Source organism: Lycium barbarum, chromosome 3, assembly GCF_019175385.1.
Source record: "Lycium barbarum isolate Lr01 chromosome 3, ASM1917538v2, whole genome shotgun sequence".
NCBI classification, from domain to species: domain Eukaryota; kingdom Viridiplantae; phylum Streptophyta; class Magnoliopsida; order Solanales; family Solanaceae; genus Lycium; species Lycium barbarum.
Window position 1 is genome coordinate 2,820,667 of NC_083339.1, and position 72,089 is coordinate 2,892,755.

Below are 72,089 nucleotides of genomic sequence, written 5' to 3' on the forward strand. Positions count from 1 at the left end.
TTTCCCATTTTTAGGCCCAATTTTCAAAATTTGTAAATATTAATTTGGTCATAAGTATTTATGTTGAAATATTAAAATATGAATTCTGGATAGTATTCACTTATTAAGACAAACAACTGAGAAAGAAAGAAATCACATTTGAACATTGGTTGGTCTTAAGTCTTAACTTAGCATATTAATCGTTTTATTATTTTGGTATAGTAATAACGCTTCTCTTTCTTACCATTTTGCCCCTTTGTACAGTAAGCCCCGATTGACATGATTTGCAATTAGGTTGATTTAAGTTAAAGTTTTGTTTGGACATAATTGTATTTTTTCTCGTAAACCTGAAAATCCCACAAGTTGTGAAAACTATCAAAACATCCCAACTCTTATATAATCTTACCAAATGAGCAAACCATTGTTCATAACAAAGTTAATACGCTATCAAAAGATCTTTCTAAAAAATACAACATCTATTGATCGAATGTTAGTTCAATAATGAAAATTGAACACGAGTTGTAGTGTAACTACTCCTCAAAATAATCCTTTCACATGGTACGGATAATCTCGTCACGTTGAGCGTGCATTTCCGATCAGATGACCCAGAAGACTAACCAACATTGTTACTTTGAGTCAAGTTTTACATTTTAAAAATATATCTACCAACTTATAGATCTTTTTCTACAAAATATAAACTTATGAGCCAAATTTTACATTCAAAAATTTGAACTCATGATTTGGAATCCCAAATTATAATTTTTGAAGAATTTGAGATTTGAAATCATGATATAAAGTTGAAGTTGAAGTTTTGTGCAAATTACATAAACAAGCGCCGATTTAAAATCAAAAATATGAAATTATGATTTCATATTGCATGGCCAAACGCCTACTAAGATCGATAATTTTGCTTGCACGGCTTTCTTTTATATAGGCCTTTATCCCGAAGAATTTTATTATGTTTATATAACCAATACGATATTGGACAAGACTTTCATTACGTTTTACCTTACTCACATGCATATATATGAATGCAAGAAGATTGTATCGTTAAGTTATAACTATATTCTCGCATTACTTACACGAAATATCAATTTTCACTAAAAATAACGATATCTTTTTCTCTTTTTTCCTTACCTATTAACCGTATTAAATAATTAGTAGGTTCTAGGTTGGAAAGAAGAATGAGATTGCATGTGCAATACAATAAAGAGAGTTTCATAAATAAATTCCCAAAAAATGGTCCCAAATAAATACAACGGTTCCTTGGTAGGTTTAATTTTGCAAATGGTGCTATTTCTATGGTATTTTTTTCACATTGTTTTCATGTGAAACTTGATTAAAACAATTGAGAATATTCTCGTGATTTCTATTTGTGACAAGCACTTATAATGTGGATGAATGTAAAGCCTGCTTAATGAAAATTAGCAAAACCAATTTAATGATTCAACTACCATTTTAAAACAATAGCTGTAAAATCATCAATTTAAGAAACTTTAAATTATTAGCACTACTTATTTTAGTCTTTAAATTAAAGAGTCTGTGCTTTTTAAGGATGTTGTCATTTAACCTATGATTATTATTTTTTTTCGAATATTTAATTAATCACAGGTGTATGCAGTTCCTTGTCTCATAAATCATATGAGAATCGATTCTTTCATTTAGAACCAACGTCTTTATAAATCAACTCTACTTGAATTTTTATAGTTAGAAACCATGTACAATTTCATTTTTTCTTTTCATATATAAATCTAGGTATCATGTCCATTTGAAGTCTACTTGAAGGCTATAAAAATCATAAAAGAAATAAATTCAACAATTCCTATGTACAAGATTTTATGGAGTTATAAACTGAAATATCCTTTAAAAATCACCAATGTTGTAAGTTTGAAGAAGTGGGTCTTGAAATTTGAATATGAAAAGTGAATTTAAATCAAATGTGTTATTGACAACGTTTGAAACAATTAGTAAGGATCAAGATTGATAGCTCAAACTTTAGAAAACGACTCTCAGTTTTGAATACATTTGTAGCGTTCAAACGTGTATGTCTAAAGTTTGAGCTTCCAAGCTTAATGTAATTTCATATGCGTATGTCGGAAGTTTGAGCCTTGACAAACTAAATTTCGGAGGCGTATGTTGGATGTTTGGCCATTTTTATAAAAATAAAAGTATTTTAAACTATTTCTCTATTTAAATAATACTAATTGTAAAATGAACCATATTACTAGCTTTAATTTGACACTCAAAATACTTCTGCGAAAAACTATTATGATAAAAAGTTTCTCAAAATAAGCAATTTCTAAATGCTTGGACAAACATACATATGGCGTACTTAAAATTTCTTTAAATTTTCCCCCTTTTTAAAATACTATCATTTATTTGAGCTGATTTAAAAAATTATTTGAATATAATTTCTATATATTGATAACGTAAAAAAAAAATCACTATTAAGTCGTTTAAAACATAACTAGATATGATCATTCACAAAAATAAGATTAATAACTTATAAAATAAGATGAATCACCCGTTAAAATCTACTAAAAGTATATGATCGGTTCATACTTCATACAAGTTAAATTCTAGTATCTATTTTAGTTTAGTTCAAATCTAAACATGTTAAAAAGTAAATGGATTTCATCAAAGTTTGAATGTAGTAATCTCAAATACTTCTTCATACAGGTTGCTTTAAGATGATGAACAATATTTAATTTTATCTAGACATCCCTTTATGTAAATCTTTACTTTCACTTTTTTCTTAAGCCAGAAAAAAAGAAAAACTCTATTTCTGCACATTTACTGGAAAAAAGAAGAAGGAAAGGGATGATTATTCTTTTAGTCCTCGATTAGGTGAATTATGATTTTGAACCTTATAAAATTTAGTTATGCACATATAACACCTTCAATTAACTAAAATGTAGTTTTGGTCCTTTTATATCAAAAATATGTTTGTTTATGCTATTTTTAAAAATATAATAGAGTACCAGCACAAACTTAACATAACACATTGATGATCACATAAATTAACACTTAACAATTCGTTAAATTTATGAAGATTCATAGTCGAAGCCTCGAAGGGATCTAAAGTACATATATAAACGAATTAAAATTTAAAATATACTTAATTAGAAATTATAAGGACCAAAATTAAAATTTATTGACATTTGAGGGATTAAATGCTAATCTCCCAAAAGGAAAAGCCAAAATAAGGGGGAAGAGCGAAAATAGAAATTTTATAAAGAGGAAAGAGAAGTAATATGAAAAGAAGTAGATTCCCTAGTGATAAGCATGGTGGAAAATATCTAGATTACCAATTTAATTATTTTATTCTTATTTTATCAAGCCTTGATGTGACAGCTAAATATAGGTTTACTATTAAAACGACAAAAGAGAAATTAAATTGGAAAATTTAAGTTAGAGTTCCAACACGTCTTGGTTAAGCAGTAGGTCATCTACATGCATCAAAAAAAGAAAAGAAAAGCATTCAATAGTCCCAACAACAAATTAATTATTAATGCTAATAATTATTTTTCCTGAAAAAAACAACTTTATCTTTAAAAGGAAGGAAGTCCAAGTATTCTATAGACAAATAATTAAACTAATAATAAATTCATTTGACTTGTCAACCTTAGAGGGAGTAGGGGACCACTTGATCAGGGCGATAGTTTTATGGATTATTATCCAATTTCTAGTTTAATAGTACATCACAGTCATAAAATTAATTTTATTGTAAATAATAACCTATGCTTATATATCACAAAATTTAAAAATGCCAAAAAATTGCTAATCAATCATAGAAACATATATAAGCTGCCACATGAAAAAAAAATACACTACATAAGAATATCCATATTAATAACTCATATTACATAGTAATATTTATGTAACACCATTAAAAAAATATTTTTCAACCCAACCTAATACGTATGTCTTTTACTATAACACATTATGAGTCTTTTGTAAAATAGGTCAATTTTTTTTTTTTTGGTGCCGTGTGGATATAAGCTAGTTGTTGAAGTAGTAGTTTTCTAACTGAATTTAATATTTATTTTTTCTGTTTCAAATTTTATGTAATATATAGATATATTTGAGCTCATTTTTATTTTGAAATTAATTTTATGATCGATACAAAATAAACTGAAAGTTAAATAACTAAAAACAATTATATCCTTACAAAGGACCAACAATAATTGTGGTGTAGTGACTGGTACTACATTCTTAACCAAGGTTTCGAGTTCGAGCCCCCTTGGGTATGGAGTCACCATTGTTAGAGAGTGCTTTACTCTCAAAGTGGGACTACCCGACACGAATTCGGATTAGTCGGGCCTCAATGCAGGTATCAGATACCGGATGGGAAACTAAAAAAAAAAAATACCCTTACAAAGGGTTGGAAGATTTTCCAAGATCAAACAATATAAAACCTAATTATAGATAATATAAACTATAAATAAATTGATAAATAGACCGCTAGTTTGTAACTTTTTTGGTTCAATTTTCTTTTTGTTCTTTAGGGAAATAAAAATTGGATGAGCATGAAAATAAAAAGCTGCTATGTGATAATTAAAGGCTATAAATTCAGAATCTAAAACACTTTACGCCCCCCTCCCATGTGATTTGATTCTTTAATATTCACGCCCCAAGACCTTATTATTTGATTAATTAATTTACACAAATCGAAGAAAGCTTCAGATTTTATATTAGTAAAAAATATCATGAATATCTTGGACTCAAAGTTTGTGCTTTCTCACGTTAGTCAAATCTTACCCCCAACGAAAAGTGTGCACCTAATAATAATAAAATAAACTTTATTTAATATTTGCATATTTTGGCATTTAAGAGATTAGGCGTGAGAGAGATAAGATCAAGAGTTAATCATTTCTCGCAATTAATTAAAATAAATGGATTGTAAAAGATTACCTTATAACATAATCCTAATCATGATATTATAGGTAATTATCAATTTTAAAGATAAGGACAAGAGTGATTAATTTGTTAATCTTTATGGTCAAGCATTAAAAGTATAATAATAGTATATTTTGCCGCTGTTTCATTTCTTTTCTTACCATATATATATCTAGAAGAAAAAAAGGACTCATTTCAAGTAACTACATATGTTGTGATAATGTTTTTATATTCTTATGTTGACAGTTATTATTCATACGCCTCTTGAAAAGTCATTGTTGTAATCTAATCCTAAATGAAAATATCATGTCTTAAGTTCTGCAAATTAAGAAAACCTGCAGGGTCAAAAGCTAATTTTTGAGACTTTATTATTTATTACTATTAAAGTCAACAAAGTTCATTTTTCTAAAGAGGAGACTGAACTCAAGAAAAGAAAAGAGATGATTGGTGGTCGAAGTGTATAAATACCCAATTTGTTTATTTAAGTCATACTTTTAGTATAAAAATTTATAAATCTATTCATTTTAAAATAATTTCAGCCCTGTGGAGTCTAAAATTTCATATGGTTGAAGTTTAATCATCTTTGTCAGAATTTTAGACATATATGACTGAATTGCAACCATTTTTGCTTGAATTTTAGCCATACATTGCTTAAATTCAATTACTTTTGTATGAACTTTAAACGAGTCCAGAGCCTAAAGGGCATTAAAATGCTCAAAATAAACCAAATGGGGTGCTCCTTTCCACAATATACCAAAAGGAGTGTAACCTGGAGGGGCCAACGTTATACCCCCCAAAAAAAATTCACCCTGTCAGACTAAAATAAAAATAAAAATTACATTGAGCCAACGTTTTACAAAAATCAATTCTTATAAAACGTTGGCTGGTCAACGTCTTACAACAATCAATTTTTGTAAGCCAACGTCTTACAAGAATTGATTTTTGTTAGGACAGCCAACGTTGTACAAAAATAGTTTGTAAAACGTTGGCGAGTCCAGAACCAAAATACCTCTAAAAAGTGGGGTTGAACCAAAATACCCAAAAAAAAAACTGTGAGAAAAGTACCTTTAACGCAGTAAAATACTGTATTATAGGACCCAATAAAAAAATTGGTTTTTTTATAACGCAGCATTATAGAACCAGTAAAAAAAAAAAAATTGGTCAACTTTTTTTTTTTTTTGGCAACACTTAGTGTTTTTTTTCAATACTTTGACCAACGATTGGTTGTGTGTCAAGACTCCGAAACGTCAATATTTTATATAGAACCTGATATTTCTTTCTGCGTACAATAATGTAGGTTCAATACATCAACGATACGTAAATGTTCGGATCGTCATTTTAGGGATTGAAAAAGTGCCCGAAGTAAGTTTTGTTTGAAAACTTTAGGTTTAAGTGTTCTATTTTTATAAGATTATTTTAGTCAACTTTATATGTCGAGAAAATTAGTCAGCTTTATTTTGGAAAATTGAAACCACAAAAGTGAAATTGACATTCACAGCTACATTGCCCCGGGATTTTTACATTGAAATCTATTGCGTATCGTCATATTATAAGTAAAGAAAACTAAAAACTTCACCGCAATTTGGGGGAAAATTGAAATTAAATAGGATAACATGTGTTTTTAAAAAAATCGGCTCGGCCAAACCGCCGGCAGTTTGTCCGCATAGATCTCGAAAAAATATGCATAATAAAAAAAAAATCGCGTAAAACGGACATTCGAGCGCAAAGTTATGACCATCTAAAGTTTGACCACTTTACAACTAACTTTTCTTCCTGTATTTTTTAAATACGTTTTTATCTAATTGAATTAGATTTATATTCAAAATAAAGTTATGTCTTGATTAAAAAATAACACGCTTAAATCAAAACATTAAAAAATAAAACACTTAAACCTAAAGTTTCCAAACAAAACTTACTTCGGGTACCTTTTCAACCCCTAAAACGACGATCCAAACGTTTACGTATCTTTGATGTATTGATCGTACATTATAGTACACAGAAAAAAATATCAGGTTCTATATAAAATATCGATATTTCGGAGTCTTGACACACGACTAATCGTTGGTCAAAGTATGGAAAAAAAATCGTTGCAAAGAAAAGATTTATTAAAATAAGATGTTGCGATCTTTTTATGGGAAAAAACACTAAGTGTTCCTTAAGTGTGTTATTTTTTAATGCGTAACTTTATTTCGAATATGTTGCAAAAAAAAAATAATCGCGTAAATCGGACGTCCCAGCGCAAAAAATCGCGTATCTGTCTAATGTCGTGGACTGAGGAACGATTTGCATCCACGTTTTACTTATAAATTTTTTTTTTTGTCTGACAGTTTGAATTTTTTTTTGGGGTATAACGTTGGCCCCTCCACGTTATACCCCTTTTGGTATATTGTAGAAAGGAGCACCCCATTTGGTTTATTTTGAGCATTTTAGTACCATTTAGGCTCTGGACTAAACTTTAAACACATATGACTGAAGTGCTATCATTTTTGCTTGAACTTTAGTCACATGTGGTTGAATTTAGAGATTTCTTCCTGTGTTCAGGCATTTTTATATGAAATTCATGCACATATGGTTAATTCAGTCATTTTTGTCAGAACTTTAGGCAGAAGTGTCCCAATTTTAGCCATGAAATTTCAGACATTTTTTTGATGTTAGGCCTTGTCATAACAACACCATATGTCTAAAGTTGTTACGAAGTGAATAGAGGTGCATAAATTTTAAAAAACAAGGTACATATTAAAGAGGAAAAATTACTTGGCATAGCTACCTCTAAGAGGTAATTATTGATAATAACTACCTTTTTAATTTATTTGTATTAAGTAGCTACAGTGATTTTGTAAATTACCATTCATAGCTATACCAAATACATTAGGTTTATGGCTTGTATTTCTCCCTCACTCCTCTGTTCTCCCTCACCTCTCTCTCTTTAATCCTTTATTCGCCAAATAAACTCGTCGGAAAAACGAAATATGACCAGATCTAAAAAAAATCTAACCCTAAATCACAACCCCATACTTCCAATTCATCTCTAAAACCCTAAATCACGACCCGCGCTTCCAATTCACTATTTGTTGACGAGAAAAGCTTGCCCAGTTGATTGGATTCACAATTGAAAAGGAGATATGTATATTACAATAGCATGGACTCCATATTTCACTTGATGTAGACTTTTTCAGATCACTCATCTGTATTCTCTGTTTTTGTTTTGATGAGTTTGAACCAATTTGTAGCATCGGTTCCTCGCTGTTCCCTCCGGCGTTGATTCCTAACCGGAGACAGGATTCATCAAACTTGGATTCATCATTCGTAATCGCCTATTGCTTGCCCGATAGGCTGCTGAACAACATGAGATCTTTGAGTAACAACCATGAGATTTTCAGATCTGAGTGTATTTGTCAATTTTTTTTAGTGTATTTTTTGTATTTGACCGGAGATTGTACCGGAATCCATGACTTCTTCTCCTGCTTGTATATCAAATATGAGTGTATTCGTCATTTTTTGGGTGTATTTTTTTTGTATTTGACTGAAGATTTGACTAAAATTCATAGCTTCTTCCCCTTCTTGTATCTCAGATTTGAGTGTATTTCGTTATTTTTTTGGTATATATATAAGTTTAATATATTTGACTGATTATATTTTTGGGCAAGCTAGATGTATTTGACTGTACGTGTTGTTTGAATGATCTACATACAGCCAAAACAAAAGGATACATCAATATATAAATACAATAAAATACGCGGCTCCGTCGTGTATTTAAATGCATTGAAATACAATCATTTTGAAAACACATGTATTCAGAGAAATTAAGGTTGCATGTATTCAAATACACGTGACATCAAATAAGGTTGGATACAACTGAACAATGTATTCAAAATATACTCCAATACAGCGAATTTGCCATAAAATAGCTACAAATTGTAAATTGATAAAAAATAGCTACTAATTGTTAAAAATTAAGGTAGTTATTCCTGTAAGTTGCTCTATGAAAGAGCGTTACACAAATCGGGTACCTCATGATACTTTTACGATTAGAGGTTCTAACTTTTATATTCTCTGTATTTTCTCCATCTAGTTGTTTCTTATTCACGGCCCAAATTCAATTTGGGCTTAAAGGTTCTTTCCATGTTTCTGTTGGCTCTCTTAACAAATGGGCTCCCAAGTCTTAACAAAAATGATCCAGTGGACTAAGGTGTGTGGGCTAGGTTATTTCTCCAAGTTTAAGCAGTTGGTATTTGGTCATCGTCGTATAAGAAAATTGAGTTTTTAAAATATTATCCAAGTTTTCTCCAATTAATTTATAATGAATCAATCATTTTTTGGTCAAAGTCCATAAAGATAGTTTTTATGGATCACTTATTCAACAATACAAGTTGTTTCTAATACATAGTAACTAAAAAGCCCACCTTCTTACGATTACGAGGTTTATTCGAATTAAAATCTAATCTTAAAAATACATCCTTTATCACTCAACCGTGATTTATGGGCCTTGGAATCTCTCCTATCCCATACATATTTGTTCCTGAGCTGTTTAGCACAAATAAAGGGGGTAAAGTATAACACGTCGTCTCTTGTACAATAATTATTTTGTTATAATGACACCTTCGAGCTAATGCAGTGCTTCTATTGTGTTTTATATAAGTATTGCATGATGGTACGGGATTTACCCGATGTCCCATTTTGCATATAGCAAACTTCCAAGCTTTAAAAGTGGAACAATTGGTTTGGGTTTTTTTAAAGAAGAAATTGCAATAGTACTTATGCCTAGTAGGGCATAACTTCTTTTAGAAACGAAAGTTGTGTGGGACATAATTTTTGGATATTAAGATGTGAAAATATAAACTTATGTCTCACTGAAAATTTATTTGCTATGAGGACCAAAAATTAAAGACCAGCACAAAATAGAGATAAAAGCGCAAATGACCCCTTTTTTACCTCACAAGAAATGTGCTGTTTGGCAGACAAGTCTATGGGCCATGCTGTTACTTTCGCGTTAAGGGCCCAATATATTTTGTCTTTACACTGTTTGTTTTTTCAAAAAACTGACACAGTGCTAATAAAAACAAGAAAATGACAGCCAACCACAACAATGATTTATGCATGTGCATAAGAGGAATTTTTTTTTAATTTTTTTTTATTTTTTATCTTTTACAAATTTTATTATTCCATAGGAGTAGGGATTACAAGGTGGGGAATCGAACCTTCACCGATAAGATGAAAGTTCAAGTAGTCAACTGACTGAGCTACTAACACCCCCTTTTAATAAGCTTTTAAATTACCATTTCTCTCACTCTGCATTACTTTGTCTGTTTAATTTCCTTTTTCTTTTATTTGAGACACCTCAATAATAGTAAAAGGCCTTGAATGGTTGCTATAAGTTTTTTTCGGCACGGTATTAAAGTCCAACGATGAATCTAATATGAAAGACGGTTAATGTGTGTGTCGTAAATGACACGATATAAACTTGAAAAGATCTTGATTCAAGATAAATTCATGAGGAAGTGGTATCTCTTTATGATCTATTGCAGTGTTTAGAAATTGATTAATCGATAAAGATACATGTACTTGATGTCCCGATCAAGATAGACTCATTGATAATTTGTTTTTGAAGATCTCTAACAAAATAACGACGAAGACGTGTAATAATTTCTCGATCACAATTTTATTTAATAAATAGAAAAAGTATGCTTTAGGGTGATGTTAAAAATAAAAAATATGTAATTAGAGCCTGTATTCTAAAGGGAGTTAATGAGATGGTTTTAAATAGAACTCAATTGGGTTGGCGAGTATGAATTTCAATCCTATAACTTCTGGAAAGGAAATGGCTTTGTTCTATCCTATCCTATCCTTTTAAGAAGGGACCATGATTTATTTAGTTTCAAGAAGATTGAGACCTGGATGATAGGGTGACTGGTTGACTTTCTGTACTTTGGGTGTGTTTGGAACGAAGGAAATATTTTCCGCAAAAAAAGTTTTTCTGGAAAATATATTTTTAGAAAATAAATTATTTTCTTACTTGATTTCGGTGTTTGGTAAGCTTGCGAAAAATATTATATCAAGAGCATTTATACATAATGTAGGTAAATACTATGGGGATGGAGCTGTGGAGGTGGATGATGTGGGTGGAGTGTGTTGGATGATGGAAAGGAGACAACTAGCATGAAATGCTACTTACGAGCTTATTTCTCCTACTTTTACTGAGTAAGTCATTAAATTCATTTTTAGTGGACCTAATTTCGAAATAATAAAAGAGCAACTTGCACTTATTTGATTTATTAGGTTCGAACTCTATTACTTACACTTATTTGCGTATTATTTAAATAGGGTTCAAGCGGAAGATACTAGACTCGAATGAATTCGTAATCCTTAACTACATTTGCTCTGGTGTAATATCAAATTTTTTATCCTATAAGTCTATAACATGCTAGTATATATTACTTGTATGAAACGTTTCTAAACTCAATAGTAATCAACAATTATTAGCTAATAGCCCATCATAAAATTCTTTTATTTTTCAAGAAGAGGTATTTATAACTTGAATTTTGTATAAATAAAAAGAATCCCCACCTATAAATAGGGTTTGGAGAGCTACTAAGCAACAACATCTTTTTGCAACCTATAAAAATGGAGACTAGTATGTAGGCTTATTGTGGAAAAAGTCTAGGTGATCAAAATAACTCTTCTTCTCTTCTTTAAAGTACTTTTCTTATAGCTTTAAGAGGTCGTTTGGTAGAAGGTATAAGCTGGGATATCTCAACACTAATTTTTATATCATGTTTGGTATAAGGTATAAATTAATGCTGGGATAAATTTATACCTTGTACCAAACATGGTACAAAAATTAGTGCTGAGATATTCCAGCTTATGCCTTCTTATCCCACTTATACTGGGATTATTTTATACCATCTTTTAGATGGTATAAAATAATCCCAATAGATGAGATAAATTAGTCCCGGGATTATAATCCCGGGATAATTTTGACTATCTACCAAACGACCCCTAAGTATTTAGTACTCAAAATCCACTTGCATAATTAAATACTATCATCGTTGCTTCTAAAAATGATATTTCTTGCGTTTCAGTTTATGTATTTTTTTAGTTTATTTTAAAAAAAAATATTTTTTAGTTTATTTAAAAAAATATTTTTCTATATATTATTAAAACTTTAATACCAACACCCTTAATGACAATACCTTATAGGCGTGACATATTTAGGCCATAAAATTCAAATGGTACTTTTGACATGTTATACACAATACTTTTAATTTAAGATCATAAGTCATCTTTACGACTGTATTTGATATGAAGGAAAATTTCTGACAAAAAACATTTTCTTAGAAAATAAGTGATTTTAAAAAAAAAAAAAAAAAAAAAAAGTCAATGTGTACAAACTGTAAATGGATAAGACCTAATTACTATTAGAGGAATATTTGACGTTGATAGTGATCGTTACAGATTGATTACGACTTCATTACAAACTTCTAATGATAACTGCCTTAGTTGTCTCATGAAAACTAAAAGTTAAAACCAACCATATTTTGAAACTACTGCAACATTTTTTAGTATATCGCATTAAAATATTTATTTTTGGACCTGACTAATTTAAAATCGCGCTGAGAAATTTGACTTTGAAAGGCACAACACAACTCTATTTTCATAGGCTCGAATGCACAATCCGGGTTGGGTGAAAATACTTTTTGTGGCTCCTTCATAAAAGCACAACAATAATAAGACCAATACTTTTTTTTTTTTTGCTTTTCATTAATCTATGATTTAATCATTAAATTCTGAAAACGACTGTCACATGTATAATTTCATTAAATTCAATTTCTTCTTTGGAATAGACAATAGGTTCTTCAATTTGCTGCTTTGTCAATGGCGAAAGAAACAACAAACACAAACCATAACATTATGGACTATGGTTAAAAGAAAATCATTATTTTGATTTGATGAAAACATAATTGTGTTATAATGGGAAATTAGCGCTTTTAGTCCTTCAAATATGAACATATTATATTTTTACTCATGTGATTTAGGCATGTTTAATTTTTAATTAATTTATATGTACATTTTTTATTCATTTACTTGTGAATCTTGCTAATTTCGTCGAATTATTAAGTGCTAAATAGCCATTTAATTGTCAATACATTATGTTAGGTTCTTATCTTTACTCCATATTTTATGACACTATTTACAGTTCTAAAATAGAAAAATATCATCTAATTTTTAATGTAGATAAAATTATAAAGATAAAATATCCTTGAAAAACATTATAAGGACCATAATAAGAAGTTATCGATATTAATATATGGACCAAAAGTGCAACATTCCCTATTATTATTATTGATATCTAATACTTACGAGTTACGATTATATTCGATTTCCTCAAATCTTTTGGTTCATAATATTGGACTGACCAGCCATAAACATATTATTATTAGCTTTATAATTGAAAAACTCTTTTTACAATATTTTTTATACATTTCTTTTTTTATTCAAGAAAAAATTATCCCAAGGACCACATTATTGGCCGCCATTCCAAATATATTCACCTAAACTAAAAGGAATGTGATATGAAAAATCTTAATTAGATTAGGACGGCTGACCTAATAAGGCTAGTTCTGGAAAACATTCTTTTCTCCTTTGACCTTATTTATTTGTAATTATTAGGCTATTGGCTAGCTTATTCAACTACTGGCTGGCTTATTCACCATACATCTTCATTCTTTGCATGGAACTCCTATCTAGGTGTTGAAAAAAAGGTCTGCCATAAGGATTGGACTCCCATCTCTATCAGCAGAGGAGGCCCCCAAAATCTCTCATTCTTTCACTGTCAATTGCAAAAATGTCAATGCTATCATAGACACCCTCACCACTTTCAACAATAGGTCTGGTCAGAAGATCAATTTCTCCAAATCTAAAGTTGTCTTCTCCACTAACACCGGGTCCGGAATCAAAATAACTCAAAAAAAATAAAAATATGAACTAAAATACATCAAAAAAAATATATATGAAAATCATGTGTTAAAGGACTTAACGGAGACGAACCCGTTAAGTTCTGTAATGCATGATTTTCATGCGTTATTAGATTGTCTTATTTTTTATTATTTCTTTCTTTCTTTTCTTTCTTTCTTCTTTCTTCCTTTCTTTCACATTTTTTTTACATACTTTAGTCATAGATTAATCATGCTTCGAGACTTCAAAACTTGAATATTTTATATAGAACCCTATTTATTTTTGTGCGATTAATAAGGTAGGCTCAACACATCGAGGATACACAAAACTTCGGATTGTCATTTTAGTGGTTGAAAAGTGCTCAAAGTCCATTTTTGTTTGAAGACTTGTTGTCATTAGCTTTAAGTTATTTATGTTTTAGGGTTTTGTGTTATTTTTATATTAATTTGACAATTTCACAAATAAATAAATTAACAATAAATAAAAAATTAACAAATTAATAATCCATAATCAATTAACAAAACATTAATTCATAATCAATTATTTCTGTGTATTTTTTTTTTATTATACCCTTCAATGCCCAACTAATTGGAGTCCGCAACTTAAATAAATTCAAAAGTGAGTTTGGGTACTAAAATAATCCATTAACGAATAAGGAACAATAAGCTGAATCCCGAATAACGAATAATAAACTAAATCCCGAATAACGAACGATAAACTAAATCCTGAATAACAAACGATAAGCTAAATCCTTAGTTTTGAATTGAACATCATTAACAGAATTTCCAAAAAGGATTAGTTAGTTAACATAATTTTTTTACGAAGGATTAGTTAGTTAATATAAAATTTTGTTCGTTATTACTTTAACTACATGAGTTAAGTAAATTATAATCAACAATACAATATCATGGATTATTCAAAATAACTAATTAAATCCTCCATAACTTATCCTAGTTAAGTAAGTTCTAATTAGATTTTTAGTTAATTTCAAGAATAATGAATAATTTAGTATTTACAAATACGACACCTCCATGGTGTCACGACCCGACTAGGGGCCGTGACGGGTACCCGGGGCTAACCACCGAGCACCACTCATTCTACTACTCATCATACTCATTAAGCGCTCTTTTATCAAATTCATAGTCAAATCATAAGAAAATCATTTTTCTTTTGAGAACATAAACACTTTCATATACGTAAGCCTTCGACCATCAAAATAATATATATATATATATATATATATATATATATATATATATATATATATATATATATATATTCATACATAATAGCACCCTCGTGAGACCATATAACCCACACTGCGTATCTACGAGCGTCTACTAGAATGCTAGACATACGGACGGGACAGGTGTAACACCCCGCACCTTTAACCTAAGCTTTGACCATGATGCTAGACTTAGAAAACCAGATAAAGAATGTGGCAATTGGAAATTTCCTCTTCAGTTGTAAGATGGTGGTTTACGCCCATGAACAATGATCGTATTTCAGTATACGGGCCGTAATTCAAGTTGTAAACTGGTACCAAGGATTTTTGAACATTCTGGAATTTGACATTTGGATGTTAAATGGTTAAATACGGACCGTATTTCAAAATACGACCCGTATTTCAAAACATATTTTGAATTTGGGAAAACTTCCTTGATGAAAATTGTAGATATTTGAAATACCTTTCCAACGGTATATTATGGGGGTTAAACGGACATATGTGCAAAGAGTTATGGTCATTTTACTGAAGAGACGCAGTGCAGTCCGTATTTCAAAATACGGCCAGTATTTTGCTGGACGTAAAATTCAATTTTCTAGAACAGTATATATTCGTCCATATCAGTTCAAATCATTATTTTTCATTCCTTGTAGCCCTAAAACGACCTCCTACTCTCTTCCATCATCAAGAACACCAAGGTAAGCCTACTATAATTATTCCAAGTCAATTCTAATACATATCCTTGTAATCTAAACAAGAAATCATCATTCCAAAACTAGGGTTTTCAAGAAAACCCATCTCAAGGTTCAAGAATTCAAGATTTTGAAAATCTTCTTCAAAGCTCAAGTCTTTAATTCAAGTTTTGGAGCGACTAAGGTATGTAGAGTTACTATCTACGTGTGGAACATCATTGTTCTTCCCCACGCCTCCTAATCCATAAAGTATGAAACTTTACAAAACTAGGGTTTCTATTCTATACTATGCTCATGATAACCCTAGGTCCATGTCTATGACTATATTATGTTTGAATTGCTATTATTCTATCATTGTGTTCTTGGTACTCATTATGATTATTGAGAATCTGTCTGTAATCCATGAAAATCCATATTTTGTATTCCATGGGTTCTTGCATGCATGTTTTTGACTAAGAATGATTATTTCATGAATATCCTATATGTCTACAAGTTTTCATGCAATTAAATCATATAATTACTTTCATGCCGTGATACAAGAAATATACATGCTAAATACAAGTTATTTCACGAAAATCATGGGCTTCTTAGCCAACTATAATATGTTCATGTTTTTGGGAGTTGCACGAAATACCGAGAAGGCTCAGATAGCCTGAAACTACGTAGCCACCGTAGGACAAGGATCGCTCCGCCCAAATAGGACGATACCTTAATTTTACACTGAATGGATCCATCAGGCACGTTACCACCTTATACCCTGGCAAGGTATGAAGGCTCTGCTGGTCCGGCGAGGTACCAGACTCCACGTACCCACGTAGTGATATCACATGTCGGTTTATGAAATGCTCTCCCTACTTATCATGTTTTGCTTATATCATATATATATATATATACCCATGCTCATGCTCATGTTCATGTCCAAGTTTTCAGTTTCAGTTCTTATTATGTTATTCCATGTTATTTCTTTCAGCTGCTTTACATACTAGTACATTCAATGTGCTGACGTCCCTTTTTATTGCCCGGGGGCCTGCATTTCACGATGTAGGTACTGATATACAGGATGACACATATGCTCAGTAGGACAACATTCGTATCAGCTCATTAGTGAGCCCCATCTCATTCGGGCTTTAGTCAGTTATACTTATTTTACTGGTCATGCATTTAAAGGTATGCTGGGGGGCCTTGTCCCAACAAGTACGTTTTCCAGTCAAGATTCACGATTAGAGGTTTCATAGACTAGTCAGTTTAGTTATGTTAGACATGCAAGGTGTTTAGCCATCTTTGGCTCAACTCATGTTATTTCCGCATTTATGATTTAAATAAGTATTTCATTAAATTATTATGACATCTCATGTTTTATAAAAGCTCATCACGTTCATGCTATATTTCCGCTCATGTATGCCTCATGATGATTCAGCAAGCCATGTGGTTCGCTCGGTCACATGCAGTACGACACCGAGTGTCGTGTTACGCCCAGGCCATGGTTCGGGGTGTGACAACAGGATCCCGTCATGCCCAAAATATACAAATATACACAAAAGAATAGTCAAAGGCACCTCCGGAACAATGGAGTGCTCTCAAATCAGCTAGTAGCTCCTACGAGTCTGGATCAAGATCACCTCCTGTCTACCTGTGGGCATGAACACAGCGTCCAAAGAAAACGAACGTCAGTACGAACATTGTACTGAGTATGAGAGGAATAAACAATAATGATATGTCAATGAGATAAAGGAAGCATCAATAAGGAACATCTGTATCTGACTGTCAATTATAAAAGAAATAATGCATGTTGGCTTACTTCATAATCGTCATCATATCATGTATGTATAAATGTATAAGCTGCCCGACCATATAGGTACGGTGTAATAGTCATTAGCCTGCGTCCAGGCCTCCCGCGTACGGGGTACCATCTCATGCCGCCCACTAGTGGTGTCTGCCCATGTCACCTAGACATGGTGTATACATATAGCTGCCCGCCTTAGCGGCGTCTGCCCAGCCATATAGGCGCGGTGTAATATCATCAACATGTACTCATCATAATGCATGCATAGAAACTCAAAGATAGCTATACTTTATCGAGGTGACATAAGGTCGTGAACCCCAGATTCCATTATGGACATTTATAAGTATTCGGCCTTCACCTTGAACGAAATAGTATATAAGGTGAGTGTATACAATAAACAACATCATTAACCTTATAGGAATATCATATCATAAACTCTAGAATCTTTAGAATCAAGCTCATCATCATCATCATTATTATTGGGCTCGTAACATATCTCTTATCTCATATAGCTATTCATGAACATAGACTCATAATTTTCTGGAATGTAGGAGTATTATGAAAGGGAAGGAAAAGTCATGCCATAGGATTCATGCCATAGAAAGAAAGGACTAGCCTCACATACCTTTTACGTTTAACTAATCTATCGCTTGCTTGTTCTCCTTCAATGTCCCCGTCGTTTACCTTCAAGAGAATTCGCATTAACATTAGCTAATCGATTACTTAAACATGCTTACTATTTCTAGGGAAAATTGGACAGCATTTCCTTTGTTTCTACTACTTTCTCCATATCATATTTCAACTCCCAACAACCATAACAACATTTACAATATAATAGTCAACAATCATCATTCCTCTACATTATCCGCATTTCGCCATTTCACTCCAATTTCTCCACAATCATGGTCATAGTTCATTGTTGCATTTTCTCACATATAATACTTATTACATGTTCTAATGTCATTCATAACATATTTACAATCACAACATATCGATAATCATGACTCAATCCAAACCTTTACCCAACAATGTCACTATTCATATATTCATGACCCATTTCCTATGTCTTTCTACAACCCATGTGTTTTTAACTTTCAACACCTTAAAAAACCAAGAATGATCATAAAACTCACCTTAGATAGTTTATAAATAACCCTTGAGTGGAACTTCTCTTCTTGCGCCAAAACCCTAACTCACTTCCCTTGAGTTTTCTTGGTGTAGATGAACTTTTGTGAGGTTTTATACACTTGATTTTGTGGTTTTGATGTAGTTGATCATGGATTTCCCTTGATTTCTTGTAGATAAATAATGGAGAAATTTCTAGAGGTTTCTTGGTGTGTGGAGAGGTGAAAATGAAATGAAATAAAATGAACTCGGGTCCTCTAATATAAATCATGAAATCTGTCCCGACCACGATACACAGACCAGCATACGGTCCGTACATTTTATACGGGCCGTATGTATGGCCGTATGTTTGGTCCAGTGAATATTTATCCTTTTGGATAAATATACGGCCTAACATACGGCCAGTATAATTTATACGGTCCGTATGTTGGGCCGTATAATGCCCAGCTATTCCCATTTCGTTCTTGTCGACTCGTTTGATCTCCAATCCTTATGGAACCTTCTTGACACTTGATTAACACCTCAATACCAATCTAAGGGACGTTATCACTCTTCTCCAAGACATCATTACACCATCGTTAACTCGTCGCTCATAATTCTTACCCGACACGCGACATATCCCTTACTTTCCTTGACAACCTTCTTCCCTTACGTCGAATGTCTTTGAATCTCGATAAGATCATCAAACGCTATTTCTTACTTGTCGAAACATCGTATACGTCGTGCTCTTCGCTAGCCTATTCACTGTACGTTAACGGGGAATTTTCCAAGGTGTAACATTCCTCCCCCCTTTTGGAACATTCGTCCTCGAATGTTAATCACTCGGGAATTCTATGAAAATTTTGCCAGTGTTTCCCCTGTAATATGGCACTACCATCTTGTCACAACAACCCATAATAACGTTGCCTCACAGGGCCGCAATCACAATAAAACTATAAATTGGCCACACACGACCAAAAGCATGAAAAGTAAGCATACATACCTCATAATGTTAGTGTCTCATCTTGAATCTCTCCTGGGGGTTGGAATAAGTGCGGATACTTGGACTTCATACTCTCTTCTGCTTCCCAGGTCATTTCCTCTCGGTTGTCATTTCGCCATAAGATTTTGACTGAAGCTACTTCTTTATTTCGAAGTCTTCGTACTTGTCTGTTTAAGATGGCACTGGGCACTTCTTCATATGCTAGCTTTTCTGTCACTTGCACATCATCTATTGGAACAATTTTCGTGGGATCTCCAACACACTTGCGGAGCATTGAGACATGGAAGACTGGATGGACTGATTCAAGCTCTGAAGGCAAGTCCAATTCATAGGCTACATTACCCACCTTGCGGATAATTTCATAGGGTCCAATGTATCGAGGACTTAACTTCCCTTTCTTGTCAAATCTCATCACCCCTTTTATTGGCGACACCTTCAAAAATACCCAATCATCAACCTGAAATTCCAAGTCTCGCCGGCGGTTGTCCGCATAAGATTTTTGACGACTTTGGGCTATCAACAATCGATCTCGGATCACCTTGACTTTTTCTACCGCTTGCTGGATCAATTCAGGGCCTATCAGTTGTACTTCTCCTATTTCAAACCATCCAATTGGGGATCTGCACTTCCTTCCATATAAAGCTTCGTACGGAGCCATTTGAATACTGGAATGGTAACTATTGTTGTACGCAAATTCGATTAGAGGCAAGTGATCATCCCAACTACCACCAAAACTAATACACATGCCCGCAACATATCCTCTAAGGTATGAATAGTACGCTCTGCTTGTCCATCGGTCTGCGGATGAAATGCCGTGCTAAGCTTCACTTGAGTACCCAGACCTTCTTTGAAGGATTTCCAGAACTTAGTTGTAAACTCTGCTCCTCTATCTATGATAATGGATATCGGTATACCATGGAGTCACACAATTTCTTTGAGATACAACCTTGCATAGTCTTCCGCTGAGTATGTGGTTCTGACTAGAAGAAAATGAGCTGCTTTCGTGAGTCTGTCCACGATCACTCATATGGAATCATACTTGCCTCGGGAATGAGGTAACCCCACAATAAAATCCATATTGATCACTTCCCATTTCCAAGTAGGGATTTCCATTGCTTGCAATAATCCTCCTGGCTTTTGATGTTCGATTTTCACTTGCTAGCAATTTGGACATTGGGCTACAAATTCTGCTATGTCTCTCTTCATGCCATCCCACTAATATATCAACTTGAGATCATGGTACATCTTCGTTGCACCTGGGTGAATAGAATACCGAGAGTAATGGGCTTCTTCTAGAATTCTATGACGTAGTTCTGCCACATTCGGAACACATAGCCTGCCTCGATATCTAAGAATTTCATCCATGGAAACATCAAATGGGGACTTCTCTTTTCCATGAGATGTGTCTTTGTAATGGCACAAATGAGGATCTTCATACTGACGCTCCTTCACTTCCATATTCAGGGACGAAACTGTGGGATCATTCATACTAATCCCTTCACTACCTGAATCAATCATACGTACTCCAAGATTAGCTAATTGGTGGAGCTCATGAATCAATTCTTTCTTTTGCGGGGGAACTTCACATAAGCTGCCCGTTGATCGGCGGCTAAGCGCATCAGCTACTACATTTGCTTTTCCGGAGTGGTATAAAACGTTCACATCATAATCTTTCAACAATTCTAACCACCGCCTCTGCCGCAGATTTAACTCCTTCTGCTTGAAAATGTATTGAAGGCTCTTGTGATCTGTATAAATATCGACATGCACTCCATACAAGTAATGTCTCCACATTTTTAATGCATGAATAACTGCAGCCAATTCAAGATCATGAGTTGGATAGTTCTTTTCATGTTTCCGCAACTGTCTCGAAGCATAAGCAATGACTCTACCGTGCTGCATTAACACACATCCTAACCCAACACCGGAAGCATCACAGTACACAACATAACCATCTGGCACTTCTGGAAGTGTTAAGACCGGAGCTGAGGTTAATCTGTCCTTCAACTCTTGGAAGCTGCATTCACAAGCGCCATTCCTTTGAAATTTAACTGACTTCTGGGTTAGCTTCGTCAATGGGGCTGAAATAGAGGAAAATTCCTCTACGAATCTTCTGTAGTAACCTGCCAAACCCAGAAAACTACGGACCTCTATAGGTGTCGTAAACGTTGGCCAAGTCTTTACAGCTTCAATTTTCTAAGTGTCGACTCGAATACCATCATCTAAAATAACATGGCCCAGAAATATTACAGAATTCAGCCAAAACTCGCACTTTGAAAATTTTGCATATAATTCTCGGGCTCGAAGAATTCCAAGAACAATACGTAAATGATCTGCATGTTCTGATTCTGTGCGAGAGTATACCAGAATATCATCAATGAATATCCAAGAGTGGCCTGAATACATTATTCATCAAATTCATGAACACTGTCGGAGTATTGGTCAACCCAAACGACATCACCCGGAATTCATAATGGCCATATCTCGTTCTGAAGGCTGTCTTGGGAATATCTTCTTCTCTAACTCTCACTTGATGGTAACCCAACCTCAATTCTATTTTAGAAAACTATTTGTCACTCTGTAGTTGATCAAACAAATCATCAATCCTTGGGAGAAGATATTTGTTCTTTACTGTCACCTTGTTCAATTGCCTATAATCGATGCACATTCGTAGGGAACCGTCTTTCTTTCTCACGAACAAGACTGGTGCTCCCCACGGTGATGAACTGGTTCTAATAAACCTCTTCTCAAGCAAATCTTACAACTGTGCCTTTAGCTCTTTCAATTCCGCCGGAGCCATTCGATAAGGAGGAATGGAAATAGGCTTGGTGTCCGACAACACATCAATGGCAAAATCAAGCTCTCTTTCTGGAGGAAGACCTGGAAGTTCATCTGGAAATACATCCGAAAATTCGTTCACTACCGGGACAGATTGGAAAGTCGGCGACGTTGCTTCGGTGTCATGTAGTCGGACTAAATGATAAATATAGCCTTTAGCTTTCATCTTTCTTGCCTTAAGGTAGGAAATGAATCTACCTTTTGGAGTGGCTGTATTACCCTTCTATTCAAGCACGGGCTCTCCCGGAAATTGAAATCGAACCACTTTCATTCGGCAATCAACATTAGCATAACATGAAGCCAACCAATCCATACCCATAATCACATCGAAATCTAGCATTTCCAGCTCAATTAAATCAGCTTTGGTCTGGCGATCGCATATCACAGTCACACAATTTTTATACACTTGTCTAGCTATCACGGGATCACCAACCGGAGTAGATACCTCAAAAGGTTTAATTGGCTCAGGTTTCACCCCAATACAACCAGCAACATACGGAGTAATATAAGATAGAGTAGATCCCGGATCTATCAAGGCATATACATCATGGAAAAATATGAATAATATACCTGTAACCATATCCGGGGAGGACTCAAGATTCTGTCGTCCAGCTAAAGCATACACACGGGGCTGAGTGGCACCTGAAGTAGATGTTTCCCCTCTGCCTCTACCTCGACCTGCTGGCATCTGGGGAGTCTGCCCTACCGGGTGCACTGAAGATGAACCAACCACTGATCCTGTGGGCTGAACCCTAACTCTACCACTCACCGACGGGCAATCTCGCATCATATGCTCAACCTGGCCACAGGCATAGCAAGCATCTGAACCTTGGTGACACTGTCCGGAATGTAGTCTACCGCACTGGCTACACCGCGGTACTAGGTGTCTCCTCTGACTATAATCTTCTCTGAACTGAGAATCTGAGGCCCTCGAACTCTAGCCCTGTCCTGAACGAAAGGCGATCAAATCTCCTACCCGTAAATCGAGGAGGTGCACTAGACACCGACTGGACGGAGTGTCTAAAATATGTCTGCCTTGATCCCCCTCTATAATCACTGCCTGCCCCCATAGATCTGGCCCTCTTGCTTTGTCTTCTATCAATATCGCGATCACCTCTTTGTGGCTGCTGTCGTCCCTCTAAGTTCTGGGCATGGGCTTGTATTCGGGAAATATCCATCCCGTCTTACAACGAAGCTGTCAAACAATCCTTGAACAAATGTGGCCCCAAGCCACTCACAAACCTGTGTACCCTATTTCCCATCTCGGCCACCATAGTCGGAGCATATATAGCCAATGAATTAAATTGAAGGCTCTATTACCGGGAACTCATGCTTCCTTGCCTTAGATTTAAGAACCTATCCGCTCTAGCTCGGCGGACCTCGGGTGGCAAATAGTGGCGGATGAAAGCATCTACAAATTCTTGCCACACGGGAGGAGGCGCATTTTCTTTTCTTGATGCTAGCAAATTGTTATACCACAATACCACCACATCTCAGAGTCTATAAGATGCCAACTCCACAGATTCAGTCTCGGAGGCATAAATAATCCTCAATGTTCTCAGCATCTCATCAATAAAACCTTACGGGTCTTCATCCGGCTTTGACCCGAAAAACTCCGGAGGATTTAAACTCATAAAATCACGGGCTCTGGTAATAGCTGCCCGATCACTTGAACTCACATTCTGCCGCTGTGCCTAGGCGGCAACTAACTATGTCAATAGATGAATGGCCTCGGTCACTTATTGACCCGAAGCAACCGGTGGAGGAATTGGAGCTGAAGCTCCTCCTTGTTCTTCTACATTGGGCGGGGTGGAGGAAGTATTAGATAGAGCCTCATTATGTGACTCGCCCTCTTCTACATTCATGGGCGGCTCTCTTTCTATTCGCTTTTTCATCGTAGTCTTGCCCTTCTGGGCGGCTGTAGCTTTTCTCTTTGGCAGCATCTTTGAAATCATAGCACACTATTAGGGAGGAGAAAATCTTACAACACAGCACTATCGCACGATCTCTTAATATGAAAGATGATCATTTTTCCTAAATGCCCTGTAGCCTCCTGTTTATTAGTGTGGCGCGCAACACACCATAAATAAGACTCTACTAGACACGGCTCGTAGACACTTCCAAGGACTGAACTGCTTTGATACCACTTTTATCACGACCCGGCTAGGGGACGTGACGGGTACCCGGGGCTAATCACCGAGCACCACTCATTCTACTACTCATCATACTCATTAAACGCCCTTTTATCAAATTCATAGTCAAATCATAAGAAAATCATTTTTCTTTTGAGAACATAAACACTTTCATATACGTAAGCCTTTCGGCCATCAAAATAATATATATATATATATATATATATATATATATATATATATATATATATATATATATACATATATAATATCACCCTCGTGAGACCATATAACCCACACTGCGTATCTACGAGCCTCTACTAGAATGCTAGACATACGGACGGGACAGGACCCCGTCGAGCCTAAAATATACAAATATACACAAAAGAATAGTCAAAGGCACCTCCAGAACAATAGAGTGCTCTTAAATCAGCTACTAGCTTCTGCGAGTCTGGATCAAGATCACCTCCCTGTCTACCTGTGGGCATGAACACAACGTCCAAAGAAAACGGACGTCAGTACGAACATTGTACTGAGTATGAGAGGCATAAACAATAATGATACGTCAATGAGATAAAGGAAGCATCAATAAGGAACATCTGTATCTAACTGTCAATTATAAAAGAAATAATGCATACTGGCTTACTTCATAATCGTCATCATATCATGTATGCATAAATGTATAAGCTGCCCGACCATATAAGTATGGTGTAATAATCATTAGCCTGCGTTCAGGCCTCCCGCGTCCGGGGTACCATCTCATGCCGCGCACTAGTGGTGTCTGCCCATGTCACCTAGACATGGTGTATACATATAGCTGCCCGACTTAGCGGTGTCTGCCCAGCCATATAAGCGCAGTGTAATATCATCAACATGTACTCATCATAATGCATGCATAGAAACTCAAAGATAGCTATACTTTATCGAGGTGACATAAGGTCGTGAACCCCCGATTCCATTATGGACATTTATAAGTATTCTGCCTCACCTTAAAGGAAATAGTATATAAGGTGAGTGTATACAATCAACGACATCATTAACCTTATAAGAACATCATATCATAAACTCTAGAATCTTTAGAATCAAGCTCATCATCATCATTATTATTGGGCTCGTAACATATCTCTTATCTCATATAGTTATTCATGAACATAGACTCATAATTTTCCGGAATGTAGGAGAATTATGAAGAGAAAGCAAAAGTCATGCCATAGGATTCATGCCATAGAAAGAAAGGACTAGCCTCACATACCTTTTACGTTTAACTAATCTATCGCTTGCTTGTTCTCCTTCAATGTCCCCGTCGTTTACCTTCAGGAGAATTCGCATTAACATCAGCTAATCGATTACTTAACGTGCTTACTATTTCTAGGGGAAATTGGGCAAAATTTTCTTTGTTTCTACTACTTTCTCCATATCATATTTCAACTCCCAACAACCATAACAACAATTACAATATAATAGTCAACAATCATCATTCCTCTATATTATCCGCATTTCGCCATTTCACTCCAATTTCTCCATAATCATGGTCATAGTTCATTATTGCATTTTCTCACATATAATACTTATTCCATGTTCTAATGTCATTCATAACATATTTATAATCACAACATATCGATAATCATGACTCAATCCAAACCTTTACCCAACAATGTCACTATTCACACATTCATGACCCATTTCCTATGTCTTTCTACAACCCATGTGTTTTTAACTTTCAACACCTTAAACAACCAAGAATGATCATAAAACTCACCTTAGATAGTGGATGAATAACCCTTGAGTGGAACTTCTCTTCTTGCGCCAAAACCCTAACTCACTTCCCTTGAGTTTTCTTAGTGTAGATGAACTTTTGTTAGGTTTCATACACTTGATTTTGTGGTTTTGATGTAGTTGATCATGGATTTCCCTTGATTTCTTGTGGATGAATAATGGAGAAAGTTCTAGAGGTTTCTTGGTGTGTGGAGAGGTGAAAATGAAATGAACTTAGGTCCTCTAATATAAATCATGAAATCTGTCCCGACCAAGATATACAGACCAACATACGGTCCGTACATTTTATACGGGCCGTATGTATGGCCGTATGTTAGGTACAGTGAATATTGCTCCTCTTGGCTAAATATACGGCCTAACATACGGCCAGTATAATTTATACGGTCTGTATGTTGGGCAGTATAATGCCCAACTGTTTCGATTTCGTTTTTGTCGACTCGTTTGATCTCCAATCCTTATGGAACCTTCTTGACACTTGATTAACACCTCAATACCAATCTAAGGGACGTTATCACTCTTCTCCAAGACATCATTACACTATCGTTAACTCGTCGCTCATAATTCTTACCCGACACGCGACATATCTCTTACTTTCCTTGACAACCTTCTTCCCTTACGTCAAATGTCTTTGAATCTCGATTAGGATCCTCAAACGCTATTTCTTACTTGTCGAAACATCGTATACGTCGTGATCTTCGCTAGCCTATTCACTGTACGTTAACGGGAAATTTTCCAAGGTGTAACACATGGATCTCCGTTAATTATTTGTTAATTATGGCATTGTTAAGATATTTATTTCTGAATTTTTTTTCCCATGTTAATTATTTGTTTATCCCATGTTAATTGTTAAATAAATTAGTTCATTTTTTTACTAATAATATCTTCTCAATGCTCCCGCCGAGGTTTGATCCCTGGTGGATGAGATAAAAAAAAGTCAAAAGGCAAAGGCTTTACCACCAAGCCAAGTTGGTTAAAGTAACAATGTAGACACTGTTTATTATTTTGTGTGTTCACTAATGCTATCTAACTTGTTTTCTTAAATTGAATTTGCAACCTTGAAATTGACATTGAAAACATCATTATCACGGGATTATGGAATTGAAATATATTTTTCGCCATTAGATTTAAAAAAGAAATAAATGAAAATTGTGCACGAATTTGGGGGAAAATTGAAATTGAATGGGATAACGACCGTTTTTGGAAAATTCGGGGCGGGCGAACAGCCTTGCGGCAGTTCAGACGCATAGATCTCGAAAAAATACTCAAAATCAAAAAACAAATCGCATCAAATGGACATCCGAGTGCAAAATTATGATCATTTAAAATTTCACCAACTTACAAATAAATTAGTGCGCAAAAGGTTTTTTAATGGGTTATTTTGGTACCCAAATCCACTTTTTGGGTTATTTAAGTTGCGGACTCCAATTAGTTGGGGGTTGAAGGGTATAACGCAAAAAAAATTACACATAAATAATTGATCATGAATTGATATTTTGTTAATTGATTATAAAAATAAAGTTATAATCACTAAAAATAAAGTTACGCATTAATATAAAAATAACGTGAAACCCTAAAACATAAATAACTTAAAGCTAATGACAATAAGTCTTCAAACAAAAATGGACTTCCAGCACTTTTCAACCATTAAAACGACAATCCGAAGTTTTGTGTATCCTTGATGTGTTGAGCCTACCTTATTAATCGCACAAAAATAAATAGGGTTTTATATAAAATATTCAAATTTTGGAGTCTCGAAGCATGATTAATCTATGGCTAAAGTATGTAAAAAAGTGTGAAAGAAAGAAGAAAGAAAGAAATAAATAAATAAAAAAGACAATCCAATAACGCATGAAAATAATGCGTTAAAGGTACTTTTGTACCTCTTTTTTTTCCTGGGGTATGTTGGTTCATACTCTTTTTTTGGGGTTATTTTAGTTCCGGACTCTCTAACACCTCCATAGAAACCAAAGGAAACATCTCATCCTGGCTAGGCATTTCCCAGAGTGATAGTTTTGGAAAGTATCTGGGGTTTTCCCATTTTTCATAACAAGCCCACCATGACTTCCAATACATCATTGACAACCTTAATAATAGAATGGCTGGTTGAAAAATCAAATCTATGAACATGGCAGGAAGAACCACACTAGCCAAGGCAACCCTCAGCAGCATACCAAACCACATTATGCAATATAGTGCCCTTCAGGCCACTGTCACTAAACACATCAATAGAGCACAGAGGAATTTCATCTGGGGCACCACTTCTAAGAAAAAAAGAATGCACCTTGTTGGTTGGGACACCATTACCTTACCAAAAAGTAAAAGGGGGGCTGGGAATGCAAAAACCTGAGTAAAAAAAACGAAGCCCTACTAGCCAGTCTCACTTGGAGACTACTAAAGAATCCCAAGTCAATCTGGGCTTCAGTCCTCCTTGCTAAACATTGTAGAATAGGTCGGAACCTAAAAACCATCCATTCTAGACCCTTGAAAGCCATCCTCCAAGGGTGGAACATCTGCAACAAAGGGATTACTAACATCATCCACAATGGCGAGGGTACTAACTTTTGGCATAGCAACTGGATACCCAACATAGAAACCATCAGAAGTTGTATACAAGGCCCCCTTCCCCCAGGCTTAGACAACCTAAAAGTTGCTGATGTATACCTTAACAACAATTGGCAATTACACCTTATTCCCTTTGAGCTTCCCACGAACATCATAAAAACAAAGCAGAACACCTTCATTCCTGGAAACTCTGACAATGAGGACACCATTGCTTGGAACCTCAACAGTAATGGAAAATTATCCACATAATCTGCCTATAGCATCATTGAATCTATCTCTAGAACCTCCAACCAAGTAAATGACAATGCTTTCAGCTGGATTTGGAAACTCAAAGTCCCCAATAAGCTGAAGTTTTTCATATGGACCTTTAACCATGCAAGGATTCCAACTAGCAGCTATCTATCCTCTATAGGGATTCCCATACCAAACACTTGCCAACTCCGTGATACCCAAGATGAGTCCACGAAACATATTTTCTTTGAATGCCCCATGGCCATTTCATTTTGGAATGAAGTATGTGCCAAGGCTTCCAATGACCCTAATGGAAACAGAATCAACTTTGAGCCTAACAACGGGCAAGACACTTGGGGCACTATAAAGAACAAGCAATACAACACAATCTTGAATTTGATTGACCTCATTCCTTTCTGCCTCTGGAACATGTGGACAAACAGGAATAAGAACCATTTCAATAATCTTCACAACCCTGCTAGTTACACCACCACCATCAATGAGGCCTTGGAATATAGCCTGCTCATAAAAAACACAGTACCTAGCAGCAGAAGCATGATTTCAGTAAAATGGAACCCCCTGAAAGGGGCTTCTATAAGCTTAATACCGATGAAGCTTTTGACACTAAAACTGGAATAGGAGGGATTGGGGGAATCATTAGAAACAGTAGTGGTAACTGGATAATAAGACTTACCAAAGGGCTGCCCAATTCATCTGTTATTCATGCTGAACTAACAACTCTAATGCGGGGATTGAAGTTGGCATTCGAACATAAGCTTTTCCTTCTTGAAGTGGAATGTGACTCAACTGAGGTAGTAAATATCCTAAAGCATGGACATGACACTTATACTCCTATGTTTCTGGAATGCAGGTGCTTTATAGAGTTGATGGGGAGGCCAGCGAGAGGACATGGCTACAGGGAGCAGAACTCAGTAGCTGATGCACTAGCTAAAGAAGGAGTGAAAAAGAAGCTTTTTGGAGAAAAGAAAATCTTGGTAGTTCCACCCATATATGCAGCTGCAAGTTTTTGGGCAGACATGGAAGGAACTACTTATGCTAGATATTTTTGCAACAATGTAATTGCTAGTAACGAACATTACCGGGACAATTTGTTGGATGTTTTTGTAATAGCTACTATTGATACTCATGTTTTGGATGGTACTGACTGGAGCATTGCTCCGGAGGAAGCACAAGTTAAGTGAAATGGGAAAAGTTCTTGATTTACCGAAAAGAAGAAGATGATCTCTTAACTTTTAATTAAAGGTTTCAAGTTCATCCTCTTAGTATAAAATAATCATGGTAGGACGCATTTTCTTTTTTAATGAGCCTTACGCGACGCGAATGAAATCCCAATATGAGTCCCAGACATCGCGTGAGGAAAAAAAAAAAACCTAATTAAACAAGCAAAGAAGCAGCTAAAGTACCGGTAAACCATGTTATCAGTTTCATTATTTTTTGTATACCAAACAAGTAACTGGTCATTTAGAAAATCAATTCTATTAGTACTTGAAAATGCTTTTCGATATTTGATAATTATCAATTACTCTTAATTGTTAATCCAAACAAGCTCTTGAGCCCAAAGATTATTAGAGAAAGAAAGTACGATGTCACTTTATAATGTCATGACGTAATCCTTGATTTTAGTTTTTAAACATGCTTTATCCAACATGAAGTTATTGATTTGACTAAAATTCGAAATTTATTAGTCAAAAGCAGTACTTAACTTTGAAATTATTTCTGAAAGTTAAATCACAACGTCTCTTCTTCTTTCTCTCTTTTTCTCTTTCTCTCTTTCTCATGTGTTTCATTAAACAAACTTTCTTTAAGGGGATAATATTCCATATATTATGCACCTCTTTTGGCTTATCTTATTCAATTTTAATGTTTGTCTAACTCATGGTTGAGATATTTCTAAATAAACTTCCAACTAATATTATTTTCTTTATTATGACCAAAACTATTTTCCATCTTAAGTGACAACTGTTTATCATTCTATATAAACGAATTCCTCTATACAATGTGTTTATAATCGCCCTAGTTTTTGAATTATTTGCACCGTATGACTTATTTCTAGGCAACTCTTTAGATTTTGTTTTCTTTAGTCCAACGGACTAAAATTTTTCTTTAAAATTAGTTGGATGAATTTTTCTTTTTCCAGACAAATTTAAACCATCGGGTGAAGGGGAACATAGTTTAAATAGTGACATAAAAACGGTCATTTGTGCAAATGGCCCCTAATTTCCTCCCTTCGTTGCAGAAACTAGACAGTATGTTGGTATGCAATTTTTTAAGTGCTTAAATTATTCTATTGTTTAAATGAAAGTGGCTTGCCATGTCTAATTAATTAAACAATTTAAAAGAGTTTGTGTTGATGTCTTCCTAATAGGCACATGATCTTCACATGTTTGATCAAGTTTCACAACTAAACTATTATAAAACATAACTAATCTCAATGAGAACTTGAAGAGACACATTACAAGAACAGAAAACAACTAGCAAATCATCACAATCAATAACAATGAAAAGATATATTTAAAAAAAGAGGAAGAACTAGGAACATTGTTAGACACATCATATGCATAGTATCTCTGAAATTACAAAGAAAGATTTGGGGTCAAACAGCCCATAGATTTTTTCAGTACATTAACTTTTTTATTTTTCATTCATTATCGAAGGAATAAGCTTTTCCACTTCATAAAACTGGATAAATACCTTGGTGCATTTGAAATAACTACTTCCCCAGCCACCTTTACAGACAGGACTGACCTGATTGGATTGCTCTCGATATCCGATACCCGCTTTTGAATTTGATTAATTCAGATTCGCCCTGTGAACTCCCGCTTTGAAGATAAAACAATTTTTATCAAAGACGATTTCAATTTCAGAACTTGAACTGAGACCTTTCAGTTAATGATAGAGAGATACTTACTACCCATGGACTAAGCAACTCAATATCGTTGTTAACATTTTTCTTTTCTTCGATATTTTTAGCATAGCTTCTTTACTCTTGTATCTTGCAAACCCGTTTAGAGAAACTTTTTATTGAGTTGAGGGTCTATAGGAAACAACCTTTTTATCCCACAAAGGTACAAGCAAGGTATGCGTACATCCCACTCTCCCCAGATCAACCTATAAGATTACACTGGGTATGTTGTTGTTGTATATAAAATGTAAAAATGATTTTTTATCTATATTTAGTAGATGTTGAATCTCGTTGGCTTCTCCATGTATAACTTCTTTTTATTTTGAATCTTCTCTGCGAAAATCCTGATCATACTATACCTCCGCACAACAACCTTCGATGATCGACTTTATTTTTTTTCCTTATTCAGTGTCTGATACCCATTTTAAGACCTGACAAATCTAAATTCATATCATAAAATTTTACTTTAAAAGTAAAACTGTTATCTCTTCTCAAAGCTCGAACTAGATATCCCTTGTTAAAAACGAAGGGCCCTCCCCAACTTAATATTACCAAAATAAACATCCTACAAGGATATGCTGTAATGAAATTCCCCTTGGAGACAGCCAAACAAGAAAATTACAGCAGCATCTCGTAAAAGTGAATACCACAGTATCAAATAAATCCATATTATCTTACCTAGGTTCTTACGGCGCACTTTAGCCTAAGCCCCTTTTAATTATAGCTTACCTGCCCTACTCTTAAGTGTAAAGTAGCACTACTCTTAATGGGTCCTTCCTATTTTGCGCTACTGGTGCGTACGTTATAAACCTTCACCCCCAAGCTTTGTTTCTCTCTCATTCTGTTCTTTCTCTTTCTCTCTCAAAATATCAAACATGTTTCTTCAGATTTTTCAATTCACTCCTCATTTTCCAATTAAAGGGTAAAGTTTCAAATATTATTTTCTTGGAATTTTAATTGTTTTCTAGCTGCATTTTTGTTGTAAAGATTTCATTTTTTTTTTTGATGGTGAAGATGATTTAAGTAAAGGAAATGGATAAAAATGGAATCTTTTTATTTGGGTGAGTTTAATTTTCTTTGCTGGGAATCTTTTTATTGCTTTTTAGCTGCAGTTTTGTTGTAAAGATTTCATTTTTATTTTGTCTTTTTTTTGCTGTTCATGTTCTGTTTGATGGTGAAGATGATTTAAGTGAAAAAATATTCTAAAAATGGAATCTTTATGATTTGGGGCTACTTTTAATCTTCAGCTTATCACAAAATATTCATTTATTTGCTTATTTATTGTTTAAAGAAGATGGCTCAAAGTTGAATCTTGATTCCAAAAAAAAAAAAAAAAAAAGAAGAGAAGCATTTGTGATGGTTTTTATGTTAGTTTCCTTATTAAGAAAGTCTCTCTTTTTGTTAAAATAACAGCTGATAATCAGTTTCCTAAGAACCCCTTTTTGTAATTTAAAGATACCCTTTGATATATTTTGGATTTTCATGGTTGTGTGTTGTCAATTTTGAAAATAGGGTTCTGTATTTTCTTTGTTTCTTGAAGTTGTGAGCTTATGAAACCTAGAAATTGCTATATTGTTTGTTTTTAATTGGTAAAAGATATGGAAAAACTTGATTGTGTAGTTGGTTTTTTCTTAAGTTTCTGAGTTGTTCTCTGTTTGAGGTTTTGTTTTCTTGTTCTTTCAGTTATTCTGAATTTCTGATACCTGAATGGAAGTGAATAGCCAAAATAGGTAAAGCCTTGTGCTTTTTTTTCGAGTTTTTGTAGGGAGAATTTGCAGAAAATGTGTTAGTGAAAGTAGTTTTTATTGGACTTTGGTAAAAATTGCATCTTTAAGGATTTGGAACAATTAGATCAAAAGGAGAAAAAAGAAAAAAGGGATTTCAACCATTATTTGGAATCATGTTGTTTTAATATTGGTAGAAAACCAGAAAAGAAAAGAAAAGAATCTTTGTTATTCTTCTTTTCCTTTCTTCCTTTCTGAATATAAATTGCTAAAGTTGTGAGTTTGTCTTAAAATTCAGAGTATAAGATGAGTTTTGTTAGTCAGATCATCGTAGCGAATAGACACTTTGGTCGTTTAAGCAATGTTTTTCAATTAGTTATCTGGTCATTGTCATGGTGGTTAATTTTCTCTCTTTTTCAAACTGGTAGGTGGAGTTCCTGAGATTATAAATCTAGTTCTGTATATTAGTACTGGGGCATGATGGGAGTTGAAACAGTGACGGAGTCGTTTTTCAATTTGTGGAGATCAACTTCTCGGAAGAGCTCTGCTTCAGAGCCCGAGAGGAAGCATGTGATAGGAATTCTTGCATTGGAAATCGCGACTTTGATGTCTAAGGTGGTTAACTTGTGGCAGTGTCTCAGTGAAAGGCGAATCGACAAGTTAAGAGAAGAAATCTCGAGTTCACTTGGGATTCAAAAGCTTGTTGCTGAAGACGACGAATATCTTATGGATCTTGCTATTGCGGAAATAATCGACAATTTGGGATGTCTGACGAAATCATTGGCTACGCTCGGTAATGTTAGGGTTTTGCCCTGAGTTTCCTGGATTCTACCATAGGTGTTCTATTCAAAAAGCAAACCGTATTAAAGATTATGCATCTTTTAGTATATTTCTCGTCGTCTGATTTTATCGTTCAAAGTTTTGCAATTATTAGCTTTCGCGTGACGCCTTGTTATTTCGATTCCAACAGGTAAGAGGTGTGCTGATCCAGTTTATCACGATCTTGAACGGATTTTTGAAGATCCGGTTGAAATTGAAATCAACGGGTGTGCGTGGAGATATAGGATTAAGAAAATGGAGCGGAAGGTTAAGAAAATGGAGAGATTTGTTGCAGCCACGACTCAATTGTATTCGGAGCTCGAAGTGCTCGCAGAGCTCGAGCAAACGTTGAGGCGGATGCAGGCCGGTGCTAGTTCCGGTCAGATGAAATTGCTCGAGTTTAGGCAAAAGGTAATATGGCAACGGGAAGAAGTAAAAAATCTCAGAGAAATGTCTCCTTGGGTTAGAACATATGACTATACTGTTCGGCTTTTGCTACGATCTATTTTCACAATAATCATGAGGATTAAGTACCTATTCGGGACAAATCAAACGGGAGTTGCCGGAGAAAGCAACCATTTTGATCGCAGCCGGTCCATCTCTGCGCTTAATCTGTCGTCTGTTTATCCATCAGAAAATAACGCGTCAGAATCTTATTTAGGCTCTCTAGGAAGGTCATTTTCGAGCCTCGGGCTAAGTGGAGGAAATAAAGATAGACCGAGTAATAGAAAATCTCTCACTCGGCAATCAACTGTCTTTTGCGGAAAGCCACCACAAGTGAGATCCAGGCGGTTTGCTAATGTTGGACCGTTTAAAGGATGCATAAATAGCGGAACCGATTCACCCGTTCTTGAGGGTTGTATGCCTTCCAACAGCGACCTCTCAAAGTCGGATGACAGTTTCCAAAAAGATACTGACAGTGGCGAAGTTTTGACTAAAGCTTCTCTTTTCAATTTCAAGCGTAAGTTGTTAATCGCTCCTCAAGATACTCTTGGTTATGCTGCTTTGACACTTAAGTACGCAAACATCATCATACTTATAGAGAAACTGGGCTCGGCTCCACACTTGATAAGTCTCGATGCAAGAGATGACCTATATAACATGCTGCCTGCTAGTATCAGAAACTCGCTGAGGTTGAGGTTAAAGGTATTCGCCAAATCAGTGACGTCGTCTATTTACGATAATGCCCTTGCATCTGAATGGAGTTTGGCACTCGGAAGGATATTGGAGTGGTTGTCTCCACTCGCTCATAACACGATAAGGTGGCATTCTGAACGGAACTTTGAGAAACAGCGACTGGTTTATGGGGCTAACGTGCTTCTCGTGCAAACCCTCTACTTTGCGAACCAAGCAAGAACAGAAGCAGCGGTCATAGAACTTCTCATGGGTTTGAATTACCTTTCAAGATTCGGAAGAGAAGTTAGTGCAAAACCGTTAATGGAGACATCTTGTGGTAGAGCTAGTAGTGAGTATTTTCTCCACAAGGATAATAACCCGAGCACGTACCACATGTATCATGATTAATATACACCTAAATGACTAATCAGAATCACTTAAAGATGAGTTTGTTGTTTGCTTGATTTGAGTTTGTAGTGAGGTTTTGTATATTCTTTGTTTGTTCCTGCTGCTTAAGATACCCTTTAGATAACCCCAAACTGTTCATTCCTCGTGTTGGCATAAGCCGTTCTATTGATTTATATATACTCCAGAACTTTGTTATTTGACACATTAATGCAAGTTCTTAGCCACTTTGTCTTGGATCTTGATCGATTGGTTAAGCTTTAGTGTACTTTAATAGCATGAAGGATCTAGTGACTGTATTTTATTATCTGTCCACTTAGGGCTCGTTTGGTTGGAAACAACTTATCTCGGGATTAGTTATTCCACCCTCAAGGTGGGATAAAATAAGGCTACAATCCCGGGATAGGATTAGTTATTTCGGATTTTTATTCTAACCAAACATGGGATAAGGAGGCACTAAAATTTTATTCCGGAACTATTTTTGCTTATCCTTCACACCAAACGAACCCTTAAAATGTTGCAAGCGCCCAGGTAAATATCTATAAAAATTTGACTGTGAATCCGGTTATTGTGTATTAACTTGATATTGCTGTAGGAATTCATAAATTTCCAATTCCGAACCCAGTCTCTGACTAGAAAACAAATATTGAGTATGAGCATATGGTGTATATGTTTTTATGGGTATAATAAGTTTCAGTTGTAGCAATTTTTTTTTTGTTTTTTTGTTTTTGTTTTTGTTTGGGGGTTGCATTTTGAAGCTAAGTATGCAATCAAAGTATACTCCATGCTTATAACTATTCGACATAGAAGTTGAGGCACGCTAACAGTTCATGTAGTATATACTCCATTAGACATGTCCAGTGTAGAGTTGAATTCACCAAAATAATACGTTTTAATTGTTTTTTATAGAACTAGAATAAACGTATTTCGCAGTGACGTATTAGGCATTATTTTATTCAAAAAATTCAATGGGCAAAAGAGTTAAAGGTTAACGGTATTAAAGCGTAATTCGTTACTGTGAGTAACGTTTTATGGTTAATACGTTACTGTGAGTAACGACTCTGAAACTACAAAATCTGACATAGATTGATCTTAAAGTCGTAACTCAGAGTTACAACTTCGGGCTAAAATGTAACTGACAGTAACGTTTTTACAGAATTCAGGCACGAGCAGTCAAATCCCGTAAAGAATTCTCAAATCTTGTAAAGAATTCTCAAATTGCGAACATTTCTGATTGATGTACCTATAAAATGTTACCGACAATATTGATTACCCTTAAAAAAGTATTGATTAGCCTTACAAAAAGATACTGATTAGCCTTAAAAAAAACTGATTAGGATTAAAAAAGTATTGATTAGCCTTAAAAAAAAAGTACTGATTAGCTAAATAAAGTAGCAGTTTTTCAGTTTCAAAACAACACCGGCAGTGGGAAACTATATGAGCAGAAGTTGGTTAATTCTCCCTTTCAACGTTTTCTTATACATTTTAAAGTGCAAGATGGTTAAGACCCAAAAGAAATTAAAGATACAATGTCCTAAGTTTACAACAATAACTACTACGAGTAGTAATTAATACTTATATATATCACAATCTTTTCATAGATGAAAATTAAGAAGCAACCATCTCTCATATCTACTGCTAAACGAAAAATACTCCATCTTTTAGAAGCAAAACAACATCTAAATTTTGTCTTTCAATTTACTAACTAAATTTGTATGAAGCAAAACAACAACTAAGAATGGTTTTCATCAAGCTGTAGACCAAGAGACCTTAGTGAATCATATGTACTCCATAAAATAAAGCACTCAAATCAGCTACGCTAAAATAAAGAACTCAAATCAGTGGAACACTGAAACCAAATTAATTAACAATAAAATGTTACTCACAGTAACGTATTAACCATAAAACGTAACTCACAGTAACGAATTACCCTTTAACAACGTTAACCATTGACTTTTTTGCCCGTTGAATTTTTTGAATAAAATAATACCTAATACGTTACTGCGGAATACATTTATTCTACTTTTGTAAATTTTCAAAAGAATATATTATTTTGGTGAATTGGTAAAAAATTCAAGTTGTTGCTTTCTTCTTGAACTATATATACATATAAAAAAAGTTAAAAATGTAAGTACGTATGATAAGATTACATATAGTGGGAACCTACTGAATACTAACTTTAGATTCCTTTTAAGGGCAAAAAAGAGGACAAAGTTGGATAAGAAAACATTTTTCCAGGCTGTTGGGGCTTCCTAAGTATTATTTTCTTTGAAAGTTCTTGGTCAACAGTGGGTCAGTGACAACATCTATTGTGTACTGAGCAGTGATGTCTAATGCATTTTTAGTGGAAGAATATTGTAGTTAATTGGGAAATGATAACCTTGTGCTTGGTGAGTTTTTGAACTTAAAGAGAGATGATGAGGTGGGGTGCTGACTGCCAAAAAGTAATTAAAAGAAGGATGGTCACTTTTAGGCTCTAACCTGAGATTATCTTAATGGCTCAATGATTCCAGCTAAATAAATGCAAATAAGTGGAGCCAAAAATGAAAAAATGAAGATTGTATGCTTATACACATTTCTAATAGCTTGTTCAACAGTCTTCTCTGTAAAATACATAGGGATCTTAACATTTTTAGTCAGATACTTAATTTTATTTTCATTCACCTAGATGTAATTGTTTGTAGTTGTCGTAGATATACATATATCCAGTGTATAATAAGTATGTAACAAGTGTATAATCAATATATACTGAAATACATACTAATATACACAAATTATGCGGTGATTATACAAGGTAAAATTTGTGGAGATGTTATCAATATATACTGAAAAACATACTAATATACACAAATTATGCGGTGATTATACAAGCTAAAATTTGTAGAGATTAAGGGTGTGTTCGGTATGGATGTTTTCTAATTTTCTCATGTTCGTTTGGTCAAAAATTTTGGAAAACATTTTTCTCAAAATTGGAGAAAATGACTTCCCTAATAAAAGTAGGGAAAACAAGTTCACAAGTTCATTCCACCAACCACCCTATCACCACCCAACCCAACCCCAACCACTCCCAACCCCCATCCCCCCCACCCCCCGGCCAAAAATATTTTTTTTTTGGAAAAAAAGTTTTGACATTATTTTTGATTTTTTGCACCCCCACCCAAACCTCGCACTCTACCCCCCCCCCCCCCCCCCCCCCAAAAGAATATTTTCGACTTTTTTTTTGCACCCCACCCCACCCCTCACCCTACCCTCACCCCACTCCCGCAAAAAAAAAAAATTAATATTTTTGAAAAAAAAGTTTTGACTTTTTTTTTTTTGCACCCCCAACCCCCACCCCACCAGCACCCTACCCCCCCCCCCCTAAAAAAACAAATGTTTTTTTTTTTTTTTTTTGACATTAGTTTTGGTTTTTTGCACCCCACCCCACCCCACCCCCCTCCAAAAAAAATTAAAAAAAAGTTGACAATTATAAAAATTTAATGTTTGCATGGTTAAAAATTAAAACTTTTGGAGGGGTGATGGGGTATTGCGGGGGCATGGGGGTGGGTGGTGAAAAGATTTTTTTTTTGGGGTAGGGGGTGTCTGGGGGTGTAGAAACCCGCAAAACACAATAAGAAACTTCAAAAAAATGTTGGGGTTGGGGGGGTGGGTAGGGTGCGGGGGGAGGGGGTGGTTTTTAGGTTACGGGAGTGGTTGTGGGTGGGGGTGCAAAAAACAAAAAAAAAAAAAAAATGAAGGGGGGTGGGTGGGTGGGACTGCGGTTTGGGTGGGGGGTATGGGGTTGGGTTGGAGTTGGTGAGCGTTGGGGGTGGGGGTGCAAAAAAAAAAAAATCAAAACAATTTTTTTTTGGAGGGGGTGGGGGCGGTAGGTGGGTGGGAGTGGGGTATGGGTGGGGGTGCGAGGTATGGGGTTGGGTTGGAGTTTGTGAGGCTTGGATGAATATTTTCTGGAAAACGTTTTCTATCAACCAAACGAACATGAGAAAATAAGTAAGAAATTTATTTATTTTCCAGTATCCAAACGAACATGAGAAAATTCACTTATTTTCTTGGAAAACATTTTCCTTGGAACACTTTTTCCTTGGAAAACATTTTCCTCCATACCGAACACACCCTAAGTATTAGGGTTATCTTTTGTTACGAGCTTTGTTGAACTGTTATGTAGTGTAAAAATTCCAAATGTGTATATCCTTGGTTGTGGAGTTTTGTACCTCCAGCAATCAACAAAGTGTCTACCACAGTTACATCCCTCAAATCCTAACTTGACGCGGGTTATATATAAATTCTCACCGCGTTCCGGTTAGTACATTTGACCTCATCTAAGTTCACGAAATTGTAATATGTATCTAGGTGAGCACGTCCCAACAATTTTCATATTGTAAAGATTCATCATAGTTTTGCATTGATTGTTAATTTATGACAATCTTTTCTCTTTTTTGAATTTGAAACTGATAATGTGAGCAAACTTACACAGATAGAGTTGGCAATAAATAAGGTGTGCTAAAGGGCAAAAAATGAAAGAAGAAATCATTAGCACATTAGCATGTATATATTGAGCAGTAACATCATGCACAGATTAGTACCTTGAAGGAAACCAATATTTGCAGAGACACGTTTTTTTCGTTTGCAGAGACACATGTGAACCTTAGTACATGTCATTAATGTCCTCAGGGACCTCAGCTTTTGGAAGTGACATTAGCAATGAGCCAAAAACAAGGTGCAAAGGGTGATCAAACTAAACGAAGGCCATTTATTTACTTAATTTCACACATGGTTCCTGATAATAAGATATAAACGGATTCAAAATTTAAAGTTTATATGTTTGAATACTTTTAAGTTATTATTACATTCAAAATTAATAATTCATACATATTAGATTGAATTTCTCAATATAAATGTAAGACTTAGCATAAAGCTATCATATTCTATCGAACTCGTACTCTGAAGAGTCCATCGCCCCTGGTTATTAAACTTCAAATCATTTTTTTTGCTTTTTCTACGTTGTTACTTTAAAAGAACTGTCTTTTCAGCCAAAATCTCAAAATATTCGAGAAATGATGTCTTTGTATTAAAAAAGAGTGAATTTCTCAATATAAATGTAAGACTTAGCATAAAGCTATCATATTCTATCGAACTCGTACTCTGAAGTGTCCATCGCCCCTGGTTATTAAACTTCAAATCATTTTTTTGCTTTTTCTATGTTGTTACTTTAAAAGAACTGTCTTTTCAGTCAAAATCTCAAAATATTCGAGAAATGATGTCTTTGTATTAAAAAAGAGTGTGATTTCTTGAAAGCTTGACCAAACGGGCTATTACTAGATTTGAATCTTGGTAAAAATTTATCTATCTCCAGTATTTATATCAAGACATACTAATTTATCATGAATAAATTAGAAAATTATGAAGAAAATAAATATTAATTAATTATAATTTAGTCACAAAATGTATAAAAGGGCAGCCCGGTGCACTAAAGTTCCCGCTATGCACGGGGTCCGGAGAAGGGCCGGACCACAACGATCTTTTGTACGCAGCCTTACCTTGCATTTCTACAAGAGTCACAAAATGTATATGAAAAGAATATGACTTGTATTTACTCCCTCCCGATCAAAAATAGTGTCCACTTAACTTTTTTTCTTGGGTCAAAAAGAGTGTCCACTTATCAAATTAATAAAGAATGAACCTTATTTTTTTTTCATATTTGCCACTATTAAGTGCTATGTAATCAAATCCCAATATATATATTTAATTATGGACATTTTAGTCAAATTACCGATTTTTGTCTAGAAGTTAGTATTTGCGCAAATAACTAAGTGAACACTTTTTTTTTTTTTTGCGCGGATTGCCCTTTATTTGGGGTGGTCTTTAATTTTTGCCCATCAAATTGGTGGTCTTTAAATTTTACCCCTCGCCTAACACCCCAAGGTTGTGGGTTTGAACCCCAGCTCAATTAAAAAAATAATAATAATTTGCAAGACAGATTTGAGGCAGAATTTTGCAAATCTGCCCAGCAAAATTCTGCCTTTGAATTGCACAAGCAGAATTTCTGCCCGTGCAAATTCTGCCTGAAGGGCAGAATTTAAAGACCACCATTTTGAGGAGTAAAAATTAAAGACCACACCCAGCGAAGGGCGATCTTGCAAATTGCTCCACTTTTTTTGATCCGAAGAGAGTATCATTCTTTAGAAACAAAATAAAAAAAAAAGTGTATCACATAAATTGGACACGAGCACGACAGTACCTTACTTTTCCCTAGTGGCTAGTGTTATAAATAAACATTATCTCAGTTTGGGAGTTATTTAACGATGAACTAAATCCGTTAACATAAGCCAAACTGTCACAAAATCAATCTGAGATCCCCAACCAAATTACAAGCTACTTAGAACTGAGAGCAGATTCAAATTCCCCCTTGGTGTTAAGGTAGCACTTTTAAATCTCTGCAAAAAAAAAAAAAAAAAAACTTTTACATTGTTTATAGCTTATTATTAACATCTTAGAGCTCAGCTGTATTATCTTGGCATAAAGTATGAGGGTTTCTTTAGGTTGATTGCTAGTCTAACCAGACGCATATTCAGGATTTAGACTTTATGGGTTCGAGTTCAGGTTTCTAAATGGGTTTGAAATTAAGTGTTTGTACTTATTTAGTGAATTTTTTAATAAATATATAGAGTCCGAGCCAAAGCTATTGAGTTCATGGGTTTGGAGCCAAAGCTACTAAGTCTAATGATGGTCTAACTATGATGAATTCTTTGAATACATATGCAGAGTCCGAGTTAATCTACCCGGAGGCATATTCAAGATTTGAGCTTTATGGGTTTGAGTTCGTAATGTTATTTAAGTAGAGGTGAGGGCGTTCACCTGAATACATCCTCGGCAATAAATTACAGTGTTATATATAGGGTAGATTTTCTGTGTTTATGTACATATGCTTAACTTTTGAACACGCTGAACATATACAGAAGGTTAGCTCAAACGGTCCAGAGTGTTCAATATTGTCTCTAGCATCCTAGGTTTGATTTCCATCAACAACATTATTTTTTATATTTAGCTTTTGTTATTTTTTTGGAACCCCCGAGTGAAAATTCTGGATCCGCCACTCGTTTGATTTACTGGGTTCAGAATCAATTATTTTGTACTCATTTAGCGACACATATGTAGAGTCTGAGTCAAAGCTACCGGGTTCATGGGTTCGGAAGAACCTGTAACTAACAAGAGTCTAATGATAGTCTAACTGTGATGAATTCTTTGAATCGATAGAGTGGAATGGATACAAAGGATGATATAGCTAACCACAACTAAATTGGGGGTTGAGGGGTTAAGCGATTCATTGATGAATTAACACCTTAGAGTTGAGATAGTGAGCAAGAAGGATAAAATTAGATTAATTGTTTAGGCCATTGGTTGGATTCAGAGTGATACGTTTTAGTAATGTCGTGTTCACTCTTCCATTTGGCCTGTGTAAGATGGGGGATATTTCATTTTTTGTTAATAAATTAATTATTATGTGTTGTCCTCCTGTATTCTTTTGGGACGAAGAATTGATCTGTTGACTTGGTAAAATTATGGAAGAATTGGCAGTAACTCTGTAATTTCAGCTTGAGTATAACACGTTTTTCTTTTGTAGAAATCTTGACATTTTTGATTATTTATCAAATTTCTGTAATCTTTTTTTCCTTGTTTGATTAATGTTTATAATCTAAAGCTATGAGTAACGCAGCTGAAATTGACGATGGTCCTTTTGCTAAGATGTTGATAAAACTAATAAAGTGTAATTTAGGTGGTGCTAGTTTGCATGTTGGAGTATTTACTTTAATGTTGCTCTCGAATATTGATGCTTCTGGGGAGAAAGATTATTAGCTATGACAATATGCATAATTAACTTCAAAATATCTTAAGAAAGACAGTGAACATTAGCAGGAAGCTGTAGATGATAAGCAAATTCCCTTGCTGGTATGTTTTTATTTCTGATTTTTGGTAATGAAGTTTGTAAGTCGGTTGGTGTCTTGCCTTTTTTGATTTTCGCATTTCAGTGTGTGTCTCAAGTCATTTGTATCAGTTGATAGATTTCCACCTATTTTGGTCAATCTGATCATTCTATTATGCTATTTACTTAGTAACTTACAAATCATAAATACAGGTAGATTAAGTGCAAAGAGGGGAAAACAGAGATCATTATGGTATTCTCTATGGTGATGAGTTGTTCACCTCATTTATGTCTTCCAAGGAGCCGCATGGTTATGCAGAAAACAATCCGGTGCTCTTCTTCTGTTTCAACAGCATCTGAGTCCGTCCAGTTTGATCTTAAGACTTATTGGTCAACTCTAATTCGTGATATCAACCAGAAGCTTGATGAGGCGGTTCCGGTTAAGTACCCAAATCAGATTTATGAGGCCATGCGCTACTCTGTTCTGGCCAAGGGTGCCAAAAGGTCCCCACCCATCATGTGTGTCGCGGCCTGTGAGCTTTTCGGTGGAAATCGCCTAGCTGCCTTTCCCACTGCCTGTGCCCTAGAGATGGTTTGTTCTTCATTTTCTGTCATCTTTGTTTGCTTTATCTGGGAAAACCTACCCCTAATTACCTTGGTTATGCCCGCCAAACTCCTCCCCCCCCCCCCCCCCCCCAACCCACCCACAACAGAAAATAGGAGGGAGAGAGAGAAGTAGTTTTGATGTTACCAGGATATTTACAAAAAGATATTGTCAAATTGAACCACTAAAAATCTACTCCCTCCGTCCCAATTTATGTGACTCTTTCCTTTTAAGTCGGACCGAAAAAGAATGACACCTTTCTATATTTAGTACGTGACAATTTCACTTTAAAATGCCTAGTTTACCCTTAATGAGATGATTTACAACCACACAAATATCTATGAGTTATTTCAGACCACAAGTTTTTTCCTTGCTCAGCCAAACACCATCATTGGGATGGAGGGAGTATGTATTTGGTTTTGTGAGTTGATAATCTCCTCGTTATTGAATTTTACATATCAACAATTGTTCTTGCCTTCCAATTTTCTGTTTGTATTCTTCATTTATCTCCTTTGAGTGATAGAGGGACACACACTGGTCGACCTTCATATGTTTCTTAAGACTTTGCTCAGCCTGCTTCACTTTTTGTAGCCTTGGTAGAAAGGTGCCAACATTACTTAAATTGATTATGGATCTTTTGTAGAATAAAAAATAAACCATCCAAATTGTAGGATTAAACTTTAGTTTTGTTATTTTCTCATATCCTCCACAGCTGCGTCGAATAAACGGACTTTGTTCTCTTTTCTGTCTCCAGGAATAGATCCATGAACCAATAAGTGAACTACTTGAGACTATTGCCTTCTGGTTTTTTGAACTGCAGTAGTAATGTATATACACAACCTTTTACAACCAAGCTTCTAAGATATAATGTTTGAGCTTTTCCGCCCTAACCAGCTTACATTGTATTAGCTATGCTTATCCAGTTGAAGAAAAAAAGTTCTTACAAGCATGTTGGTTTTTAGCAAAGAAACGTTGGAAATAACAGAGAAAAAATTACTGAGAGAAAAATATACTGCAATGCAGTCACAGAAATTATTTTATTTTGCTATGTTTAGCTCTGCATTTATAGTGAAAATAGGCAAAATGATAATCATAAACTAGCCTAAAATATCTCTGTAGAGTGTATCTTTAACTAACCAGCCTAGCCTAGATATCTCTTAAGAATATATTTCTCTAACTAACTAATTACTAACATAAAACAAAGTTATTCAAAAGCAGTAAAACAAAGTTACTGCAGTCCAAAAGCAAATATTCTAACACTCCTTGGTTTTGGAACTGCAAATTCTAGACTTGGTTGGAATTTGGCTTCGTGAACAAATCTGCCAATGCATATGTGGTCTTGCAGTTAGCTTGATCCATATCTCCAAGTTGCAGCTCTTGATTATCAACAAATTCTGGCACGTGTTCATCTTCTGTTGGATTAAATGAGAAGTTTTTACCTCTCATTTTAACTCGTAAAATCTCCTGCTTAGTGGCATCAAAGATTCGACAGTACTTTCTTCGAATAACAATTTAAATCCTTTTTTCACTAGCTGGCCAACACTTAACAGAGCACGTAAAGAATATGTGAAATTATTTTTGTACATGAATTTGTTTTGATTGCAACAGTCCCTTTTCCTTTTGCAGGAATATAGTCACCATTCCGGATTCTAATTTTCTTGTTTCCCGTAGACATAAACTCTTTAAATTTTTTTTTTGTTATATGTCATGTGATTTGTACAACCATTGTCAATCATCCAAAAATCAGATTTTTTCATTGAAAAACATGTTGCCACAAACAAGCGGTCTTCTTCTTCTTCTTCTTCTTCTTCTTCTTCATTAGCGACTTGGGCATCTGTTTCATATTTTGGAGATTTGTTTTTGCAAATCACTGCTTCATGACCAAGTTGGTTGCAGATCTTGCATTGTGCATCTGGCCTTTTACAACATTTAAATGGAGGATGACCTTTTTTGCCACAGTGCTGACAGGGTGGGTAATTTTTTATTGAATTATTAACTTTGCTTTTTGTGGTTGGCTATCAAGGCTCCTTCAGCCATACCATCTCGCCTCATAAGCCTCCTTTGCTCTTGTGCCTGCAATGTATTTAGAAATTTTGGACAAATCTTTTGTGTTTTCCAAGGTAGTTATGGATACTTGTATCTTTCAGGTATCGTAACAAGAATTTTTTCAACAATTCTTAAATCTTTAAATTTATTGCCAAGCAACCTTACCTTTTTAACAATGCCAAGAAGCCGGTCTGAGTACTCTTTGACGGTTTTAGATTCCTTCATCTTTTGCAATTCAAATTCCTTAAACACCTTCATGCCTCGTATTCTTTCATCTCTTGTTTATTCTTCCTTCAGATAATCTCAAATTTCTTTTGCTGTTTTGAGAGCCATAACTCTCGTGAAAATTGTTGCAAACACCCCAGTAAAAAAAGTTGCTTTTGCCTTTGATTTTCTGATTTTCTTTTCCTTTTGGCTTTTGATCTAGCCCACGATGGGATTATTTGGCTATCGAAGAACATCATAATCCTCTTCCACGGCCTCCCAAAGATCTAAAGCCTCAAGATAAGTCTCCATTCTTACTGCCCAGAGATGATAACTCTCACCATCAAAGACAGAAGGAGCTATTTGAGAAAAACTATTTTCAGAATCTATCTCACTCTCAGGTCCCTCAAGAAAATGGCTTTGATAACAATTGTTGGTTTTTTTAGCAAAGAAACCTCGGAAATAACACAGAAAAAATTACTGAGAGAAAAATATACTGCAATGCAGTCAAAGGAGATTATTTTATTTAGCTATGTTTAGCTCTGCATTTATCGGGAAAACAGTAAAAAAGATAATCATAAACTAGCCTAGAATATCTCTGCAAAGCATATCTTTAGCTAACTAACCTGGCCTAGATATCTTTGCCGAATATATTTCTCTAACTAACTAATTACTAACAGTAAAACAAAGTTATTCAAAAAGCAGTAAAACAAAGTTACCGCAGTCCAAAAGCAAATATTCTAAAAAACCAAAACTATAAATATTTTTAGACTTTTTGTTTTTTTCTGATAATAATGGTGTCCAGACCAGTTTGCATGCATCTCAACTAATCCACTGGGTACCAGGTCAATTCTACCAGCACAAATATCAGGCAACTCTGCCCATCTAAGATTAGACACATGGAATGAATTCACCTAGTGACGCCTCTGTTCGGATTCGCACCTTGGTCTCCAAGGTTATTATTCAGTCTTTTACCACCTTGCCACTGTTTTAGAGGTTGAAACATTATTAGATTAAGTTCATATGTATGCCTTTTTTGGCTTCTTGGTGCAAAATGAGCAACGTCATCGATGTGAAAAATATAGTGAACTTTCATCTGCCTGTTAGACTAGAAGGACCTGATCTTTTTTAACCTGTTGCAACTTTTTCTGCTCAATCTTTCTGCACTCAGGTTCAATGAGATTTAATTTTACTTATCACGAAGGAAAAAAAACCGTGCTTATTCAGTTTTATTCATGAAATAACTTGACCCAAATTCTCAAGCAACGGTAACATGCAACAGTAAGTAGGTCAAGCTAACTGAATACATCATGTTTTGCAAGACTGTGAAGTTTGGTTTTGTGTAAGATGCCATCTAAATGAATATCAATTGTATATGATATTATGACAATTTCTAACTGTAATAGTTTTTTGGGTTGATCCTCTGATTGAGTTGAGATTTGCTGTTCTATCGATGGTTACATTTGACACACTATATATCTTAATCCCATATTTGACCTGGATCTGTTTCTATTAGGTTCATGCTGCTTCGTTGATTCATGATGATTTGCCCTGCATGGATGACGACCCAACTCGACGAGGCCTTCCTGCAAACCACACAGTTTTTGGTGTAGATATGGCAATTTTAGCCGGGGATGCCTTGTTCCCTCTTGGTTTTCAGCATATTGTGTCTCACACTCCAACCAATCTCGTTCCCGAGGATCGAGTCCTCAAGGTCATTACGGAGATTGCTCGAGCTGTGGGATCCACTGGTATGGCTGCTGGTCAGTTCCTTGACCTTGAAGGTGGACCAAATGCTGTTGATTTCGTTCAAGAAAAAAAATACGGTGAAATGGGCGCGTGCTCTGCCGTTTGTGGAGGTCTCTTGGCTGGTGCTTCGGATGAGGAAATCCAACATCTGAGAAGATATGGTCAAGCTGTTGGTATGTTATATCGGGTTGTTGACGATGTATTGGAAGCAAAGGAGACCAAGGAAACAACCGAGGGGAAGAAAAAGAAAGGCAAAAGTTATGTCAGCGCTTATGGCGTTGAGAAGGCTATGAAAGTTGCCGAGGATCTTAGGGCATCGGCTAAGAGAGAGTTAGATGGTCTGGAGAAGTACGGCGATAAAGTCATGCCGCTTTATAGTTTTGTAGATTATGCTGCAGATAGAGGTTTTAGTATTGACGACCAAGTCTAGATCATTTTAGCATTGTCTTATGTTTTCATCATGATAACTGACCAGAACTTATGTTGTATGGAGTAATATTGTTAATGAAGCTGTAATTGCTAATAATCTCAGCTAAATAGAAGTCAAGCTTACATTGTCTTAGTACACTCATACATTTTCCTTTTTTTTGCATATGTATACATCATTTGACCTAAACCAACGAGTTCAGTTGAACCCACAGAAACCCCCTTAGATCCGCCTCTGCGTATGCAAAGATGGCAACAATGCTGTGGTCACTAATAGGGGATGCAATGTCATCAACTAATACCGCTTATAACATCTTATATAAAAGAGCAGACAAAACCAGTCATATGTTTGTTATACATTATTTCTAATGCCTCCTAATACTATCAATATTCAATTTATCACCTCTTTGATAGTTCGACCACTATAACAAAACTATTCGACTGTATGGTTAGTGTTTTTAGTGTATCTTTGTCCTTTCTTTTGTTTTTCGTTCGGTGTTTGGTATCAGTTTTGGAACCCGAATAATTCCTTCTGCCGCACCAAATGGTAAAAACTCAAAACATTGTCCCTTGAAATCAGTCTTCGAGTTAAGGAACCTCTCGGGCTTGAAATCCAAAGGGTCGTCCCAATATTCAGGATCTCTTCCAATTGCCCAAACGTTAACGAGTACTTGCGTGTCTTCTGGTATGTCATACCCCATGAACTTAATGTCGTGCATCGCTCTTCTTGGCACTAAGAAAGGAAGAGGAGGATGTAATCTTAGTGCTTCTTTAACCACAGCTTGCATATAAGGCACATTGTCAATGTCACTTTCTTCTAACTTCTTGTTTTGTCCTACAATTTGAAAGATCTCTGCTTTTACTCTTGACATTATTTCAGGGTGGCATAGGAGCTCTGTCAACGTCCATTCCTCGCTGCTGCTAGTCGTCTCTGATCCGACTAAAAACATATCCTGCATTTCATTTCTAGTCAAGACTCATCTCAAGTAAAAATTAAGTACCATGTACGCTAACACTCTTGATTTCAATATGAACAGTAGGAGGAGTTGCAACAAGCTTTGTAAGACTTACCAATATGAATATGTTGATCTGATTTTCTGACAACTTAGCTGGTTCATCTTTTCCAGTACCCTCAAATTCAAGCAACACATTAAAAAAATCCTCCTTTTTTTCTCCACCATCCTCGTGCTTCTTCATCCGTTCCTTGACAAACGTAGAGGCGATCTCCAGAGCTTTTCCCATGTCGCGATGCATCTTCTTCTTTAAGCCATGTAAATCAAACCTCCTAAAACACGGAAAAATGTCTGGGATATTAGGATAGCCAGACCACTCCATGATCCTCATCATGGCATTGAAGAACTCGGAGGCCTCTTTCGATCCTGGATGAACTAAATCACGCGACAACATCAAGTTCCCTAGCATATTAAACGTCGAGAGGAACACGAAACGTGTTACCTCAATCCAAAGATTGGCAAACCAGGTGGTCCTGGAGGTAACTTGTAAGAACAAGATTTTCTTTTGGAGAATACTATGATTAGAGTTGGTACTATGACGATTGTAGACCAAATAACATAGTTCCACTCCCACTCCATTTCCTCAGTTTTTTTGGTGTGTTGCTTCTCTGCTTCTGTTATTTTGCAGAATATCACTATAAGATACCATTATTTATATATGTTGGAAATAAGAGTTCCGTGCAGTGGCGGAGCCAGGGTTTTTATTAAGGGGGTTAAAAAATATAAAGAAGTAAACATACGAAGAAGTCAAGGGGATTCAACGTCTACTATATATATATATATATATATATAGTTAATTTTAACCTTGTATATACAGTGTAATTTTTCACTGAAGGTGGTTCAGATGAACTCCCCCTTAGCAGCTCTGCCCCTGGTTCCGTCCACTCATAAGGGCCGCTCTAAAAGCCTACGAGGATAAAAACAAGTATTTTTGTAATTACTGTTTATGTTGCTCGGACTCTTAAGAAATGTTGTTGTCCCCGTGTCAAATCCTCCAAAAATACACAACTTTTAAAGGATCCGATAGGCACCTATCGACATATTTAAAGACTTCGAGCAGCATAGACTTCTCTTAACCCTAATTTCTCTTATATAAGTACATGTATAATGTATGATTAGGATGTACGAGAGATGGAACTCTCATTCCACGCTCTCTCGAATAGACTGTGATATAGGTGGTTGCCCTGATATAATGTAATAATCACCACCAACTAGTGACTTCGATCGTGAATTGTCCCAGTATTCCGCTACAAGAATCCTTGTAAGTTCTCCATTTAATTTTCATGCGATGGATTTGATTTATAGTTCATCCATTTCAGTTTATGAGACAATATTTACTTATCAGTCAGTTCCAAAAAGAATGTCAGATTTTGTATTTGGAGAATTTAATTTTACTTCCCTTTTTACTCGTAATGAGAAGCTTTGTAACTACACAAATATTATGATATATTTAAGACCATAAGTTTTAAACGTCTTTATTTCTTTTTTTAACAATTAAATCGACCAGCGTCACATAAATTAGAATGAATGTAATTACAATGTATTGAACTTGTTGCCATTTATCAACTTCGAGATATTAGTTGATTATAATAATATTATTTTTGAGGATTAGCAGCGTAGTTAAACAGAAAACAAAGATGTATAATATTGTAATCTCCAGAATTTTGTGCAACTTTGAATTTCTTCAATAGTTTTTCAACTGTAATAGCAGCAATGTTTAAGATATTTAAAAATAAAACTTGATCTGGCCACGTTAGTCCGAGAATATTGGCTCACATTACTAAGTCATTATCAGTTAATTAATGGTTTCTCTTTTCTCAGATAATTAGCATGACACTTTTCCTGATTTTGGCTTATAAAATAGGTGCAAATAATAGAGAAAATAATAAAAATGCTCCTTATATTTGACGGTAGCTATAAATTAGTCCATTAAGTTTATTACCGAGCTGTTTTAGCCCATTAGACTTGCCTTGGTAATCGTCAAATATTTAATTTTTACATTTAGAGGGAATTGTGAAAAAAATGATAATTGCACAAAACGAACCCTCTATCCCATGCTAAAACGGAAAATTAAAAATTAAAAAATAAAAAAAATATCCAAAACCCAATCAAAAGCAATTTGGGGAAGACATCAAATATGGAAATTAGGTCCTGTCAGCCGACTTAATAAGAGAAATAAGCTCTACTTAATCCTTCTTTTATAAGGATTACAAGTCCTACTTTCCCCATGATTAGGATTTTTAATGAACCCTATAGATACCGCTCTCCAACAAAGTTTCACAAAGTCCTTTTTCTACTCTTTTTTTCTCTAAAAGTTAAAAGATTATTTCAGCCATGGCAGTATTTTCTTTCTACAAAAGGGTTAAGGAGATGTTGCTTAATAAGAATAAGAAGAAAAGGATGTTTATAAGTGCCAAGAAGTTACAAAAAGAATGCACGAATGCATTTTTTATTGTGTACGTGAGCGAAAAGAGGTTGAAATTCGAGGTTCCAAAAGAATATTTGTCTTCTTCTTTTTTCGAGGAATTCGTCGATGTATTTCAAGAAGACATCATAATTCTAGACGTGACGAATTTGGAATTCGTTGTGAGGAGTTGCACTGTCGATGATTTTAAACTTGTCCTTCATTTCAGCAAGATTCAACTCTACCCTTAGAGTTTCACTAGTGTATTTTAGAAAAGAAATATGACATGAGGATACTAGTGACAGATTGAGATTGTATTGTTAAAATTTTATTCTTCAAATATTGGGCTATTGTCCAATTACTTGTCGTCAATAACATTCTAGCCTTAATTCCAACATTTCAATGTGAAGATGTGTTGTTTGTCGCTAATTTACAGCTTGTTTGGATGATTCTTACGTATTATTTCATAATGTATTATATTGCCGTATTATTTTGATAAATATGACGTTTGGATCGACTGTATCATTTCCCGTCATCTCATAATACTGCACATCAGGAATCTAAAGAATAAGCTTACAATATTACAAAGAAAAAATAGTACAGTCAAACCTCTCTATAATGGCAGCGTTGTTATGCATGTATACTGGCATTCGGTGTTTGGATCTCATTTAGCTGTTATAAATAAAAGTACGCCAAAAAGTTATTTCTCTGTACATTTTATGTTATAAACGAAAACAAAATACTTGTTAATTTTAAAATCTCAAACGATTTTCATATTTCATTAATTAAAAATTGAAGTGGCTAATAAATCCATAACTAGTTATACCGTACCGATAAAAAATTAAAATCTAATGAACATATGCATTTAAAATTCATTGAAAATTTAAATATTTCAAGTTTGACGTAAGAATTCTACAATTGCAGGCTATTTCATAAAATCCAGTCTCTTATTGATAATATAATGCTTGAATTGACGAAGATTCTTGTCTAAACTTTCACCAAAAAGGAATTCAATAGCTTTTTCCCTTGATGATTACCATAAATATTTTAGAATTTATTTTTATAGATAATATATTTCTTACAAAATATTATTATACAATATATTTGAGTATGGCGATTATAGAGAGATAATTTTACAAAGAGTGTACCGCATAATGAATGTCAATGCTGTTATAGGTAAAATGTTGTTATAAAGAAGTAAAATATAAATAAAAAATCGATTCCGGAAAAAATCAGCCGTTATAGTGAAATATTATTATAACGAATGACAATTATAGAGAGGTTTGACTGCACGAGGTAGAGAGGTAAAGGGCAAATAAAATTATTAAATAATCAGTAAGGGCAAAATGAGATTCTGAGCTTAAAGCAATCAATATTCAAACTCTAAGCTTAAGAACAAATATCTCAGCTTTTTATTACAAGAAAATTCACAAGAAACTCAAATCTTATGTTCTGTGTGGCTTCATGTCACAGTATCAAGGACAACCTTAACGCTATTCGATTTAACCTGATGTTTTTCTAGGTACTGCAGTCAAAGGATTGAATTTCCTCACTGTAATTCCCATCCTCTCCTTCATGTCCATTGATTTAGGAGTGACATTACTAGGAAGTTCCCAATCAAATTCATGAAGCAACGAGCCTAAAACAAAGTGTAACATTCGATTACCTAAAGGAAGTCCTACGCACATCCTTCTGCCGGCACCAAATGGTAAAAACTCAAAACATTGTCCCTTGAAATCAGTCTTCGAGTTAAGGAACCTCTCGGGCTTGAAATTCAAAGGGTCGTCCCAATATTCAGGATCTCTTCCAATTGCCCATACGTTTACGAACACTTGAGTGTCTTCTGGTATGTCATACCCCATGAACTTAGTGTCGTGCATCGCTCTTCTTGGCACTAAGAAAGGAAGAGGAGGATGTAATCTTAGTACTTCTTTAACTACAGCTTGCATGTAAGGCAGATTGTCAATGTCACTTTCTTCTAACTTCTTCTTCTGTCCTACAACTTCAAAGATCTCTGCTTTTACTCTTGCCATTGCTTCAGGGTGACGTAGGAGCTCTGTCAACGTCCATTCCACACTGTTGCTAGTCGTCTCTGATCCCGCTAAAAACATTTCCTGCATTTCATTTCTAATCAAGATTTACCTCAAGTAACAAAAAAGTACTATGTTCATTAGTGTTCTTGATTTCAATTCGAAGAGTAGATGATATCAATGCAGACTTAGCTTGTTTGAGACTGAAGCATAGTTGTTGTAACAAAGAAGTAATATGTATATTAGCATTCTTGATTTCTATATGAATAGTAGGTGATATCAATGACTTGGCTTGTTGTAACAAAAAAGTACTATGCACATTAGCATTCTTGATTTCAATATGAACAATAGGTGATATCAATGCAAACTTAACTTGTTTGAGACTAAGACATAATTGTTATAGCTATATGAACAATAGGTGATACCAATGCAGACTTAGCTAGTTTGGGACTGAGGATTAATTGTTTTTGTTGTTTACATTAGCACTCTTGATTTCAATATGAACAATAGGAAGAATTTAACAAGCTTTTTAAGACTTACCAATATGAATATGTTGATTTGATGTTCTGATAACTTAGCTGGTTCATCTTTTCCACTACCCTCAAATTCAAGCAACACATTCAAAAAATCTTCCTTTTTTTCTCCACCATCCTCGCGCTCCTTCATCCGTTCCTTGACAAACGTAGAGGCGATCTCCAGAGTTTTTCCCATTTCTCGATGCACCTTTTTCCTTAAGCCTTGTAAATCGAACCTCCTAAGACATGGGAATATGTCCGAGATATTAGGATTGCTTGACAACTCCATGATCCTCATCATAGCATTGAAGAACTCGGACGCCTTCCGCGATCCTGGATGGACTAAATCACGCGATAGCATCAAATTCCCTAGCATATTAAAAGTCGAAAGGAACACGAAACGTGTTATCTCAATCCCACTTCCCTTGATTTCCTTAGCATCCACTTCTTTCTCAATCCAATGAATCATATCATCCACACATTTTCGCCTTATGTGCACCGTTTCATTGATCCGTTTGTGGACGAACATTTCAACGGTGCATATCCGCCTTAGCACGCGCCAATACGTGCCATACTGGGCCAAAGCTAAGGAGCCCAGGTTGTAGTCATGCACCAACATGGTGTCGATGATTTTGCGTTCCGCGAAGGCAAAATCATGATTCTTGAAGAACTCAGCAGCTGTCTTGGCAGATAAAATTGACATGGTCTTGATAGAGCCAATTTTGAACCATACAATAGGACCATATTTGTGTTTAAACCCTGCAATTGTTTCATATGGCAATGTTCCAAGATAAAAAATGTTGCCAAAAATTGGCAAACCAGGTGGTCCTGGAGGCAACTTGTAAGAACAAGAACTTCTTTTGGAGAATACTATGATTAGAGTTGGTACTATGATGATTGTAGACCAAACGACATAGTTCCACTCCCACTCCATTTCCTCAGATGTTCAAGTTTTTGTGTGTGTTGCTTCTCTGTTTCTGTTATTTATAGATGTTCGAAATAAGAGTCTATTCACTCATAAGGGGTGCTCTAAAAGCCTACAAGGGTAAAACAGTACTTTTAATACTTACTATCTATGTTGCTCGGACTCTTTATATCAAGTTAATCAGTGTCACATAAATTAGAACGGAGGAAGTACAATGTAATGAACTTGTTGCCATTTACCAACTTCGAGATATTCATTGATTATAATAATATAATTTTTGAGGATTAGTAGCGTAGTGAAACAGAAAACAAAGGTGTAAAATATTGTCATCTCCAGAATTTATGCAGATTTGAATTTCTTTAATAGTTTTTCAACTAAAATAGCTGAATGTTTAAGATATTTAAAAATAGAACTTGATCTGGCCATGTTACTCTGAGAATATTGGCTCACATTACTAAGTCATTATCAGTTAATTCTAATGGTTTCTCTTTTTCTCAAATAATTAGCATGACACTTTTCCTGATTTTGGCTAGTAAAACAGGTGCAAGTAATAGAGAAAATGATAAAATTGGCTCCTTTTATTAGAGGATAGCTTTAAATTAGTCCATTAAATTTATTACCGAGCAGTTTTAATCCATTACACTTGCCAAAAGTGAAGTCAAATATTTAACGAACTTCATTAAATTTAACGAGAATTATGAAAAAAAGGATTTAACATGAATTCACATTTTAAGGTGTCATTTCTATTTTATTATTTTGAGTTGATGAAGTTTTTTGGTGTTTCGATTTCAGGAATTTGATGGGACTTTTATGATATTTCTGATTAACTTTCACATATTCACTCAAAGACGGACCTATTTTATTTTGTTAGACCAACCACGTGAAAGTATTAATCAAGCTTAAGATTTGCACGTTCTAATATCACATTGAATTCATCTAACATTTCATTATAAAAATTAGATTATTAGGATAATCATTTTAGTTTATTTATTTTAGTCTGTAAAAGCATACATAGATTATCTCTATCGTGATTTGCTGACTTTTCCAGGGGCAAAGGATCTTTACGGAAGCTAGTGCAAAAATATAATGTCCGTTAAATCATAATACTCTATAAAACTTAGCTTGTTTTGGGATTACCATGTATGATCTACTACCAATCTAAAAAAAAACAGCTTTCAACCAAGGAAAACGAGAAATAATAATTGTGCCACAACTAATACTACTTCGTAAGAGAATGAAAAGTTTTTAATGATTAAACGGATAACAAATTATTCGAGAGAAAGTGATTCGCATGATATACTAAGAACATGAAGGAGATACCAAAAGATAAGTTGCTTCTATTTTTATTTTTTTATTTTTTATAATCGAGAAATTCCTCAGACCCAATGACATACATGATTCGAAACTCGGTGGATAATGGATTTGCCCCTCAACTCTTCTCTACTAGCTAATTAGATACTACTAGTCTTTTTTTTGCCTGCAACACAGTTTGTGTGACGTGTCCCTAGTTCACATATCACGTGTTGCACTCTTACCACTAGATAGATCAAAGTCCTAAGATCCTTGCATCAAGCTCTTTTAGGAATCACTTACAATTTTTTTTTTTTAATAGCTATTATTCCCTTAACATCCACTAATTTCGAGCCAAGGAACCTCTTGGGTTGAACTCAAAAGGATCGTCTTAAATTTTCAGGATCTCTTCCAATTGCCCAGACATTTAAGACATGGAAATACGTCAGAAATATTTGGAACACATGCCCATTCCAGGAGTTTTGCAGTGGCATTGGAAAACTCCCACCCCTGTTTAGATTCTGAATCCGCCGTTAAGTCCTCAAACATAATCAAAATGCCTAACATATTAAACGACGCGAGGATAGCATAACGTGTTACCTCAATCCCACTTCGATTATTATTAAAATTTTCCAAATTCGGTTGTTTTTTTGATCCATAATGAGCCTAATGCACACCGTTTTTTTTTTTTTTTTTTTTTTAATGTGAACAAACATTTCCACAGTGCTTATCCTCCTCTGCATGCGCCAATAGTCGCAATATGGGGCTAAACCTATTGACCTTTTATGGAAATTATGTACCAGATTGACATCCACTATGTTCCTATCTGCAACACAATGGTTCTTGAGGCCTTGGGCTGTCTGAACAACTATTCTGTTCATTGAGGACCCCACACATAGGGGCATACCCGTTTTTCTAAATGAGCTAAATAATGGGTCATAATCTATCCGCCCAAAGGTTACTTAAATGAGTTGGATCAAAATAGTCTAAATAATGGCTCATAATCCAATCTGCCCAGGAATTACTTGAGTTGAAATGATTTTGGTCAAAATGGGCTAAATAATGGTTTATAACCCAATTCGCCCAAATCTTATTAAGTTTTAGTTTATTTGTCTGTTTTCTTATACTTGTTTAAGTACCAAATAGAAATTATTTTTCTTTGTTACGACTGTATATAGCATATCAAACAAAAAAATGTCTTTTTAAGAATATTTTGATAAGGTTTCTTATGAGTCAATTTGGGGTAGATATCAGCCCAACTATTAGATGGATTGAATTGAACGGATCAAAATGAAATGAGTTAATAAATGGATAGGGTATAAACCTGCCCAAATTTAAATGCATTGGACAGATCATCTTTTCATGTTTTCTTCTGTCAAAAAATGCAGACTAATATTAATGAAATACTATGCTAGAGTTGCTAGTCTTAGCTACTATGGTGGCCGGCCTAACTACTCCTTTGGAGTCAAAAAGCTCATGCTACTTTAATTTCTTTTCTAATTTTCTTGAAGTGTTGTCTATTTTTACATGGACAGTTACCACACATTTTGTGGATAACAAAGAAACTATGATACCCAATTTTACAATTTCTTCTCTTGTTGTCCACCACAGAAAATCAAAAAAGAGTTTTAACTTTATAGATTTACACTGCAATTGTTTTTTTTTACATTGAGGTTACCTAAAAATTAGCGCTCATAGTAAAAAGAAACCAGTTACCTGAAAATAAAACATATAACCTGCTATAATAGATTAAGCAGGATAGTGTTAAGCTTTTTACATATCAATGTGCATAAACTTAAATCGATAAAGTAATTGTCCATAGCCAGGTCCAGCCAATTCTTTAGACACAAAACATCTATAATAGTAGGCTCTTTAATACATCACTAGATGGCCTTTTGGTTCATCCACATCACTTATTAGAGGAGTCTTTTCGACCAACAAAAAGTAGAAAACCTATATAAATGCATGACCTCTATGAATGAACCAAATATCAGCTTGACGCAACGGATCAACCATTAATTTCTTTGAAAAGGTTTGTAGAAGAAGAAACCCGTAAGATCCCCAACTTATCAAAAAACTACTGTAAAATATTACCGATATGGCAAGTCAGATCACAACCCAACACTTCAAGCAAAGTACATAAATAAATTTCCTGCCAAGACATGTTATAATCTATACTAAATGAAATCTTATAGGGAGTCAGACTTGGTTACAGATCCAATAGCTTTTATTTATAGCCGGTGTATATATAAAGAAATCTATTGAATATCTATGTATACGGGTAAAACCGAGGATACGGGCACGCTCGGTTTCCCGCGGTCATGGTTATGCTCGGTCACGATACGACCTTCTTACCAGAAACGCATCTTCGAGTTCGGGCCGGGATGAGACGATAAAGGAAGGGCAGTTGACTGTCATAAGGAGAAGACCGAAATATCCGCCCTCAACCGGATTATTCGGCTTCGATTTCGGTACAACAGCTGTCACCAGATTTATTTTCTTTATTTAGAATTGTACCAGGGTTGAAACTCCTCTACTATATAAAGAGGAGGTTCTCATCCATTAAAGGGGTTGGCAACGGCAAGGACAGAAAGAGTTCATATCAACAACCATAAGAATCTTTTTAAAACCATTCCCATCTGTTCTTAAGTTCATTTTTCGTTATACTTCGTGTAAGTTTTTAAGAGAAGGTATCGACCTCAGTTTCTATACCCGAGGCCAGACGTACTTAATAGTTGGTCAGATCTGCTTCTCTCTTCATTTATTGGCTTATCTCACAATTTAATCTTGGATTGAATTTAGCCACATATCTTTGGCGTCACGCATAAATTTAATTGTTCTCCGTTTTAAGGTTAAACAGTTTGGCGCCCACCATGGGACCTTAGATAGTAGTGGCTGTTCAATACAACATTCTGGTTACGCTCGATATTTTACACTTATTTTTTAAGGTTTGATTTAAGGTATACCGGAAATGTCGGATTCCCATTCTGTCAACTTCCAAGTGGAAACAAGCCATCACGAGCATGGCGACGGGGACGTACCAAACAACAACGCGACCCCCGTTAATCCTGTTCAAGTCGGATCATCGGTGGGCACGTAATGGCCGGCGAGAATAACGGGGTCATGCTGCAACAGCTCCAAAACCAGTTGGACATGGCTATGACTCAGTTGCAGGCCCAGCAAGAGATCATAGCACAATTGCAAAATCGGGGTCAGGCACCCGACATTGCCCTATTAGAACAGACCCAGGATACGGAGGAAAGACACATCCCACGGGGTAACGAGAACCACCCCGGGCAAAGCAGCGAATTGATAAAAATGCTCGAAGAATTGACCAAACGGGTCGAGTCCGGTGAAAAGAAGATAGAGGCGAACGACAAGAAGGTAGAGAACTACAACTCGAGGGTCGATCAGATTCCGGGGGCTCCACCAGTGTTAAAGGGACCAGATTTATAAAAAGTTTGTTCAAATGCCGTTTCCGCCGAGTGCGGCACCGATGAAAATCCCCAAGAGATTTCGCATGCCCGATATCCCAAAGTACAATGGGACAACGGATCCAAATGAGCATATGACTGCATATACGTACGCTATTAAGGGCAATGATCTCGCCGATGACGAAAGGGAATCAGTGCTGCTTAAGAAATTTGGGGAGACTCTGTCAAAGGGGGCTATGATTTGGTATCATAACTTGCCCGAACACTCGATTGATTCATTTGCCATGCTCGCTGATGCTTTCGTTAAGGCCCATGCCGGGGCCATCAAGGTCGAAACTCGAAAATCGGACTTGTTCAACGTTAAGTAACGAGATGACGAGACCCTTCGCGAGTTTGTGGCTCAATTTCAAATGGAGCGCATGGACTTACCTCCAGTTACTGATGATTGGGCTGTTCAGGCTTTCACCCAAGGGCTCAACTCGAGGAGCTCGATCACATCTATGGAGCTAAAACAAAACCTGATAGAATACCCGGCGATTGCTTGGGCTGATGTACACAACAGGTATCAATCGAAGATCAGGGTCGAAGATGATAAGATTCTGAGGGCTGCTTCAGTATCATGGCATGCCGGTAAAAGGAGTGATCACTCTAGAAGAGTGATAGACCGGGATTCCAGATCGTCATATGATAGGTACCAGCCTTACCCGCTCGATCGAAGGGGGAACGGGCGTAATAACGAATCAGGCAAGAATGATAGGAGAAACGATCGAAGGAATGATCGAGGCCAAAATAGTCGTGGTTTGGTAAACAGAAATGCTGTCGATAGAGCTCCGGGAAACAAAGAAATTCCAAGGTTATCCGAGTATAACTTTTGCGTCGATGTAGCAACTATAGCGGCGGCCGTTATCCGAAACAAAGAAACAAGACATCCTAGGCCAATCCAATCCGACCTAGAAAAGCGGGATAAAAGTCTTATTTGTAAGTATCATCATACTCACGGCCATCGAACCGAGGATTGTCGACAGCTGAGAGGAGGTCGCCCGTCTGTTCAATTTGGGACATCTTCGAGAATTCCTAAGTGAACGAGCAAAAACCCATTTTTAAAAACCTGGACTCCAACAAGCAGGATAGGCCAGAAGAGCCTCAGTAGGTGATACACATGATCATGGGAGGAACTGACGTTCCCGTTGGGCCGGTTATAAAGCGTACAAAAATTTCCATAACGAACGAAAAACGTATCCGGAACGATTACCCCGATGGCCCCATCACATTCAATGACGAGGACATGGAAGGCATCGCCCAGCCGTATAATGACGTACTGGTAATATCTGTCCTTGTCAATAAGTAGAATTAAACGTGTGCTGATTGATCCAGGTAGCTCGGCTAATATCATAAGATGGAGAGTCATCGAACAGCTGGGACTACTAGATCAGATCGTGCCGGCAATACGGGTCCTCAACGGATTCAACATGGCATGCAAAACGACGAAGGGCGAGATCACTTTACCAATCAGTATGGCAGGAACTACGTAGCAGACCAAATTTTATGTGATAGAAGGAGACATGGGATACAATGCATTGCTGGGCAGATCGCGGATTCACCTCGTAAGAGTGGTTCCCTCGACTATGCATCAGGTATTGAAATTCCCGACTCTAGAAAGTATCAAAACTGCCCGTGGTGAACAGCAGGCCACAAAAGAAATGTTCGCGGTTGAAAAATCTGTTAAGACTATAAAGGCGCCAGATTGGAGCGAAGGCAAGAATGCCAAATAGCAATCACAGATCCCGATCCCGAAATCTTCGGAAGATCAGAACGGAGACACACTGGACGAAGAGTTAAAATTCGGAGTACCGAGAACCTTTGTGGTGCCCGATGATTCTGATGCCATTAAGTCCACCATTGAAGAACTCGAGCAAGTCATACTGTTCGTTCATCTACCAAAAAAGATTGTATACCTTGTCACACCCCATTTTAACCCGCAGATTAAAGTTAGAAGTACGACATATTGATGATTCCTATTTTTTGTTTTATTTTAAGGAGTCGCCACCTAATTATTTACGGTGAATTAGGACACCTAAAGTTTATTAAAGTCATGTTTAAAGTTAACTCTGTTTAAGGTCTACGAAACTTAAGATTCTAGGTAAGGGTTCAATTAGTCTAAAGGGAAGGTATTAGGCATCCTTTAAGACCCATTAACCATGGTTAACCGACCGGACTTTATGATTAATTAGGCTAAGGGTAAGTTGCAAAAATTATGGATTAACCTATAATGTAATTGATTTAAGCTAAGAGGAGTGGGGATTAATACTTACCAGTGAAAAGGCTTACCAGTGAAAGGCAATGACTAAGTTTGTATTTTAAAACCTATTGATATCCTTTAAAACAAATGTACCGTGGGATTGTAAACAAACCTCCTCTCCATTGAATCTAATAATTATCCTAAGTTCTTGTAAATGATAGCTGAAAAAGTGCTTCTTCAATGTGACCCCACTGAACTCCCAGGTTCTTTTTTTTTTTTTTTAAGTTCTTCCTCCTTTTGCCTTCAAACTCAACAACGTTTACCATGACTCTTCTTCATCCTTTTTTACCTACATCCCCATTAGATTAAGCTCCCTGAATTGCGAGTTATAGATGAAATTAGTGTGACTAAAGTTGATTATTAGTCTTAATATTCGACAAATATCACACATGCAAATAGAACAAACAAGTAAACAAAACGGAACAAATTAATGGGACATCCAGCCAAGGTACAAGGCTTCTGTATAACCAAGGCAGTTCAAACTTGGAAAGGAAAAAAACGAAGATAGAGGCGTGATCAGCAGCTCATGACCAGCAGTTGGCTTAAACCATAAACACGTCAAATTTTGCCTAAGAGACGCAGCGCTCGTCACAGAGAATAGCAGCAATAAGCAACGTTGTCTCGTGAATGTGGCAGCAAAGTCATCGAAACAACTCGAGGATATTTGGGATTCGAAACTCCCAGTTCATGCAAAGAAAGAGGATAAAAGGATCAGAAAGAAAACTCGATTAAAGTAAATATGAAGGGTAAAGATGAAAGTCAAAGAACTTCTACCAAACAAATTTAAAATATTACATTCACCATAACGTAAACAAACTGAAGCAACGAACAAATTCCTATATCGAATAGGATCAGCTAAAACAGATATAAAAATGCAAAGAAAAAAAACTTATGGGATATGATTGAATGAAAAAGGGGTAAAGAATAGACAAGGGAAATGTATGCAAACAATTGAACCACTACAACGGACAAGGAAAGCTGAATGCCAATAGTAGGCAAAAAAAAGAAACAAAGATATGCAAAACAGGGCACGCCAAACAGTTTTATTTAGTTAATAATCATTTTCGACGCCTTAACCTATTCTAACTCAAACAACCAACCAGATAGGCATTGAAATTAACGTAAACATCAGTGAAGAATCTAAGCAGAAATAAAACTAGTCGAATTGTCTAAGAAAACTAAACTGTGATTCTGAAAAAATAGCAGAAAAATGCATTGAAAGTCAACCAAATTACTAAAGGCAACAGCAAAGAGAAGGACGACAATGCAGATAGTTGATCTCTCGAAAAGTAGCACCTGTTTTATCAAGATCACATCCATAATAAACGACAAATGATCACAGTTCATAGTAGGCTAATTTAACCCTTAAAGGGGCACAAGTTATCATGCTAAAGTGGTAGTCAAGATACTTCCAGAACCTTCAGGTTCAGCCGATCATAACAATAGCAAACAGACCCAAGCTTATGCAAGCATTTTTTAAGGAGAAACATGTGCAGATACTGGGGATATTCTTAGAGAATTAAGACTTGTTTATCAATATCAAACACCTTCCTAGCAATTTTATGCTTAAGATAAATGGAGGCAGGTTAAGCACAAGTTAACATATTTACAAACGAGCAAAGTTCAGACCAACCCCTCTCTTTTAGAAAGCAACTCCCTGCTAGTTCATTGAACTTCTACTTTCCTCAAACAGGGAAGAACTCAAGCTTGGGTCCAATAGTTACAACATTTATTCCTGAGTTTCAATAGGAAATACTATCCAGTTTTAATGCAAGATGATTCTCGGCTGACTAATGGCTAATGAAAACTGAAGCTGGATATTGACATAGGTTTGAAAGATTCAAAAAAATATGATCACGCAAGGTCAAAACTAAAGCTATTTTCCTGATATTCTTTCTTAAATAGAATTGAATTCATACCTTTGAGAAAATTTCCAGTTTAAATGTTAAAACATCACATGTTCTTCTATTCCCATAGCACATTAAGATAAGCGACAAAATTTCGATATTTATATCTCTGTAGCCACTTCAAACATCATGATGAATAGGAAGCGGTTACCATTATACTCAAACAGATTCAGCGGAATATTTATATTACGCATTATCGATGATGCGATTTCCTCATAACAACGTCATCGACATAGATTCTGAGCTAGCTTACTTGATTTTAAACAACAACAATTAGGCTAAACATGATCATTTGACCAACGCGTCATATAAACTAACATTTTATCGTACACTTGCTAATTGATAAATACATCGCAAACAGATGTGCTAATCCACTGATAGTAACAAACAGGAAAAACACCCTACTTCTACGAGCTTAACTGAAAATGTAAACAAAATAACAACATAACCAAACAAAAAAACCAAACAAAATCACTAAAGGAGGGAAAGTTACCTTTGTTGGGTGCAGTGAAATGGGGCGTCGACCGCGTCGAATCTACTCTCGTATTGACGAATTCGAAACTTCGAGTCAAAAAATTAAAATGTCTTTGTTATAATTTAAAGTTCTTTTGCCGAGCGGCGACGACCGTCGATTTGAATTGTGAAAACTTAACTTCTCAACACAAAACTCATAAACTTAATCACTTTCTGATTTAAGAAAAGAAAGAGGGTTCAGGATCAGATTCTAAAAAAATTAAAACAAAATCCAAGACCTTTAGAAAAAATCGAAATCTGGTCAAGACTTGTTGGAGATTCGAACGTTGGAGGAGTTTTGGGATTCAATATTTCGTTTCTCGATCTTACCCCGTTTCTTGCTCGTTCCAAAATCCCCCCTTTCCAGAATCAATTTCCATCGATTTATAGGGTTTTGTTTTGCTTTAAGATAAGAGAGAGAGGAGCGTATGAGGTAGGCGTGGGGGACAGTGGTGAGTGGGGAGCAGAGATAGCGATGGTGGAGTGACAGAGAACGTGAGGGGGACAGGGGTTAGTGGAGCGGTGAAGAGAGAAGGAGAAAAGGAGAAGTGAGGGAGGCGGAAGTGAGATTGAAGGAGAAAGAGAGGGAGAGGGATTAGGGATTAGGGTAAAGAAGTTGAAGTGTAGGGGTTGGGCCGGGTAGGAGTTAATTGGGCTGGTCCGTTTTGGGCTGGCCTATTAATTTAAATATGGGCTGATATAAATGGGTTGGGTATTAAAATGTGGATTGTTTATTAAATAGGGAAATAATGTTGTATTGGTATTTTGGGTCATTAATTTGGCTGAAAATTATTGATCCCTCCTCCGCTATTTAATCATTTTTGGGATTCTAATTTAATAACTGGTATAATATATATTATGTAAAGACAATAAATAATTAATACGTAAAAAGTAAATATTTTGCAAAGTGTTGTCTTGCAATTAATTTAACGAGTCCGAACCCAAAAAATGAAATGATGACGAATCATTTAAAATTTGTGGTAAAGTAATACTTGTAATGTTAAAAGATAAAAGTAGCGAGAATAATAGTAGTGAAAATAAAGTATTTAGCTCGTCAATAAATTTAGACGCCCGAGTGAATAAAATTAAATAAAGGAGGGACAAAATTGGGTGTCAACATACCTGGCACGGGGTTAACCCCCGAGCTCAAGAAAGAATTAATTGAGTTTCTTAAAATTAACTCAGATTGCTTTGCTTGGTCCCATTTAGACATGACAGGTATTCCAACGGACGTGACGACACACAAGTTGAGCTTGGATCCAAGTTTTCCCTCGGTCAAACAAAAGCGGAGGCCACAACCCGAGGTAAAACATGCATTCGTCAAGGACGAGGTAACCAAGATCCTTAATATAGGATCCATTCGAGAGGTAAAATACCCGGATTGGTTAGCTAACGTTGTAGTAGTGCCTAAAAGGGGGAATAATTTTAGAATGTGCGTAGATTATAAAGATTTAAATAAATCCTGCCTAAAGGATTCATTTACTTTGCCTAGCATCGATTGCATGATCGACGCTACCGCGGGTCACAACACGCTGAGTTTCCTCGATGCCTATTCGGGGTACAACCAAATGCAAATGGACCCGGAGGATCGAGAAAAAACCTCTTTTATAACTAGGTTTAGCACATATTGTTATAATGTAATGCCCTTCGGCTTAAAAAATGTCGGTGCCACCTATCTGCGTTTAGTCAACCGAATGTTTGAACACCAAATAGGGAGATCCATGGAAGTTTATATAGATGACATAGTCGTTAAGTCTCTGCGAGCAGATGACCATTTGAAATTTTTGCAGGAAACTTTCAACATATTAAGAAAGTACAACGTGAAGCTGAACCTGGAAAAATATGCCTTCGGAATCGGATCGGGCAAGTTTCTCGAATTCATGGTATCAAATCGGGAAATCGAAATCAACCCGGATAAGATAAAGGAAATCGAAGATATCACCGTGATAAACGACATCAAAGGGGTACAAAGATTAACGGGACGGATAGCTGCCGTAAGCCGATTCATCTCCAGATCCTCGGACAGGAGTCGCCGTTTCTTCTCATTGCTCAAGAAAACGACTGACTTTGCATGGACCCCCGAATGTCAGATGGCCTTGGGAGAACTCAAAAGGTACTTATCAAGCCCACCTCTACTCCACACACCAAAAGCGAACGAGCAGTTGTATCTATACTTGGCGGTGTCCGAGATAGTGGTGAGCGGTGTCCTAGTTTGAGAGGAGAAAGGTACACAATACCCGATTTACTATGTAAGTAGAACCCTCGGTGACGCCGAAACTAGGTACCCACATTTCGAAAAAGTCGCTTTGGTTTTATTAAGTGCATCTAGAAAATTAAAACCTTACTTTCAGTGTCATCCCATATGCGTCGTAACGTCGTACCCCCTAAGGAACGTCATGCATAAACCTGAACTCTCAGGCCGACTAGCAAAGTGGGCTGTGGAGATTAACGGGTATGATATTGAATACAAACCCCGAACTGCAATCAAATCCCAAATACTGGCAGATTTCGTGGCCGATTTTGTGCCGGCCATGATCCCCGAGGTCGACAAGGAGATGCTTCTTTCCTAGGGGACTAGCACGGGAGTCTGGACCCTTTACACGGATGGTACGTCTAATCTAAAAGGGTCCGGGTTAGGGATCGTTCTCAAACCTCCCTCAGGTGACATAATAAGCCAATCTATTAGATCAGCTGATTTAACTAACAACGAAGCCGAGTATGAGGCTATGATTGCAGGTTTAGAACTAGTTAAAAGCTTGGGAGCCGAGATCGTAGAGGCCAAATGCGATTCTCTCCTGGTGGTCAACCTAACAAACGGAACCTTCGAAATCAAAGATCATAGAATGCAGAGATATCAGGAAAAATTGCAGGTTGTCCTTCGTCGGTTCAAGGAGTGGACGTTGGAACACGTACCCTGGGATCAAAATAATGAGCCGGATGCCCTGGCAAATCTGGGATCCTCGGTCGAATAAGAAGGGTTCGCCTCCGGAACTGTGGTGCAGTTGACAAAATCAGTCATAGAGACCGGCCGCGCCGAGATAAACTCGACCAGCCTCACTTGGGATTGGAGAAACAAATACATAGACTATCTCCAAACAGGAAAGCTACCATCCGATGCCAAGGAATCAAGGGCCCTCCGAACCAAAGCAGCTAGATTTTGTTTGGTCAATAGCCAGTTGTACCGAAGGTCATTCCACGGCCTCTTGGCGAGATGCCTAGGACCAGGGGAAACCGACTATGTTCTGAGGGAAGTTCACGAGTGGACTTGTGGAAACCATTCGGGAGCCGATTCATTGGTCCGCAAACTGATCAGAGCAAGATACTACTGGAACGGGATGAAGGAAGATGCCAAAACCTTCGTTCGAAAATGTAACGAATGCCAAAGGCACGCCCCATCAATATCAATCCGGGGAAGAGCTCCATCTGGTCCTCTCACCATGGCCATTCATGAAATAGGGCATGGATATAGTGGGACCTTTGCCATGGGCCCCAGGTAAGACATAATTTATTTTACATATGACTGATTATTTCTCTAAATGGGTCGAAGCACAGGAACTCGAGAAAGTCAGGGAAAAAGAGGTCATTGATTTCATTTACGACCATATAATCTGTCGTTTCAGGGTACCAGCGAAAATCGCGTATGATAACGGGAAACAGTTCATAGGTAGCAAGGTCAGCAAGTTTTTCGAAGAATACAAAATCAAGAAAATCTTATCAACCCCGTATCATCTGAGCGCGAATGGCCAGGCCGAGTCTACCAATAAAACCATACTGCAGAATTTAAAGAAAAGACTGGCCGGCTCTAAGCATCGATGGAAGGAGGTTCTGCCTGAGGTTTTATGGGCTTACCGCATAACGGTAAGATCAAGCACCGGGGAGACTCCATTTTCCCTTGCATATGGAGCCGAGGCCCTGATACCCGTCGGGGTTGGTGAGCCAAGCTTAAGATTCCGTTACGCCACTGAAGACTCGAACCATGAAGCAATGTCTATCAATCTGAATCTCGTGGACGAAAGGAGAGAAGCTGCTTATATCCGGATAGCCGCACAAAAGCAGATGATGCAAAGGTATTATAACTGGAGGACCAACCTCAAGCATTTTCAAATTGGGGACTTAGTACTGAGGAAGGTCATATTTCATACGAAGAACCCTTACGAAGGGAAATTAGCCCCGAATTGGGAGGGACCGTACAGAGTCACTGGAATAATCAGGAAAGGTTCTTGTCAGCTGGAGAACGAAGACGGACAACAGCTGAAAAACAACTGGAATGTAGCACACCTAAAACGATATTACTGTTAAAGGTACAAATAACTTTTCTTTTGCTTTTTTCTCTCTCCATCTAACCACGCAGGGATACAGTCCGAGGGACAACGAAACAGCACAGCGGACACTCGGAAGTCATAGACTTAGGACTGAAAGCACGCGCTGCACTCTTTTTCCCTTTGACCGTTTTGTCCCGAAGTGGGTTTTCGGTAAGGTTTTTAATGAGGCAGCGCTGAACAACGTGCTACACATATAGAGCATACCGATCAAAGACCGGAGATCGGGGACTGCACAGACCGAAGTACCCGAGCCGTCATACTTCAGACTCGAATACTAGGGGACTATCATACCATGAGTTAAGTGATAACTATGTAAAAGCCAAGGCCCGAACGATAGGATCAGATGTAAGGACCAAACGATCGATTGAATCGTGTCCATTTAGTTTGTTCTTGCCGCGACAACAATTGCGAATGCATCTCTGGCCAGTTTTTCAATAAAAAACTTACTTTGATCAAAAGGATCCAATGTTTCCAAATACCGAAAAACTATGGCGTAAACAGTTAAAGACTACGGTCTAAACTATGGCATAAACAGTTAAAGACTACGGTCTAAACTATGGCGTAAACAGTTAAAGACTACGGTCTAAAAAACATATGCAAGCTCGAAAGGCTGCGACCTAAAATAGTTAAAGACTACGGTCTAAAAAACATACGCAAACTCGAAAAGCTGCGACCTAAAACAATTAAAGACCACAGTCTAAAAACGCAAAAATATCGTGATCGGGCCTGTCTTGCAAATTATAAATAAAGAAACGACTAAAGTCAACACGGACTAAAACCCAATCATGAGACGTTACCATTTGAATTTTATCCTGGCCGAAACAATATGGCAAATTATAATGATGGCATAAACCGAACAAACATTGAATCGAGGAGTACTTTGCAAATATCAAATACGAATTTTGATTTTCATTCATACATACATAAAGTACATTTACAAAGGCTCGGATTAGTGGCCTCAAAACAAAGGGATAAAAACAAAAGAAGGGACGCAAGGCCCTGAATCGGCTGACTCGAGGTCCACATCCGAATCCTCAGGGTCGAACGCAGCCTTTGCTTCCACTTCAAGCTTCTTGGCTTCCTCGATCAGATCTGATAAGTCCACACCAGTGGCCTGAACTTCTTCAAGGGTTTTCCTTCGGGATAAGCACCGCTCGTACTCAGCTGGAGGATTACTGGCCTTTTTGGCAGCAGTCACATCAGCTTTGTACTGCTCTAACATATCATCATAACCCGAAATCTGGTCAAGAGCCTTTCCATGCTTAGCTTGCAGATCGATGATGACCCGGTTCAATTGGTCCCGTTCAGCTTCGGCCGCAGCAAGTGATGAGCTAAGGCCATTAATTTGTTCCACCGTTGCCCGAAGCTGCTCCCTGAGAACATCACGTTCGGCCACAGCACTGATGGTCATTTCGTAGAGGACATTAAACTCGGGCTTGATCCCATCCAGCTCTGCCCGAAGTTGATCGATCTGGCTAACATAAGCCCGGGCCTGAGAAGGAAGGGCGTTAGCATCAGCCGTTAAAGATTTATTGAAAACTTCGAAAGCCCTTAATTTTTCGGCCAGCTGATCGCGCTCTCGCTTAGCCTCGGTAGCTTCATTTCGAGCCACTGTTAAGTCCGACTTCAGGATGGAAAGGTCAGGGAGAGATGAGATGTATTACAATTTCTGCTCGTACCGATCTATGAGCTCGTCTAGCTACCTCCTGACTTTTGCTTTTAAGCTCCTCCTTGAGCCGACCCACTTCATGCCTAAGCCTGTGAAAGCTGGCATGATGAAGCACGGAGGCCTATAAAAGAAAGAGGGATGATTGTAAAATGAGACATGAAGTTAAATCTAAGTGAGAGAAGAACAAGAATAAAACTTACCCGATTCAATGCCTGTTGGGCCTCGTTGAAAAGCATGATTCGCTGACTTCATCCATTTTTCGACGGTCTTCCTGGGACACCAGAGGGTATAAATAGCTGGCCACCCTGACTGGCCCCGACAACATGTTCATGTCGGCCGGTACCTTGAAAGTTATTAGCCTCTTCTGATTCGGGTCGGTACTAGGGGCAGGAAACAGCTTCCCCAACCTAGGACCGGAATTAACTCCGAAACGATCGGCCACGGGGATGGACAAATGCTCAAAACCCAACATTCCCGAAGCGGGTGTTTCATAACCCTCGTGACTGGCTGCCCTTTGCTCGGTCATCTTGCCTTTGGCTTTCTCGTCATCGGCGGGAATATCCACCAATGGCGGCGGAGAATCCTGTATGCAAATTATCGTTTCAGATGAGGCCACAGCTTGTATCAGAAGGGCGGAACCAATACCGTACAAAGG

At 36.2% G+C, this 72,089-nt stretch overlaps 6 protein-coding genes across 9 annotated transcripts; 4 read left to right on the forward strand and 2 right to left on the reverse strand.

Annotated features, from left to right (window-relative positions):
• The first annotated feature begins 29,745 nt into the window (after positions 1-29,745).
• Positions 29,746-30,378, forward strand: LOC132634401 (uncharacterized). The gene has a single exon (XM_060350659.1). It carries the CDS (start codon positions 29,746-29,748, stop codon positions 30,376-30,378), a length of 633 nt encoding a protein of 210 aa, XP_060206642.1.
• A 2,505-nt stretch (positions 30,379-32,883) lies between these two features.
• LOC132629921 (protein PSK SIMULATOR 1-like) lies at positions 32,884-36,402 on the forward strand. 3 transcript variants are annotated; one of them, XM_060345341.1, is made up of 4 exons: positions 32,908-33,021; positions 33,783-33,829; positions 34,252-34,616; positions 34,794-36,402. In XM_060345341.1, the coding sequence occupies exons 3-4, from the start codon at positions 34,301-34,303 to the stop codon at positions 36,164-36,166; spliced, it is 1,689 nt and encodes a 562-aa protein (XP_060201324.1). In that variant the 5' UTR covers positions 32,908-33,021; positions 33,783-33,829; positions 34,252-34,300; the 3' UTR covers positions 36,167-36,402. The 3 variants fall into 3 exon arrangements, with proteins under 3 accessions (XP_060201325.1, XP_060201324.1, XP_060201326.1); XM_060345343.1 differs by lacking the exon at positions 32,908-33,021 and adding an exon at positions 33,141-33,160; XM_060345342.1 differs by lacking the exon at positions 33,783-33,829 and having other exon boundaries at positions 32,884-33,021.
• A 6,021-nt stretch (positions 36,403-42,423) lies between these two features.
• LOC132629922 (heterodimeric geranylgeranyl pyrophosphate synthase small subunit, chloroplastic-like) lies at positions 42,424-49,213 on the forward strand. 2 transcript variants are annotated; one of them, XM_060345345.1, is made up of 4 exons: positions 42,425-42,580; positions 42,926-43,004; positions 44,298-44,676; positions 48,455-49,213. In XM_060345345.1, exons 3-4 carry the CDS (start codon positions 44,335-44,337, stop codon positions 49,115-49,117), a joined length of 1,005 nt encoding a protein of 334 aa, XP_060201328.1. In that variant the 5' UTR covers positions 42,425-42,580; positions 42,926-43,004; positions 44,298-44,334; the 3' UTR covers positions 49,118-49,213. The 2 variants fall into 2 exon arrangements, with proteins under 2 accessions (XP_060201327.1, XP_060201328.1); XM_060345344.1 differs by lacking the exon at positions 42,926-43,004 and having other exon boundaries at positions 42,424-42,580.
• Positions 49,214-49,571: 358 nt separating this feature from the next.
• Positions 49,572-50,705, reverse strand: LOC132634402 (cytochrome P450 76A2-like). Its single transcript, XM_060350660.1, has 3 exons — positions 50,677-50,705; positions 50,185-50,599; positions 49,572-50,066 (listed from the first exon to the last, which is right to left on the reverse strand). The coding sequence occupies exons 1-3, from the start codon at positions 50,703-50,705 to the stop codon at positions 49,572-49,574; spliced, it is 939 nt and encodes a 312-aa protein (XP_060206643.1).
• Positions 50,706-53,890: 3,185 nt separating this feature from the next.
• Positions 53,891-56,038, reverse strand: LOC132633657 (cytochrome P450 76A2-like). The gene is made up of 2 exons (XM_060350185.1): positions 55,101-56,038; positions 53,891-54,644 (listed from the first exon to the last, which is right to left on the reverse strand). Exons 1-2 carry the CDS (start codon positions 56,007-56,009, stop codon positions 54,033-54,035), a joined length of 1,521 nt encoding a protein of 506 aa, XP_060206168.1. The 5' UTR covers positions 56,010-56,038; the 3' UTR covers positions 53,891-54,032.
• An 11,126-nt stretch (positions 56,039-67,164) lies between these two features.
• LOC132634403 (uncharacterized) lies at positions 67,165-69,742 on the forward strand. The gene is made up of 4 exons (XM_060350661.1): positions 67,165-67,556; positions 68,130-68,352; positions 68,446-68,936; positions 69,064-69,742. The coding sequence occupies exons 1-4, from the start codon at positions 67,165-67,167 to the stop codon at positions 69,740-69,742; spliced, it is 1,785 nt and encodes a 594-aa protein (XP_060206644.1).
• Positions 69,743-72,089: the final 2,347 nt, after the last annotated feature.

Coding starts and splice junctions, on each gene's coding strand:
- LOC132634401 (XM_060350659.1), top strand. CDS start 29,746: ATGGAACCCCCTGAAAGGGGCTTCTATAAGCTTAATACCGATGAAGCT.
- LOC132634402 (XM_060350660.1), bottom strand. CDS start 50,705: ATGGAGTGGGAGTGGAACTATGTTATTTG. Junction 50,600..50,676: donor GAGTGGAACTATGTTATTTG/GTCTACAATCGT, acceptor AGTTACCTCCAG/GACCACCTGGTTTGCCAATC. Junction 50,067..50,184: donor AGATCAACATATTCATATTG/GTAAGTCTTACA, acceptor AATGAAATGCAG/GATATGTTTTTAGTCGGATC.
- LOC132629922 (XM_060345344.1), top strand. CDS start 44,335: ATGGTATTCTCTATGGTGATGAGTTGTTCACCTCATTTATGTCTTCCA. Junction 44,677..48,454: donor CTGCCTGTGCCCTAGAGATG/GTTTGTTCTTCA, acceptor TGTTTCTATTAG/GTTCATGCTGCTTCGTTGAT.
- LOC132633657 (XM_060350185.1), bottom strand. CDS start 56,009: ATGGAGTGGGAGTGGAACTATGTCGTTTGGTCTACAATCATCATAGTA. Junction 54,645..55,100: donor AAATCAACATATTCATATTG/GTAAGTCTTAAA, acceptor AATGAAATGCAG/GAAATGTTTTTAGCGGGATC.
- LOC132629921 (XM_060345342.1), top strand. CDS start 34,301: ATGATGGGAGTTGAAACAGTGACGGAGTCGTTTTTCAATTTGTGGAGA. Junction 34,617..34,793: donor GAAATCATTGGCTACGCTCG/GTAATGTTAGGG, acceptor CGATTCCAACAG/GTAAGAGGTGTGCTGATCCA.
- LOC132634403 (XM_060350661.1), top strand. CDS start 67,165: ATGGAAGTTTATATAGATGACATAGTCGTTAAGTCTCTGCGAGCAGAT. Junction 68,353..68,445: donor AGGAGTGGACGTTGGAACAC/GTACCCTGGGAT, acceptor ACTGTGGTGCAG/TTGACAAAATCAGTCATAGA. Junction 68,937..69,063: donor ACCTTTGCCATGGGCCCCAG/GTAAGACATAAT, acceptor CTGTCGTTTCAG/GGTACCAGCGAAAATCGCGT.